The sequence below is a fragment of the Apium graveolens genome, chromosome 2, assembly GCF_009905375.1.
Source record: "Apium graveolens cultivar Ventura chromosome 2, ASM990537v1, whole genome shotgun sequence".
Lineage (NCBI taxonomy): Eukaryota > Viridiplantae > Streptophyta > Magnoliopsida > Apiales > Apiaceae > Apium > Apium graveolens.
This window is the reverse complement of record NC_133648.1, coordinates 121,010,752-121,082,840: the sequence shown is the minus strand read 5'-3', so window position 1 is coordinate 121,082,840 and position 72,089 is coordinate 121,010,752.

The following is a 72,089-nucleotide window of genomic DNA, read 5'->3' as shown; positions in this document are numbered from 1 at the left end:
CTGTCATAACTGCACCTGATTGGAATGAGCCCTTTGAGATGATGTGCGATGCAAGTGACTATGCAGTTGGAGCGGTTCTTGGGCAAAGGAAGAATAATATATTTCATGTGCTCTATTATGCTATTTAGATCCTTAATGGTGCTCAACTAACTACACCATAACAAAGAATGAGTTCTTAGCCATTGTCTACGGTTTTGAGAATTTTGATCTTATTTTCTTGGGAAGAAGGTTACAGTCTTCACTGATGACGTTGCTATTCGCTATCTCGTCTCGAAGAAGGACTCGAAGCCTCGATTGATTCGATGGGTTCTTTTACTACAAGAGTTTGAACTGGAAATTAAGGATATAAAAGGTACTAAGAATCAAGTTGCAGATCATCTCTCTCGTTTAGAGGATCCAGGTACAATTTCACAGGACAAGACATTGATAAATGAGTCTTTTCCCGATGAGCAGTTGTTTAGGGTGCAAGAAGAAGAACCATGGTTCGCAGAAATTGTGAACTATCTTGTGAGCAACATTATGCCCCCGGACTTAACTTATGCTCAAAGGAAGAAGTTTCTTGATGAAGTGAAGTGGTACATGTGGGATGAGCCATTTTTGTTTCAGCAAGGAGCTGACCAAATCATCAGGAGATGTATTCCGTATAGCGAGATGGTGGGTATCTTGTGAGACTGTCATTCGACTGTTTATAGAGGCCACTATGGTGGAGAAAAGATAGCGGGTCGTATCCTTCAAGCATGATTCTTATGGCCTACATTGTTTAAGGATGCACATCCATTTATTTTGAAGTGTGATCGCTGCCAGCATGTTGGTAATATGTCAAAGAAGGATGAGATGCCTCTTAATGTGCTTATCGAGGTTGAGGTCTTCGATATTTGGGGAATTGACTTCATGGGACCGTTTGTCTCATCTTGCAACAATTAGTATATCTTGTTGGCAGTATATTATGTCTTAAAATGGGTGAAAGTTAAAGATTTGCCAACAAATGATGCGAAGGTAGTGCTTAATTTTCTTCACAAGCAGATATTCACAAGATTCGAAACTCCAAGAGTCATAATCAGTGACGAGGGATCGCATTTCTACAATCGCAAGTTCACTGCTATGATGCAGAGATACAATGTGAATCATCGCATTGCTACAGCCTACAATCCTCAGACTAATGGTCAAGCTGAGGTGTCTAACATAGAGATCAAGCGAATTCTGGAGAAAGTTGTATGTCCATCGAGAAAGGATTGGTCTTTGAAGCTGGATGAAGCTGTTTGGGCTTATCGAACAGCATTCAAGACTCTGCTAGGCATGTCACCGTTTCAATTTGTTTATGATAAAGGATGTCATTTGCTTGTGGAGCTAAAGCACAAGGCATATGTAATAACCCCAATTTTTGAGAAATTTTGAAACCCTTATGAATAGTGTTTTTGCTGAACGAGAAAACTTTTCATGCCACGCTATGTAAGGGTTCTGTTATTGATCTTATGGGATATTATTAGTACTCTATGTAGTATATAAGTGTATGTAAAGATCGTCAGAATCCAATTCCGAACACTTTGGTTTTTCCCGGAAATCCACAAGATACGGAGAGAATTGAGTATAAGGTAACAGGATAAAAAGGATTTAAATTAAAGGATTATAATAGAGGATCATAAAAAGGAATATAATGTATTGAGAAAGGTTAAGGGAACCTAAGTAATAAGATCCCGGGTATGATCCTTCAAACGATAAACGAGAACGAAAGTTAAGCGAACCGTATAACAGATCAGCGGTCATTAGGCAAACGATTAGGAAGTTAATCAAAGGGATTAGTGGGAATGATGTCATCCAACCAATAGAAAGAGGACAAGGAAGGGAGGATGACATCATGAGGATGACACAAGCATGACAAGGGAAGGAAGGAGGTGTGGTTGAATGAGAACCACACAAATTCAAGGGCAAGAAGGTAATTGACTAAAGCAAATACAAAAACCAAGCAACCAAGCCAAGTAAATTCATTCTTCATCAAAAATCAAAAAGAACCAAGGCATTAGTTCTTCATTGCTCACGGCTTTTCACTATTCAAAAGGCAAGAAAAATTCAAAATCAAAGATCCAAGCTTCCTAAATTGGTAAGATAATTCCCTAACCATCTTCATGCTTAGTTAGGGCTATATCATGAGTTTAAGCCATTAATTCCTTCTCAATCTTCTTCATTTAATCAAAGAAGAAGACTATGAATAGTGTTTTCAAGTTTTTTAACTTGAAGTTTTCTTGTTTTTCTTGAAGATCCAAGCTTTCCTAAGACTTCTCAAAGCTTCTTAAGGCTTCCTAGCTCCTCCCACCACTTCAAGGAAGGTATACCATCTCCAAACCCTAGATCCCTATGTATTATAAGATGATTTTAATTAGTAGGATGATATTGTAGCTTGTTGTGGTGATTTAGAGTTTGGGATTTGGAATGGTAGTGAAATGGAATGGTAAATGTTGTGGTTTTGATTAAAAGAACTTAAGTATGATTAAAGTTAAGTTTAGGCATAAGTATGATTGATTAAATTGAATTGGTTGGGGTTGTTATGATGTGATAAGGATGGATGTTTGTTGTATGTTGTATTTGAGGTTGATTTGGGATGGTTTTGAATGGTTTAAAATATTGGAAATCGCGTAAACATAGCCGTCGTAACGTCCAATTTTCTTTGGACTGTTTTTGTGCATAGCATTAGGACCCGAGAACCCCCTGCTAGATTATGACCACTGCCATGATTAGATAGCTCATGTTACGAGCTTCGTTTTGATATGTAGTTCGTTCGATTCCGATGCACGGTTTAGGAGAAACAACCGTTTCAAGTAACGGCGTTTCGCGAACGAAACTTTTTCCCTCGCCTTACTTTGAAACATAGGTTAAAGACCAAAAAGGGTTAATTAATGTATGAAACATTTATGGTAAGTGTGTTAGGCAGTTGGTAAGACACCCGCGAAGGAATCGCCTTAAAACTCGTAAAGGTTAAATTATTAAAAATGGTGGAGCCGAGGGTACCCGAGTGACTTAAGCGAATCAGTGAGCGCAAAACAAGCATTAGAGTCTAAGTTAGTTAAAGTATAGATTTACAAGTGATTTTGGTTTAATTCCAACTTACTTGTTGTTTATAGGTTACCAGACTCGTCCCGAGCCTTTTATCACCCCAAGTCGCTCAGACAAGTTTTCTACCCGTTATAACTGTTGTTGTGATGAATATATGTATTTGCATTATCTTGCGATAGATGCATGTTGGTTAATTAGCAAATGATGCAATATATTGAAGCATGCTGCTATGGTATATATATATGCATGTCTGTTTCGCATTCTTTCCATATATATATCTGTTCATTCAGTTGATAATACCTATGCTAGAGAATAGCGGTAACTTGCATATACCCTTAGTATAGGGACCCAAAGGTGAAAATATTTTCTAAAACCGGGAGTCGAGGATCCCGAGTAGATTTTGTATATATGGATATGGATATATATATATATATTTATATATATATATGGTTATAGTTTTCCAAACTATTAATCGAATAAGGTTTATTCGATAAGTTTAACTTTATTTTATTATTGAATATTATTTCGAATATTATTTGAAGGCGTATGACTCCTTTTATTTATTTATTTGAATATTATTTGAATATTCATTCGAAGGCTTATGACTCTTTTATATTATTTATTGAATATTATTTGAATATTCATTCGAAGGCTTATGACTCTTTTATATTATTTATTGAATATTATTTGAATATTCATTCGAAGGCTTATGACTCTTTTATATTATTTATTGAATATTATTTGAATATTCATTCGAAGGCTTATGACTCAGTTTATATTATTTAATGAATATTATTTGAATATTCATTTGAGGATCTATGACTCCGATTATTTGCTGAGGTATATTCTTTATTTTATTAAAGAATAAGGTGTCAATAATCAAACTTATTTTCGATTATTCAAATAAAGATAATACTTTCATATAAGTATATCTTTGATTATTTAATACTCGTTTCAAGTATAAGTTTTAATACTTCTACTTCAATTATTTTTATAAAGATAATTCTTTGTGGGAATATTATTTAAATAATAATATTCAGACATTTTCTAAATATACTGGGGACTGATTTACTTCATTAAATCAGTTTTACTCCAAACACTCTTTAAAGTGTTTTCGAGTCTTCAAAATGATTTTTAAAAGTTAGAGCGGATCCCAAAACTCATTTTTATATTTAAGATCTTCCTTTTTAAGGGGATTTAAATACTCGCTCAAAACCTGGAGAATCCGGCTCTGTGGTGTATTTTATATTCGCAACAAGGTTGCTGTCTTGGTAAAAGAGTTTTTGATTACTTACCCAATATTCGGGAAGTAAAATTCTTGGAACAAGTTAATCCATTAACAGGCATCGCCTGGGAAATATCGGTGAGTTTTCCTTTCCAACTAGATACGACTTCTTGGTGAAGCCGTATCAACAAGTTTCTACTTGGGGAAAGGGGGAACGAGCTTTACGTTTCAGAGTCATGGATTTCATCTGAACTAGGAGTGGCGTAAGTGGTCGAGTAGCGCCGGCCCAGCCTTATTATATTGGCCCAAATGGCCTGGAAGTTCCTCTAAGGCGGTCCATTCCTTAGGAGTTCAGTGTTCGGTTGACAAGTAAATCCAACAGGTTCTCCTCTACATGTAGAAAATGGTGGGGTTGTACTACTACGACTGATCATCGTAAGTGGTTTTCCTGGCGCGGTAAACTCCCGTAATGAGTTCATCATCCATTTGGATAATTCTGCAACACTACCCGTAGCATTTCGATTGAAAGGCTACTAATGGGTGGTTGCCGAAGCATTGACAGGGTCAAACATTTTTACTGGTGTATCCATTGAATGAAGTATCTCGTAACTTCATCTCTTTTCAAAATATTTCAAAGATCAAATATTTTCAAGTTTTATTTGTGGTCTCATCTATGGGATGACCTCGTGAATCTTATTATACTTCGAACAGTAGTAGTTCAAGTAGATTTCAAAAAAATGGTATAAGTATAGTGAAGTAATTGGTAACTTCATCTTCTTTTAAAACTTATATCCAGTAAGTAATTACCTTACTTACGATAAAGATTCTAGTAAGTATCCATTTAGATACTTATATTATTGTTATCACTATGTATTATCTTGCGAGCTGTAAGGCTCACTCTTGCTTTATTTCTTTATCACACAACAACAGTTAGGAGAGATGGCCAGACTCCAGCAGACCCAGCGCAAGCGCGTGGGAAGCGTCCCGCGTCTTCCCGTTGATGTTGTAGCTGCTATAGCTGCAGAGGTAGATCTATTGTAGATCAGACCATCTACTTTTGAGAATCAATTATGTATAATTATAACTTGTGGCAGATAATGGCAATTAACTGTAAATTTATCAAGTAATCATTTTGGGTTGTAATAACTTTTAAACTGTGGATTCAAAGACTTGTACTTATTTAAATTTCATCTCTGAGACTATAACGGGTTGTGGTGTGTGTTAGTGTGGGGTCACAGCATAAGGTTATTATTATTAATTAAGTGAAGTGATATTGTGGAAAGAAAGACCGTGACGACCCGGATCCCCGACCCCGGATCTGGGGGTGTTACAGAAATGGTATCAGAGCTAAGCGTTATAAACCTCAGAGATGATGTGACGTTAAGATAATAAGTTCACTAAGATAATAAGAACTCTTTCCAAGTTCATAGTCGGGCTACCTAACGTAGCACTGACAGTTAAAACCCTTACGGGAACCCTTATAAATATCGTGATAGGAGCGTAGTTCGTTATCGTATATGGTAGCGGAACTCCGAACCCTGAGGTTGAGGAGCAACAGTGTGATGATATTTTATTACTAATTGGAGAGCGGATTGTGGATCCGATAGAGTGTCCTAATGCAGGACCGAATGATGTTGATATTGAGGATGTAGCGGTTGAGGATGTTGTCCTAGAAGGGATAGTTGTTGAGGAGGATCCCATGGAGGATCCTGACAAGATTGGATAAAGGACCACTGATGAATTGATGACCATGGTTAGGTCGACTACCAGAGGTAGGATTGGCCGGTCACTACCAGAGGTTCGTTCAAGTTTGTAAAGATAGTAGCCCCTTTAACGCGACTTACTCGTAAGACTGAGAAGTTCGAATGGACATAGAAATGCGAGAACAACTTTTAAGAACCGAAGCAAAGGTTGGTGACGTTCCCTATGTTGGCGTTGCCGGATGGAAAATGAGATTTTGTGAAATGTAGTGACGCTTCGCATAAGGAATTAGGGTGCTTCTTATACAGCACAGCAAGGTAATCGCGTACGCGTCAAGATAATTAAGGGAATATAAAATTCGATATCCCCACCCATGAGCTTGGGCTCGTGGCAATAGTTTTTCCCTAAAGATTGGAGGCACTACTTGTATGGAGAGAAGTGCAAGATTTACACAAACCATAGGAGCTCTAGTACCTTTTTACGTAGAAAGAGCTCAACATACGCCAGAGGAGGCGGTTAGAGCTAATCAAGAGTTATGAGTGGGAGATTCTTTATCATTCGGGGAAAGCCAATGTGGTGGCTGATGCCATTAGTAAAAAGGAGAGACTCAAGATGATAATGTCTTTGGGAGAGTTGATAAGAGATTTTGAGAAAATGGAAATAGTAGTGAATGTAACCGGAGCCGGTACCGAAAAGCTGTTTGAGATTGCAATAGAGACCGAATTATTGGAAAAGAGCATATTGTGCCAGAAAAAGGTGATGAATGAAGGCAGAGAGCCAACAAATAAATATGAGATTAATACTGAGAAAGATGATAAGGGAATAATGAGGTATTCCTATAGAATTTGGGTTCCGAAAGTTCAAGAGCTTAAGGATGAGAACTTAGATGAGAGCCATAGTTTGAGGAATAGGATTTAGGGCAAACCCAGAGTGTGATAGTCAGGGAGGTTGCCATCAAGAAAGAAAGAACCCATAACATAATAGAGTGGAAAACAAGGTTTTTAATGTATAAGATAACCCCGATTATGGGAGAAGGTTGAAACATTTCATACTAAGGAAACAAAAAGTCGAGTAAGGAAAGGAGACCCGAGACGGTACTCCTATATGGCAATTTATGGACCTGTCTAGACAGAACTTAGACTATTATCCCCAACCACCACCCTGAGGGGACAATGCGGCAGGAAATTCTTTCATGACCTTTAAATCGTTAAGCTCTCAGAGTTCCAAGGAACAGGTTGACCTAGTCGAGGCAAGAGCCTGGCTAAAGGAAATATAGGAATCATTTGAGATTCTAAATGATTGACGAATCACAAAAGACTGTTTTTATCACTCACCCTCCTAAGAGAGAGACCACCTGCTGGTGAAAGGCCAAGGAAGGCACGGAGCAAGAGATTATAATAAACTGATTAAAGTTCAGCCAATTGTTTTCGGGAAAGTAATTCCCAAGATTATGGAATAGTGTAAAAGCTTTAGAGCTAGAACAAAGGCAGACGAGTATGATGAATTATGAATCTAAGTTGTAAAAGTTATCAAGATTCGTTCTGAAGACACGAATTCAAAATGACGGGATGTTTGAAATCAATGCTTATGTTGTGTTGGTTCATGAAATAACGATAAGAGAAAGGAATATAAAGGCAAGAGAGTTTGAGGAATGATAAGGGAGTTGGGTATGAGGAAACCCTAAAGACTCGTAGAAATAGAAATAGAAGAGTATATAATCGTCAGGATGAGGGTGATTCACCATGAGTTAAAATTGATGGTTGAAGGCATAAGAGTTATGTATATTTTATCCCCTTTAAGTTGGGAGGATTCGAGGAAAACCTTGAGATAGTTCGAAGGATAAATATTGAGACGCGGATAGACTGAGGAGACAAGGAAGTAAGAAATTAGGAAAATTGGATGAAGGAAGTGACCTTCAAGAATGTGAAGTGTAAGACCGGTGGCTTGATACCCAGAAAGGGAGACGCCAGGTATGAAAGATATCCTAACATTGAGATGACTGTTGAGATAAACAACAAAAGTAAATAAGGATTTATTAAGAAGAAGTTCACGTTGAACACGACCAATATCTTCCAGATCATCCATGTGATCATTTCCAAATCAGGAAAGAAAAGCGGATAACCATTTTTATCTTTTGGAGGCCATGTGGATTGACCTTAACTTGAATAAAGATGCTATTGTGAAATTCGGTATAGACTATCGAGGTGGAAATGATTGAATAAGACACCCTTATCAGGGATATATGACTTGATTTATCCATGGAAGGATGCAGGTACCTTTTAAAGGTGGAATTAAGGATAGAACATCGGTAACTTAAAATGAATCCTAGGGGAATGCATAAAGGTTGGCATTTCACCCTTAATAGGAACAGTATGAGTTTTGACAGAATGATTGGGAAAGGGTTAAGGTAACAACAACCTTTAAGAATCAGTGGAGAAATTTTTCAGAAGTATATAGACAATGATTCTGGTATTAATAAATGGTATCTTGATATGCCCTGTATCTAGGGAATACAGGAGGAACGATTGAAGGATAACCTTAGAGGTTTTACAAGGAGAAAAGTAATATTCAAAATTCTCAAGAATAGAAATGTTGATAAAGAAAATATGACGTAATTATAATGTTGCCAAGTGGGGCACACGTTAAACCACGAGAAAGTATGGATCGAACCAGTAATGGTCAAAATTGTTCAGGGCAATTAGGACTTAAGATAAAAGATGTTCTAAGTATGATTAAGAGTCAGTCTTGACAGTGATTAGCCTCTAAAGATTGAGGCAATAACTTATGGAAAAATAGTGATATTTTTTTTCCCATCTGATTTTAAGGAAAACATCTTCACTCAAGCAGTGATCGGAAATAAGGTAGAAAATTTATTTGGAGGTGGTTAACATGACATTGACTATAAGGAAATTTTACTATCAGGAAAGGCCAAAGAGGTGGCCGACACTTTAAAGGTAAGAGGATAATTATAGGCGTGTGTGCCAAAAGAATACAGTGATGATGGTTAAAAATGTGAAGGTTGAATTATGGTTTGGAAGATTGACATTCCTTCTAATGACTGTGCAATACCCAACCGTAATAGTAGTTGGTAAAGGTTTAATTCGTGTAATCGCCATGAACGGGCTATCTATCTTAGAAGGTCCTATCTTGAGATAAGCCAGGACCATGTTTCAAAAAGGACTAGATGAACCCTTGAGTTAATTCTTCTATTTAGGGCGTATGATTAAGAATGGTATTAACCTGCTATCATTGCTTTGATTGAAACTCTTCTGCAATTTTATCTGCTTCATGTCATGAAAGTACGTCAGAGTTAGGAGTGTTCTTCATGAATCAGGAATGGTGATTATGTTACCTCCTTAGAAGGATTTGATACGACATGTATGGACTCCGTATGGTTAGCTATTAAGATTTCATGGAAAGTGAATGATGACAGTGGGTCAGTGGTGGACCATAGTAAGGCAGCAGTGATTCTGCGAGTAACGAGCTGATTACAACCGTGAGAGTTGTATTGGAATGGATGTTGAGATTGAGTACCACTAATCGAGCCGTGGTAGTGTATAAGTTATCATTGATAGACTAATTAAGTAGAGTATCTACCTGGTGAATAATTATTCTTTCTTATCAATAGAGAGTCGTATTATTATACGAGGAAGGTTGCGGTGCAAGCATAGAATTCTAGTAACGATGATGTATAGAATGAGATCCCAGATTCGATTTTCGATGTCGAGGGAGTTTCAAAGGTGATTATGTATAAGCTCGAGGAAGAGTGTGGGTCCATAGAATGATGGACGGGATAGCGAAAATATTTAGGCATGGAAAATACGAGGCTATAATGCTTGATGCTGATATAAATACGTATATGTTTTGTTCTCCTATGACAAACCTCTATAGTTCAGAGGTAGGTTCCAAGCCAGATATTTTGTGGCAGTATATTTTTTTTCATATATACAGTTCTCTTTAGTTCGTTCTTTTCTCTTCTTTTCATTTCATGTAAGCTGAGAAGAACAACCCTTCCAGAAGGGGAGGTATTGCCGAATGACTATCTATCTGTGTGATAGAAGCCGAGTAGGATACCAGCTATTGTTTAATTGCTTGTCAAGTACTAAAGGCTGGCCACCTTCTGTACTAACTATGCGATATAACAAGTGTTCATGATCATAGTGATCTCTCAAAAATTCCTTTACTTCTATTTGATTGATCAAATTTTGGAAAATAGAAACAACTGAAAAAGGAGTAATAAAGTGGTGGTAGTATGCGGAATGGGAACACATTCGTGATACTAAGGTTGACGTGGTTATTAAAAGGTTATAGAACGCTAACGAGCAAAAGTATAACCGGTATAATATTAGGAACGGAAGGTAGTAGCGATTACGAACTGGAAAAGAATGGGTATTGAGAAGCAGAAGCTCTAATGCTAAACGCTATAATGAGAGTCTGTGCAATAGACTTGAAAGAATTTGGAATGATCACTTAACGCGGATTTAGTTATATCACGACAATAGATCATATGTCATTATCGAGGTGTCACCTTATGAGATCCTTGAGGGAAGATAATGTCGATCTCCCTTATGTTAGGATGAAGTTGTAGAGCGCAAGATGCTCGGACCCGCAGTAGTCCAAAGGACCAAGAATATGATAGATCTAATCAGAGGACGGCTGGTAGTAGCCCAAGATGGACATGATAAGTATGTTGATTTGACACGAAAGGATAAAGAGTATGAAATAGGGGACCTAGTAATGTTATAGGTATCCCTTGGAAAGGATTGATGAGGTTCGGAAAGAAAGGAAAGCTAAGTCTACAATTTGTTGGACCCTTGGATATATTAAGACGTTTGGGAAGTTAGCATATGAGCTAGCCCTAACCCCGAATATGTAGCAGGTCGTAACGTGTTTCACGTATCAATGTTAAGGAAGTGTAATTCAGATGCCAGATAAATAGAGGCATATGAGCGCTTAGATATGCAACCCGACATAACCTTTATGGAGCAACCAGGAAGGGTTATAGAGTGAAAAGGAACAAGTGCTTAGGAGAAGGATTATCAAACTAGGCAGAGTTTGGTGGTAGAACCACAATGTGGGAAAATTGACTCGAGAGTTAGAAAGTGTAATGCTAAGAAAGTATCCCCATTTGTTTTCTATCTGATTCCGGGACGGAATCCTTTTAAGGAGGGGAGACTGTAATAACCCCAATTTTTGAGAAATTTTGAAACCCTTATGAATAGTGTTTTTGCTGAACGAGAAAACTTTTCATGCCACGCTATGTAAGGGTTCTGTTATTGATCTTATGGGATATTATTAGTACTCTATGTAGTATATAAGTGTATGTAAAGATCGTCAGAATCCAATTCCGAACACTTTGGTTTTTCCCGGAAATCCACAAGATACGGAGAGAATTGAGTATAAGGTAACAGGATAAAAAGGATTTAAATTAAAGGATTATAATAGAGGATCATAAAAAGGAATATAATGTATTGAGAAAGGTTAAGGGAACCTAAGTAATAAGATCCCGGATATGATCCTTCAAACGATAAACGAGAACGAAAGTTAAGCGAACCGTATAACAAATCAGCGGTCATTAGGCAAACGATTAGGAAGTTAATCAAAGGGATTAGTGGGAATGATGTCATCCAACCAATAGAAAGAGGACAAGGAAGGGAGGATGACATCATGAGGATGACACAAGCATGACAAGGGAAGGAAGGAGGTGTGGTTGAATGAGAACCACACAAATTCAAGGGCAAGAAGGTAATTGACTAAAGCAAATACAAAAACCAAGCAACCAAGCCAAGTAAATTCATTCTTCATCAAAAATCAAAAAGAACCAAGGCATTAGTTCTTCATTGCTCACGGCTTTTCACTATTCAAAAGGCAAGAAAAATTCAAAATCAAAGATCCAAGCTTCCTAAATTGGTAAGATAATTCCCTAACCATCTTTATGCTTAGTTAGGGCTATATCATGAGTTTAAGCCATTAATTCCTTCTCAATCTTCTTCATTTAATCAAAGAAGAAGACTATGAATAGTGTTTTCAAGTTTTTTAACTTGAAGTTTTCTTGTTTTTCTTGAAGATCCAAGCTTTCCTAAGACTTCTCAAAGCTTCTTAAGGCTTCCTAGCTCCTCCCACCACTTCAAGGAAGGTATACCATCTCCAAACCCTAGATCCCTATGTATTATAAGATGATTTTAATTAGTAGGATGATATTGTAGCTTGTTGTGGTGATTTAGAGTTTGGGATTTGGAATGGTAGTGAAATGGAATGGTAAATGTTGTGGTTTTGATTAAAAGAACTTAAGTATGATTAAAGTTAAGTTTAGGCATAAGTATGATTGATTAAATTGAATTGGTTGGGGTTGTTATGATGTGATAAGGATGGATGTTTGTTGTATGTTGTATTTGAGGTTGATTTGGGATGGTTTTGAATGGTTTAAAATATTGGAAATCGCGTAAACATAGCCGTCGTAACGTCCAATTTTCTTTGGACTGTTTTTGTGCATAGCATTAGGACCCGAGAACCCCCTGCTAGATTATGACCACTGCCATGATTAGATAGCTCATGTTACGAGCTTCGTTTTGATATGTAGTTCGTTCGATTCCGATGCACGGTTTAGGAGAAACAACCGTTTCAAGTAACGGCGTTTCGCGAACGAAACTTTTTCCCTCGCCTTACTTTGAAACATAGGTTAAAGACCAAAAAGGGTTAATTAATGTATGAAACATTTATGGTAAGTGTGTTAGGCAGTTGGTAAGACACCCGCGAAGGAATCGCCTTAAAACTCGTAAAGGTTAAATTATTAAAAATGGTGGAGCCGAGGGTACCCGAGTGACTTAAGCGAATCAGTGAGCGCAAAACAAGCATTAGAGTCTAAGTTAGTTAAAGTATAGATTTACAAGTGATTTTGGTTTAATTCCAACTTACTTGTTGTTTATAGGTTACCAGACTCGTCCCGAGCCTTTTATCACCCCAAGTCGCTCAGACAAGTTTTCTACCCGTTATAACTGTTGTTGTGATGAATATATGTATTTGCATTATCTTGCGATAGATGCATGTTGGTTAATTAGCAAATGATGCAATATATTGAAGCATGCTGCTATGGTATATATATATGCATGTCTGTTTCGCATTCTTTCCATATATATATCTGTTCATTCAGTTGATAATACCTATGCTAGAGAATAGCGGTAACTTGCATATACCCTTAGTATAGGGACCCAAAGGTGAAAATATTTTCTAAAACCGGGAGTCGAGGATCCCGAGTAGATTTTGTATATATGGATATGGATATATATATATATATATATTTATATATATATATATATGGTTATAGTTTTCCAAACTATTAATCGAATAAGGTTTATTCGATAAGTTTAACTTTATTTTATTATTGAATATTATTTCGAATATTATTTGAAGGCGTATGACTCCTTTTATTTATTTATTTGAATATTATTTGAATATTCATTCGAAGGCTTATGACTCTTTTATATTATTTATTGAATATTATTTGAATATTCATTCGAAGGCTTATGACTCTTTTATATTATTTATTGAATATTATTTGAATATTCATTCGAAGGCTTATGACTCTTTTATATTATTTATTGAATATTATTTGAATATTCATTCGAAGGCTTATGACTCAGTTTATATTATTTAATGAATATTATTTGAATATTCATTTGAGGATCTATGACTCCGATTATTTGCTGAGGTATATTCTTTATTTTATTAAAGAATAAGGTGTCAATAATCAAACTTATTTTCGATTATTCAAATAAAGATAATACTTTCATATAAGTATATCTTTGATTATTTAATACTCGTTTCAAGTATAAGTTTTAATACTTCTACTTCAATTATTTTTATAAAGATAATTCTTTGTGGGAATATTATTTAAATAATAATATTCAGACATTTTCTAAATATACTGGGGACTGATTTACTTCATTAAATCAGTTTTACTCCAAACACTCTTTAAAGTGTTTTCGAGTCTTCAAAATGATTTTTAAAAGTTAGAGCGGATCCCAAAACTCATTTTTATATTTAAGATCTTCCTTTTTAAGGGGATTTAAATACTCGCTCAAAACCTGGGGAATCCGGCTCTGTGGTGTATTTTATATTCGCAACAAGGTTGCTGTCTTGGTAAAAGAGTTTTTGATTACTTACCCAATATTCGGGAAGTAAAATTCTTGGAACAAGTTAATCCATTAACAGGCATCGCCTGGGAAATATCGGTGAGTTTTCCTTTCCAACTAGATACGACTTCTTGGTGAAGCCGTATCAACAAGTTTCTACTTGGGGAAATGGGGAACGAGCTTTACGTTTCAGAGTCATGGATTTCATCTGAACTAGGAGTGGCGTAAGTGGTCGAGTAGCGCCGGCCCAGCCTTATTATATTGGCCCAAATGGCCTGGAAGTTCCTCTAAGGCGGTCCATTCCTTAGGAGTTCAGTGTTCGGTTGACAAGTAAATCCGACAGGTTCTCCTCTACATGTAGAAAATGGTGGGGTTGTACTACTACGACTGATCATCGTAAGTGGTCTTCCTGGCGCGGTAAACTCCCGTAATGAGTTCATCATCCATTTGGATAATTCTGCAACACTACCCGTAGCATTTCGATTGAAAGGCTACTAATGGGTGGTTGCCGAAGCATTGACAGGGTCAAACATTTTTACTGGTGTATCCATTGAATGAAGTATCTCGTAACTTCATCTCTTTTCAAAATATTTCAAAGATCAAATATTTTCAAGTTTTATTTGTGGTCTCATCTATGGGATGACCTCGTGAATCTTATTATACTTCGAACAGTAGTAGTTCAAGTAGATTTCAAAAAAATGGTATAAGTATAGTGAAGTAATTGGTAACTTCATCTTCTTTTAAAACTTATATCCAGTAAGTAATTACCTTACTTACGATAAAGATTCTAGTAAGTATCCATTTAGATACTTATATTATTGTTATCACTATGTATTATCTTGCGAGCTGTAAGGCTCACTCTTGCTTTATTTCTTCATCACACAACAACAGTTAGGAGAGATGGCCAGACTCCAGCAGACCCAGCGCAAGCGCGTGGGAAGCGTCCCGCGTCTTCCCGTTGATGTTGTAGCTGCTATAGCTGCAGAGGTAGATCTATTGTAGATCAGACCATCTACTTTTGAGAATCAATTATGTATAATTATAACTTGTGGCAGATAATGGCAATTAACTGTAAATTTATCAAGTAATCATTTTGGGTTGTAATAACTTTTAAACTGTGGATTCAAAGACTTGTACTTATTTAAATTTCATCTCTGAGACTATAACGGGTTGTGGTGTGTGTTAGTGTGGGGTCACAGCATAAGGTTATTATTATTAATTAAGTGAAGTGATATTGTGGAAAGAAAGACCGTGACGACCCGGATCCCCGACCCCGGATCTGGGGGTGTTACAGCATATTGGGCTTTGAAGAAACTGAACCTTGATCTGACAGCAGCTGGTAAAAAAAGGATGCTTCAATTGAATGAACTCGACGAGTTCCGAATTCAAACATATGAGAACAACAAAATATATAAGGAGAAAGTCAAGAGGTGGCACGATAGGGGTCTAGTTCACAAATCATTTGTGGAGGGGCAATAAGTTCTTTTATTCAACTCTCGTCTCCATCTTTTTCCTGGAAAATTGAAGTCGAGATGGTCAGGGCCGTTTGTCGTCAAAACTGTGTTTCCATGGAGCGGTGGAAATTTTTTGAGAATGATTTAGTCTAAGCATTCAAGGTGAATGGACAGCGTTTGAAGCATTACTATGGAGATATGGCAAACCGTGAGGTGGTTAGTGCCGTTTTACTATCAACTTGATCTCGGAATTCTACATCAAGCTAGCGACGTAAACCAAGCGCTTCTTGGGATGCAACCCTAAACCCTAAAAGGGGATATACACAGCAAATATACAATCTACTTCTACCCGATTTTTAGCCCTCAAAATAACCCATTATTCCCACCAAACCCGCAATCATATCCCACTTATATTATAACCCTAACTCTAATTCTCTATATATACATACACCTATATACATCCATCTCCACCTTACTTTTATTCTCTAAAACCCTAAATCTCTCTACACACCTCTCTTATATCACTTAATCTTTTCCAATGGCACCAAAGAGAGCCCACACTCAAGTAAGCAGCAACACTAACCCCACCACTACCGATTCTTCCAGTGTTGGGGGTACGAGGCCATGATTTGTTACTCCGGAGGCTGAAGCGGAGTACACAAGGTTGTTGTCTAAGCAGATAGCGAAGGAGAGGGGTTTTCTACCTTCGGGTAAGGATGGTAAGCTTCTCGATATGATCTTGGAGATTTGATGGGTTTCATTTTGCGAGGCACCCACGGCTGCGCCTATGAGTATCGTTCACGAGTTCTATGCGAACGTAAAAGCTGATAAGAATGGGTATTCGGCGGTGCGTGAGTTGACAGTGGACAACACTCCGGAGGCTATTCGCAGAGTTATCAACCAACCTGAGAGATAGCCAACTCAAGATGAGTGGGTTAATAAGATCGGGGAGGACTTTTACTTGGATTTGATTGTGGCTACGCTGTGTATCCCAAAGACACAGCGGAAGTTTAAGAGGGGATCGAACGAGTATCTCAATTTCCTTGCTTCATATATGAACAGGTTTTCTCGTGCTTGGATTGCTTTTATTTGTGCGAATATCATGCCTTCTTCTCATGTGCATGATGTGACTATGGATCGTGCAAAGTTGTTATGGGGGATTTTGTAAGGAGATTTTGTGGATCTCGGTTCTGTTATTCATCAGGGTATTCTATGGTTTTTGTGTGGAGACACTACGGGGTCTATCCCTTAGGCCTCGATTGTAACCAAGCTTTGTGTTGTGGTGGGTGTTCATTGGCCCGCACATGAGCAGCTTCAGTTATCGAGCGCCCCAATCAACAGTTCGACAATCGCGGTCATGCAGGAGTGGTATGGTGGGAAGGCTGACGAGAAAGGACTTGGGTACACCTATGATCATTTGTCGGGTGGCCAGCCAGCTGATCAGACGTATGTGGGTGGTTTGACTCAGGCACGCAGAACAGCGTGGAGACATCAGATTGGTGAGGCTAGTTCTTTGTAACAGCAGCAGGAGGCAGAGGATAGTGCTGGTTTAGGCTCGACGCAGTACAGGCATTTGACGAGGCGGATGGATGCGATGTATGAGTCGCATAGCAGGTTTGCGCAAGATCTTACTCAGGCATTCGGTACAGCTTTTCGAGCCATGAGGGTTGACATACAGTGGCCAGTTTTTGGATAGGATTCTGTGTAACCGCCTCCTAATACTCCACCCGCAGAGGGTAATGATTCTTCTTCTTCCGAGTAGGTATGCCTTGATTCCTTGCTATTACCTTCACTGAGGACAGTGTAATTTTTAAGTTTGGGGGTGATAGTTAAGGAATATTCATGTGTGAGTCCATATATATGCATATTCATGATAGTTTAGTTCATATAGTTTGCATATTTGTCATGTAGTTATGTGTAGTTATTTGTTTTTGTTTTTATTTTGCGTATTTATTATCATGTTATTTTGTTGCATATAGTTGCATGGGCATTATATCATGATCCCTTAGGTTGTTTTTCCGATTAATTTTTGATGTTGATTCGAGTATAGTGATGTCGTATAGAGGAATGTTAGGTCCTATCGAATTGATTTGCATGTTAGAAACAAGAAAATTTTCACTAAGTCTTAGAGGTTGCTTGAGTGCTAGATCATGATCATGGCTTGTTTGTTTGTCGAGGTTTAATCACTTGTTTATGTCTAGAATTTATGCTATTCTCTTAGTGACGAAATAACATGAATTTTTAAAATTTGGAGAAAAACATTGGATATCAATTCTAGTTGTGGCTAGGTGTGAAATGGCTAGTAGTTGGCTCATAATTTTTATGAGTAGTCTAGGGTTGAATGAGATGGAGCGAAACACACTCAGTCAGAAATTGTTGAAAAAAAATGAAAAAGAAGAAGAAATAAAAAAAATATGTGTTATGCATAATTGATCACGAGTGGGCTCTTTAATACTCGAGTTATTAAGTTCTAGGGGACTTTGTGCCTAGTGACCTAAGGCTTTTATAGTCTGGGATCTGCTAACCTAACGCTCACTGCATGGGTATTATTGCATAAGTCTTTTGTGGACCTCGCTCATTGCATGATCAAATAAGCATATTTGTGTTTTTTTATGTATTATCAATAAAAGCATGAATTCTTGTATAACTCTAATAAAATTGAAGTGTTATCAGTCATTTTGTGTTTATCATTTATTCTGTTTATAACCTTGTGATTGTCTTGACGAGTGGTGAGTTATGATTATTGATCTAGTTTCGAGAGTATATCTGTTAAGCAATTGCACACATGCACGTTTTTGGCTTGTGAGTTGATTTGTAGGATTTGATTGATCTTTGTGCGAATAATTGCATTCTTTGAGATGTTGCTCATTGGTTGGTTTAGTTATTCTGAGAGGATCATTGCATTCATGCATTTTTATTTCTTGTTTTTGAGTCTATTTATGCTTGAGGACAAGCATCGATTTTAATTTGGGGGTGTGATAAGTGGCATTTATATCCACTTAGAACGCTTCGTAAAGGCTCGAATTGGTATTTTGTACTCAAGTTATTTGTGTTTTTGATGTGTTTTTGTAGTGTTTTACATTTTAGGGCACATCTGGAAGAAGGAATGGACATTGCATTGTTTCTATTTTAAAAGGGTGTTAGGATGGAGCCTCGGTTGATTGCGCGAAAGAAACCAGCACGAGAATTCAAGAAAGCAGAAAAATCCAGAAATTCCAGAAGCTCAGGGCGACCGCGCTACACTTGGGAGCGGCCGCACCGATTTGTCAAAAACTCAGAGCAGCCTTGTTAGGTCACACAACACTATAGAAGGGGGTTGAATATAGTGTTTATACAATTAAATCGATTTAGAACACAAGTATGTAACAGTAATCAAGTTTATTCAATATAATAAGCTCTGTTACAAAGTAGGTTAAACTACTCTCTCAGTTATGAACAATATCACTAAGAGCTACTAGGTTATAATGAATAATCTTTCTCGTGAATAATAACACATATAGTGTAAATCTTAAGTTGTGTTTATATGGTACACAGTTACAAGATATCTTCTAATTGATATGGAATATAATTCTGTCTCCAAAAATATATCAATCAGTTATTATCTTCTACAAGTCTTCTAGTTGTCCAACTCTTCATGCATATGTTCTTTTGTTTTAGTCGAGATCCTCTCCTGTAAATCAGCCGCATTCCTTATCTGAAGTACCCGCACTTAAGTCCTGATATAAATCCTGACGGCCTTAAGTTCTGATATAAGTTCTGACTTCAGTAAATTCTGATTTCCAGTAAGTCCTGATAAGTCCTGATATTAAGTTCTGAAACTAAACATAACAAATTAGACATGACATCACAAATATATCTAACAATCTCCCCCAACTTGTAAATTATGAAAATATACAAGTTAATAGATTTGATGATGTCAAAAACATTTAAGTACAAATGCAATGAAAGTTTATTTAGACAACTAACTACAACTTACAGTCTTTGCAGCTTTTACCAATTTTACTGAGTCAATCTGAATCCAAAGTGATTCTTGACAAAGTTTGATATCATCTTCTCTTATGCATTTCTCAGGACTTGAGCTAATGTAGCCTTGACTTGCTTCATTTTTTCATCTTGACTTCCAATCTGGTAGATTACAGTCCTAAGTGATGAGATGTGATTTCTTTCCAAACCATCACCAAGTCTGATTACCCTTGGATGAGACGAGTCTTCATTATAACACATATATTTCTCTTTCAAAATAACCTCAAGTTTAGCAGAATTCTTATTCATTGGAATTTCACTTCCATCATCTTCAACTATCTTTGGAATAAATTTTATAACCCTTGATCCAGAAATTCTGGCTTTATCCCTTATGGTCTTCATGATGAAATTTGACCATCTTCTGGTAATCTCAGACTTTATCTCCAAAAGATAATGAAAGAATTAAAGTTCTTTCAGGGTATTGTTCAGCACATCTGATTCTGACATTCTGTATGTTCTTCCATCTTCAAGAAATAGAATCAGCTTTTCTTTGACATTACTCTTATCATGAGCATCCAGTACCACTTGAATAGATATAACCTTGTCAAGGTGTTTCTGTGTAACTTCCTCAAGAGGTTTATCAGTTAATAAGAATGGATCTCTGGTAATTACTTCAACTCCTTTTTTGATCTTGGCTTCTTCAGAACCTAATCCAGCTCTGTCTCTTGCTTCTCTGGCTTTCAATCCAACAGTCATGAAATCAGATAGCAGTTGCCTTTTCTTAGGATATGATGGTTTAACATTTTTCCATAGGAGTTTCCTCTTTTCAGTAATTTCCATCTTGTTGAAATCAACTTGAGCTCTGTCAGAGGTTGATGTCTTGTTCAGGATTTGCAGATTCTTCTATAGCTTCACTCTGAACAACTTGAGCTATGTCGGAGGTTTTCTTGGATTCTTCTGTCATCTTTCTTCTTTTCAGAGTATCAACAGTCTCATCTTCTGTAGCTGTATCATCATAAACTTGAACCATTTTGCACATAGGTTTCATCAGGATTTGAGAAATCTTCATCTCCTGTTTCTTTGTTGGTTCATCAATCTTTCCTTTCCCTTTTTCTTTGGGATCAATCTCAACTTGTGATCTTGTCTTGGGCTTTGAAGCCTCAGAAGTTGACCTTTCCTTGATCACAATGCCTTTTGCCTTAGGCCTTGGAGGTTTCTTTGCATTAGAAGCTTTAGACTTAAGATTTGTCTTCTCAGCTGCAAATCTAGCTTCTTCCTCCTTTAGAGTCTCTAAATCCATTCCAGGATTATGCTTGAGAAATAATCTTCTAGCAATTTCTTCATCAAGTGTCTGAATCTGGGATCTTTATAGTAGACAATAGTCTCCCTTCCCTTAAGCTTCAGAGTTTGTAAAAACTTCTGAGAGTCTTGACTTCCAGACTGAATCAAAATATCAGAACTTGATATCAGACTTTGATCATCAGAACTTGCTTTCAGAACTTGAGCATTCACAGCGTCAGAACTTGTTTCTGTGAAGAAACTTTGCTGCTTTGCCTTTGACCTTGACCTTTGCCCTTGCTAGGGTTTCCCTGGTCATCTCCTTTATCGTCCTTCTTCTTCAATACTTGAATAGTTGAGCATTTGGACTTAACTACCTTCTCCCCCTTTTTGGCATCATCTTGCAGGAGTAGTGAAAGATGGAGTTCCACTGAAGATTGGATTTCATTGAGTTATGCTTGTTAAGAGGCTTGATTCTGCAGGACCTCATTCAATTGGGCCTGTTGCTTTTCTTGAACTTTCTCAATAGCCTCTACTTTTTCATGAATAGGTCTGATAAACCTGTTCTTGTCTAGCTTGAGCATCAGGTCGAGCTTATCAGCATTTTTCTGTTGTTTATCAACCTTGGCATGAGTAATGGAGTGTTGACCTTGAAGACTTTTAGTACTGAGAGCTGTGACTTTAAGTTGAGCTTTAAAGTCAGAATTTGTCAACAACTCATCAGCTTTGGCAATATGATCTGACAGAACTTTTGAGCTGGGAATGAAGTCAGATTCATTCCACTTCTTGGTCCACTCAACTCCTCTGTGAGTTTCTTCCTATGGAATATGAGCATCTTCTTCAACATACTTTTTAATCAGTGGCTCCTTTCCAAGGATTGGAGCATTTACAGGAGCACTGTCTCCAGAACTTGAGAGAAGCTCATCATCTTCTGACAATACTAAAGTGTGTGTGGCTGTAGGAGATTCTGGTACAACTTTATCTGTTTCCACATCCATAATTGGAGTAGTTGGTATTTCAGCATTTAATGGAGAAACAGGTGGAGTTGTCACTTGTCCTTGTGTGCTTCCGGAAACAAGACAGATGGAATGTTCAGCCTGTGAATATCAATTTCAAGACTTAATCCTGAATCTTCAACTGTAACAATGTCTTTGATTGGAGAGACATGAGGTGTGATCACTGTATCTTGAACAGTGTCTTCAACTTGAGGTGGAGGTGGCAAAGCTTCAATCACTATTGGTTCTGATAAGATCAGAGATTCCTGATCCCCTTCCTCAGCTTCTTCATATTGAGCTTGTGTAATTTTCACACATGCTCTCTACTTCTTTGATCTTCTGGATGGTGGAGAAGTTGCTTGAGCAGCATCAGAACTTGAAGTTCTTTTCCTTTTTAAAATACCAGAAACCTCAGCTTCATTCTCCTTCTGAGGAGTTACCTCTTCAGCTGCTACCTCCTTCTGGAAAATTTCTTTTTCAACTTCTATTGTCACAGGTTCTGATGCATGAACCTGGACTTGCTCATCTTCATCTGATTCATCCCTGAGAATCAGTTTTCTCTTTCTCCTTGGTGGAGATTGAGGAATAGACTTTGCTCTTGAAGATTTGGGTCTGGATGTTGTAGCAGATTTTACAACTAACACCTTTTGGGAAGTACCAGAGGTTGGTTTGGTAGTAGGTGTTGATGGTTGTGGTTGAGAAGATTGTGCTGGTTGGAAATAGATTCTGATGGCAGGCTGTGGTTGAGAGTTGGTAGGTTGTGTAGGTGGAGGTTGTGCTGGTGCTACATCAGGATATATGGTACTGTATGTGAGAGGATCAGAATTTACTAAGAATTGTTTTACTGATTGAAGAATTTGGAGGGGTCTTAGTATAGTCTTCTTATTATCAATAGATAACAAGTCTGTGAAGGCCCTTTTAGCAAGTTTAGAAGGTTAAATTGTCTCAATAAAGTTTTGGGGCTTATCAGGACAACAAAAACTGTAAATGAGTTGAAAAAATCTAGAAAAGTAAACAGTATTTGGGTCCTCATTCATCCTATCCCCAATAAAACCTAAAATAACAGTAACATACTCAAAGTGAGTTTGATTTAAAAGTGCATACCCTATTTGCTGACTCAGAATGGGAATGGCAATAAAGTTGGAGCATTTGTTGGCAAAAGCTCTGGTGATGTAGTCAAAGAAGTAGCTCCACTCCCTTCTGATGTATGGCCTCTTCAGCTATCCCAGCTTGGACAGACTTTTCTCATAGCCAAGTTTGGCCATCATACCCTGTAGAAGTGTTTCTTCAATCTGAGCATTGAAAGTGCATTTTTCTGGCAAGTGTAGAGCTTGTCGAACAGTTGACAAAACTTGATGCTCATCTTCCCCTGCTGTGAAGATAATGCTTGGGGACCCAGCTTCGCCACCATCATCATATACCCCAGTCCTCCAAAACTCCAGTATTTGTGTTCCTGAGAGCAATTGTGGTTGGGTCAGAGCATACCCAATCTCACTGTTAGCCAGAAAATCTTGAATAAAATGAAGATCTGATGGAGCATCATCCTTACTGAGAATAGCCATGTAGTTATTTGGGACGAACTTGGCTCCATTAAAGATGATGTCCTTGGGTTCCATTTCTGTAATAAATGGAGTGAAAAGTTGTGTGTACGAAAGGTGTTTGATAAAATGCCTGTTAGAGAGTCCGTCAGAAAATAGAGAGAAAGAGAGAGAGAGAGAGAGAGTAAAATAAATAATAGATAAAGTAAGAGTAGGTAAAAGATTGTGAAATCTTTTAACTCTAATATATATACTCTTTCCACTCAATGGCTCTTTTTGGAAGTAAAACAGACATTTGACACCTGTCACGCAGTCTATAGTCAAAACAGTGGTTAGTGGGCATGGGAAATGTGCAGTAATTATTGCTCACATGCTGTTTTCAAAACAAACACGCAACCCATAAATCAAATGATTATTACTGTTTTTATCTCACTTAATCATTTTCTGATAAAAATGACCGTCACGGTAAATACCAAAAATAAGTCAAGTAATTAAATAATGCCACGTAAGCATCAGAGTTTCCATCAGGATTTGCATCAGAACTTGACTATTATCAGAATTTAATGGTCATCTGAACATGGCTTCTGTGCTCAGAAAGTGAACGACTGTTTCTGTGATTCTTCACACAAATACTTACTAGTTTCTTCAGAGTTTAATCATCAGAACTTTCATCAGAACTTGTCCTCAGAATTTATGCAAATAATACTTAATTATTTATCTGAAACAACTTAATCACCACAGTAATTTTCATCATTCATATGGAGTGAGAGTGTGTGCATTTACAATCAGATAAAGATTAAAGTCTGATAAACTTCAGATATCTTAGAAATAAGGCATAACTAAGAAAAATGCTTAAAATCTATCTTTAATTTTGAAGTCTACTATAGAATAAATTTATGCAAGAGTCCATCTCAACTGTTTGTGCTCATTTTATGCATCTTTTGAAATTCTTTTCACAGTGGCTTCTCAGTGTAAATGAGTTACAACTGCTATCAGAATTTATGCTATTATCAGAATATTTCTCCAGTAATAAGATAATGTGAAAAGTCACCAAGAAAAATTTGCTTTTCTAATGCATATTACTTAATACCAGCAATGCACTTGGGTCTTTCCTGTCACATATTTACTCTAGATCTCAAAGGAGTACCTGATTTCAATTTTTCTTTTCTTTTCTTTTGTTTTCTTCAGATAAGTGAGGCTTATTAACCATGTAGTTCATCCTTAAGATTTACTGACATCAGAATTTGACAGATAAGAAGCAATAATCTAGTTTGTGACTTAGTAATAAGATACACAAAGTAAATTTGACTAAGATCAAAATCAGAATTTGCTTGTGTTATTGATTTACACATAAACAACTAATTCAAACTTGGGATACATAGTTTGTTAAAGACTACTAAGTCAGCATCTGACAATATAATCCTCATTGGATTGAATAGTCACAGAACATTCAAAACACTATCAGAGTATATAGAATCACATCTGATAATAATCAGTATTTAATATATTACAATTTAAGCACAGATTACATGGAGATAAAACAATCTGTAAACACTGATCATAAAGTCTGATGCATGAGAACAAAAACAAAACAGATTTTGAGAAAGAACCTGAAACCATTTCAAGTTCATTTACCAGTCTTGTAAAAGTAGCTTCACATAGTGGTTTTGTGAAGATATCTGCTAGTTGTTGATCTGTTGGGATAAAATGTTATTCCACTGTACCTTCCATCACATGTTCCCTTATGAAATGGTACCTAATACTGATGTGCTTTGTCATTGAGTGTTGAACTGGATTACCTGTCATAGCAATAGCATTTTGATTATCACAGTAAATGGGTATTTTAGAAAATTCTAACCCATAGTCCAGTAGCCGATTCTTAATCTAAAGAATTTGTGCACAACAGCTTTCTGCCGCAATATATTCTGCTTCTGCACTTGATGTGGAAATTTATTTCTCTTTCTTGCTAAACCAAGAAACCAATTTGCCTCCAAGAAATTGGCAACTTCCACTAGTGCTTTTCCTGTCAATTTTGCATCCTGCAAAATCTGCATCTGAGTAACCTATTAGCTTAAAATCTGATTCCCTAGGATACCACAATCCTAGATCAGCTGTACCCTTGAGGTACTTGAAAATTCTTTTCACAGCTATTAGATGAGGTTCTCTTGGATCAGCCTGAAATCTTGCACAAAGACAGGTAGCATACATGATATCAGGTCTACTTGCAGTTAAATAGAGTAAAGAGCCAATCATACCTCTGTAGTTAGTAATATCTACTGATGCTCAAGTATCTTTATCTAACTTGGTTGCAGTGGCCATGGGAGTGGATGCAGTTGAACAATCTTGCATTCCAAATTTCTTAAGTAAATTTCTGGTGTACTTGGATTGATTTATGAAAGTACCTTCTTCATTTTGCTTGAATTGATGTCCCAGAAAATAGCTAAGTTCTCCCATCATACTCATTTGATATCTTGACTGCATTAGCTTTGTAAACCTTTCATAGAGTTTGACATTTGTAGAACCAAAGATGATATCATTAACATATATCTGTACCAAAAGTAAGTCATTTCCATGGTTGAGGTACAATAGAGTTTTATCAATTGTGCCTCTGGTAAATCCACTTTCCAGAAGAAATTGAGCTAAAGTCTCATACCATGCTCTTGGAGCTTGCTTAAGGCCATAAAGTGCTTTGTCAAGCCTGTAGACATGATTTGAAAATTTTGGATCTACAAAGCCTGGAGGTTGTTCCACATATACCTCTTCTTCTAATTCTCCATTGAGAAAAGCACTTTTCACATCCATTTGAAAGACTTTAAACTTCTTGTGAGCAGCATAAGCCAAAAAGATTCTTATAGCTTCCAATCTAGCAACTAAAGCAAATGTTTCATCATATTCAATACCCTCCTGTTGAGAGTAACCTTTAGCAACCAGCCTTGCTTTGTTTCTTGTAATTATGCCATCAGTGTCAGTTTTGTTTCTGAACACCCATTTTGTGCCAACAATGGATCTGTTCTTTGGTCTTGGCACTAGGGTCCAGACTTTATTTCTTTCAAATTCATTTAACTCTTCCTATATTGCTTGAACCCAATCTGCATCTTGAAGAGCTTCTTCCACTTTCTTTGCTTCAGTCTGAGATAGAAAGGAATGATAGAGACATTCATATGATGTTGCTGTTCTAGTTCTGACACCTGCTTCAGGATCTCCAATTATTAAGTCAGGTGTATGTGATTTAGTCCACTTCCTTGCAGATGGAAGTTGATCTCTAGAACTGGATCCTCCTCCATGATCCATGTTGTCTCCATCAGCATTTTCTGATGTTCCCCCTGAAGTTATGCTCTCTGAAATTTCAGAATTTGAGTTGGATCCTTCAGGAATTGAAGAATTAGAGTTTCCAGAATTATCAGAATTTGGCTCATCAACACTTGATGAATCAGAACTTGAAGAGCCAGTGACAGGTTCTGATGCTTCTTGAGAGTCTTGAGATATGGTATGATCATCAGCTTGCTCCCCCTGAACAGGTGCATTTTCCTTTGGAGCAATTACCACAGTTTCAATGACATCAGAATTTAACCCGTCAGAACTTACAGGATCAGGATTTAAGTCATCAGAATTTACAGAATCAGAATTTACATCTTCATTCTCAAATCTCAGCTGATCATGATCATTGAAATCTTCAAGTCCAGTAATCTTTTTATCATCAAACGATACATTGGTAGATTCCATGACAACCCTTGTTCTTAAATTGTAGACTCTGAAGGCTTTTGTGGAAAGTGGATATCCAACAAAAATTCCTTCATCAACTTTTAGATCAAATTTTGACAGCTGTTCAGGATGAGTCTTAAGAACAAAACACTTGCATCCAAATACATAAAATTATTTCAGATTTGGTTTCTTTTTCTTCACTATCTCATATGGTATTTTTCCATGCTTGTTTATGACTGTAACATTCTGTGTAAAACAAGCAGTCTGCACAGCTTCAGCCCAAAAATAGGTTGGTAGCTTTGCTTCATCAAGCATAGTTCGTGCAGCTTCAATAAGAGTCTTGTTCTTTCTTTCTACAACTCCATTCTGTTGTGGAGTTCCTGGTACGGAAAATTCCTGCTTTATTCCATGCTCTTTGCAGAACTCTTCCATGATTGAATTTTTGAACTCAGTGCCATTATCACTTCTTATGATTTTAACAGAATCTTTGATTAACTTATCCAGCTGTCTGACATGATCAGTTAGAGTAGATGCAGATTCATTCTTCTTGTGCAAGAAATACACCCAAGTGTATCTAGTGAACTCATCCACTATAACCATAGCATATTTCTTCTTTGCAATAGACATGACATTGACTGGACCAAATAGATCAACATGCAGTAAGTGATAAGGCTCAAGAATTGAGGATTCAGTTTTGCTCTTGAATGAAGATTTTCTTTGTTTTGCCTTTTGACATGAGTCAAAAAGGCCATCAGGAGCAAATACTGATTTTGGCAGTCCTCTCACAAGATCTTTCTTTACTAGCTCATTTATGTTGTTGAAATTTAAATGAGAGAGTCTCTTGTGCCAATTCCAACTTTCTTCAATTGATGCTCTACTCAACAGAAAGATTGCAGAACCATAAGAGTTTGTTGAAAGTCTGGCTTCATATATGTTACCATGTCTGTAACCTTTCAGAACCACTTTTCCTGTATAATAACTTACAACTTCACAGTGTTCTTCAAAGAAATCCACATGATAACCTCTGTCACAGATTTGACTCACACTTAGCAGATTGTGTTTAAGTCCTGAGACAAGAGCTACTGTTTCAATTATGACATTTCCAAGATTGATATTGCCATATCCCAGAGTCTTTCCCATTTTGCCATCTCCATAAGAAACTCCTGGGCTAGCTTTCTCCACAAAGTCTGATAGCAGGGCTTTATTTCCAGTCATATGTCCTGAACATCCACTGTCCAAAACTAGGATGTTTTTCCTTTTTCCCTGCAATCAAAAAGACCACTATTGGTTAGTTTTAAGGACCCAGACTTGCTTGGATCCTTTGGCCTTATTAAGTTTGTTAGCATTTGTAGCGGATTTGGTTTCAGAGTTTATGTTAACATGCTTTTTATCAGACTTTATATCAGACTTTGCATCAGAATTTACACTAGAAGGAATTACATTAACTCTCTTTAAAGAAGGTTTAATTTCATAATAATCATAGTACAAACTATGATATTCCTTACAAGTATAAATTGAATGCCATAAACTACCCCAATGAAAACAAGGATTTTGTGGTTTAAACCTAACAGACTGACTCTTAACTCCTTATCTAGGAGGTAAAGAGTTTATATATTTATTTTTCCTGCAAAAAGAAGCAAGATGGTTAGAGTTTCCACAATTATAACATTTCTTTCTAGGAGCATTAGGAACATGCATATAATTATTACTTTTATTCACACCTTCCTTTCCATTCCTATTTTTCCTAGCTTCCTTGACCTTGTTCACATTTTTAATCTCTTTCAGCTTATGCTTAAGCTCCTTCTATGTCATTAAGCCAATGTTTACTACAGTTGGTTTATCCTGTTTTAATTTGTCAGAAGTTGACTTTTCTTTGACTTCTGTTTTAGAATCATTCATATTTTCAGATTTTGACACATCAGTTTTTGCAACAAATTTAACAGGATTTACCTTTGGCTTTTCAGCTTTCTTGGTAAAGTTTGGTTTAGATGACACAGTTTCCTTTTCTTCTCTATCATCTAGGTAACCTAGACATTCTTTCCAGTTTTCATTTTCTAAGATTTTCTGAGTTGTTCTTCCAGAGTTAGTCCAAGTTTTGATTATCTCCTTTTCCTCACTGCGCCATAAGTGGGCTACTGTAATGCAAGTGTTAGAAGGAACTTTACATTAGTTAAGAGATTTTTGACCAATTGTAACACCTCTCTTGCAGTGTTACAATAGCTATAAAACTAGTGTTGCGGAGCATTCCCAGTGTTGCACAACATGTAACACCAACAACTGGTGTTACATTAGATATTTTTTTAATTTTGTAAAAAATATTAAAATAGAAATATTATCATAAATTAGTATTAATTATATTCAGATTTGCTAGTGAATGATCAATGTAACATATAATATTATTTAAATTTAGAATTTCTTATACATAAATTCGAAGACTTTTTTATTTTTCTATTTAATCAATAACAATTAAATAATTAAAAAGAAAAACTAAAACTAAAAAAATAAGAAATATGCATAATTTATTAAGGGAAATATTTGGGAGGTATTTTTCCCCCAAATGAAAACATATACTCAAACCCTCACTCCCAGCCTCCTCTCTCTCAGCCTCCTCTCTCGGCTTCACTTGTTGGCGGAATGTACTCTCTCTCTCTCTCTCTCTCTCTCTCTCTCTCTCTCTCTCTCTCTCTCTCTCTCTCTCTCTCTCTCTCTCTCTCTCTCTCTCTCTCTCTTCATCTCTCTTGTACTGACTACAACAAGGATTTCAAACTCTTCTTCTTCATTCTGGTTAGATTTCTCAATTTTAATTTTTTGTTTGATTTGGAGATAATATTTAGGGTTTTGAACTTCTTATCATCTTCTTCTCTGCTTCTCTCTGCTTTGATTAGTAATTAATTTGTATTTGAGTTGGATGTTTGAGTAATTAGGGTACTAATTAGGTATTTTGACTGATGGTCTTCCATCCTAAATTTGTATGTTAAATGTTTTTTATATGTTTTGAGCTTACCTGGTCTCGGGTCTTTCTCTCCCGGAAGACACTCCATAGGCACTCCAAGGCCTAGCGGGAGAATTTCAAGTGGTAGAAGTCTCAAAGTTATTGGAAAAACAGCTTCAGATATGGATAAGAGTTTAGAGTATAGTGACAAATATTCTGAAGCTGATTCTCCGCTTTCGGATGACTTAAGACAACACAAGGAGTTTTTCGAGCAATCAAGGCCTGCTGCTGAAAATACTGAAGAATTAGAAATTAAGGTGCTTCTTTTCAGCTTGGTTCATGATTTTCCCAATTGATTGTTCATTCTTTTTGGGATGTGGGTTCATTGTCTCGCATTATACGTCATATCTTGTTGTGCCTATGTTCTTCTCTACATCGTATGGATACCAATTTAATTTATTTACTCCTTTACTGGGCAGACTTTAGGAATGTTAATTGAGCAGGCTAAGCTAAATACTCTAATGTTCTAATATTTAGTCTCAGGAAGATATCAAAACTCATCTAGACACCTTGAGAATTTTTATTTTTTCTTTCACACTCTCCATTAAAACAGAGGAATTAGTTATCATTGTATATAAAGTCTGTACTTGACCTATTTATTGGAAACTCTGGAAACACAAGTCTTTTCTATTCTGGTTTATTCTCTAATGATGTGTGGACCTTTTGCCTTCCTGTGTAGGAAAATAAAAAAAATTACAAAGATGAGGCTTGCATATATTTCTGGATCTCTGCAGAATTTAGGCCGATTCACAGTTCTTGTTCGTTCGATTCCTTGGTCAGGAAAATCATATAGTGATTCTGTGATCCAATTCTTTACAAATTACTATTCGTCAAGTTACATATCACACAAAATCGTGTATCTCCCTGGTACAGTCCGAAAACTTGTGGTGAGCACCTGAGTTAATAATTAATATTATTTTGTAGTTTAGTTAATGTCTTGCATTTAGCTATATATTTAACTGTATGTATGTTTTAGTCTTAAAAAAGTGTCATGTAATATAAGAACATAGAGTTCTTATGATTATTTAGGTGGCAATATGAAGGAGAGCTGTTACTATCCGTCCAATTACAAATTTACTTTGTATGGTCAAAACAGATATTGTAGAATATACTCTATTTCCTGAAATTTCAGTATTATCATCAGAGGTCATAGCAGAAAGCACGGAACCACCGGCCGAGATTTTAGTAGAGAGTGTAAAGCCACCAGCTGAGAAGTGAGTGTTGCATAGTATTGAGCATATCATCTTCACTAATTTGTCAGATTTTGTTCAGTGAAACTAAAAACTCATGTGACCTTTCCCTGCCCTCTCATCTTTGTAAAATGTCAAATACTTGGTAGAACCTCGTATAATCTTCAATAGCAAGTACGTTCAGTGCGTTATTTACTGTCCAAAAGTTATGCATCTTTTTTATTAAAGATGGAAGTGGTGTACTATTATGTCAGTTATCTACTTAAAGATGGAAGTGGAAGTGGTGTACTATTATGTCAGTTATCTACTTAATTTTCAATATTTTCTTCTGTTATATTGCATATAATAGTGGATCTGATGGTTCGATCCTGACACAACAGTGCAATGTGCAACCATGAGTTGTAGTTATCTGTTAATACTATAATGGTCTTAAAAAAAACTTTGATAAGCAAGACCAAGTATGTTGCAACTGTATTTATTTAATTTCCCCAATGTGCAACCAGGAATAAATGTAATGTTAGTCTTGTTGAGTTATGTTCTGTGATATGCCAGTGGTTTTATATTTTATATAGATAGTATGATAACGTGACAAACACTGGTATATTTAGCCTTTACTGATAATAATTCTGCGTGTTTACATTGTTGCTGCTTTTAACACATTTTGTGCAATGACTAGTTCAATGTTGTAGTCAATTGAAACCAGTGTACATATTACAAGTGATGCAAAGGTGCACCAAACTTCCTTTTTGATCTAATAACATTATTAGTTATTAATTATTAATCTATTGTAGTTCATATAAATATTATGGTACTTCTGTTTCTGTATGCAGAGGAAGGTATTGACTAGACCTTGCATATGGAACGGAATGAAGCGGCCTTGCTTCTTGTTTGGGAGGAAGTTTTACCCTGAAACTCTCGATAATTTGATGCACATGTTCTCTAATTATTCATCTATTTAAACACTCTTCTATAAATCATTCTTTGGTGAAGACGATGGTAACTGAATCTATTACTTCTCCTTGGATTTGATATATTAGTTATTCAAAGTCTTGAAAGTGCATAGAAGTTGCTGGGATGAAGAAGCCTTTCCTGGTTTCTTCTCTGTCTTTTGTTCTTGTCATTTTTTCATCTGATTTGCACAAGGCAACTAAATGTGAATTTCACCATATGCCAAGTAGGTAGCCTCTTCCAAATTAAATAAGTTTTGTGTGTGATTCTTACTTATTTTTCTTTTAGTATATTTTAACATAATTCACGTAGCTAGCATCTATTGCAAAATCCTCATTTCCCCTGTCTAAGTACAAAATGCATTTTGTATTAATTCTTATGCAATTTGGTGTGACTTGTGTACAGGAGCAAGGAATGGTGAATGAGGGAGAACAAGTAGCTCTATGTTGGTTATTTTGTATTCAGATCAGGAAAGTGTAGAAGGGCAAAAAGTGCTTCACTGCCTGGTTATTTTGTATAATTTCATATCAAAGGATGGTCGACGAGTAGTTTTCTCGTATCCAAGGATATCTTGGATTTTATGTTGTAGTTGTTGGAGTTAGAGATGAGACTCTTATGTAGTGGTATGGTTTGGAGATTGAGACTGTTACTTAATAGTTTGGTTCAAAAAATTGAGACTCATGTATGCAAATTTGATATTTTATTAATTATATATGGGATTGTTATATTTGATTATTCTAGCGTAATATATGTTTACACATAGTGTTATATTACATATGGTAGTGTTGCTTAATTACAAAAAATTAGTGTTACAAATAGATAAAACAGACTGTTACAATAGGTTGTGGGACCTCCCACTTATGCAATATTGATCAAGCTATTGTATCAATCATTTTATGTTATATTTGGGCCTTTTAGTGTTACAGTATGTGCCTATTATAACGTTTTCCTCTATGTTACAATAGATTAGTGAAGTATTTCATTAGGGTGTCTATTGTAATGCTCGTATATGTAACGCCCCCTGGTGTTACAATAGACCTATTGTAACGCTTTTGGGGCCTATTGTAACACCATTTAGGCATTACAATAGTCCACTTATGGCGTAGTGCCTTTTCCAGTTTAGATTTAAGAGATTTATTCAATTTTAGCAGTTCATCTCTAACATACAAAGCCTCATCTCTTTCTTTCTGAGTTTGATGGAATATAACTAACTCTTTTTCTTAATAGTCATTTCTGTTTCTAGGAGCAAGACTTTCAGATTTTATTCTTTCATTTTCTAAAGTCTGATCTCTAAAACTAATGAACATGGTTTTCAGATATAATCTTAGCTCAGAAATATCATCAGTATGAAAAGCAAGAGTTGAATGAGGTACCTTCAATTTAGCAGTTTCAGTACTGCTATCATCATTTTCCATCAAAGTATAGTTCATCTCTTCTTCAGAATCTGAAGTGTCTGCCCAGTTTTTCTTCTTTGTAATAAGTGTCTGGCCTTTATCACCTTTTCCTTTCTTGCAGTCAGGAGATATGTGGCCTCTTTCACCACAATTGTAGCATTTGACATTTAAGTTGTCTCCTATGTCATACTTTCCTCCTTTGCCTACAGACTTTCTGAACCCTTTCTTTTCAGAACTTCCACCTTTCCTGGAAAACTTCTTGCCCTTTCTGAATTTCTTGTAGGATATCTTTGTGATACCCTTCACCATAAGAGCACACAGTTACATCATCTCTGCATCAACATCTACTTCAGATAAATTTTCAGCATCTGAATTATCATCATCAGAATATGATGACTCTGAATCAGACTGTATGATCAGAGCCTTTCCTTTGCCCCTCTTTGAAACAACCACTTTAGGAGATTCCTCCTCAGCTTTAAGAGCAACTGTCTTTGACTTTCTTCCATGCCTTTTGCTCCTTTGATCCATCTCAAGTTCATGAGTCTTGAGCATACTATAAATTTCATCAAGAGTAGTTTCAGTAAGGTCATAGTTGTCTCTTATGGTAGTAGACTTCAAATCCCAATTTTCAGGAAGAGCTAAAAGGAATTTTAGATTTGAATCTTCAAGATCATATTCCTTGTCCACCAGTGACAGATCATTCAAGAGTTTGGCAAACATGTCATATAGATCAGTTAATGACTCATCAGCTTTTAAGTCAAAGTGCTCATACTCTTGTGTGAGTATAGTCTTCCTGTTCTTTTTTATGGCTTCAGTTCCCTGGCATCTTGTCTCCAAAGCATCCCATATTTCCTTTGTAGTCTTGCATCCAATAACCATGTTTGACATGACATTGTCAATTGCACTATGCAGCAAATGCCTTACCCTTGCATCCTTGGCAATAGATGAGATATCTTCAGGTGTGTAATCACCTTTCTCCTTTGGTATCATCTTTGTTGGTTAATCAGCAACCGCAACAGAGAGCTTGGTAGGCTTATATGGTCCATCATTAATTCTATCAAGGTATTCTGGATCTGTGGTTTCCAGAAATATAGCCATCTTTACCTTCCATATAGGATACTCAGATGCTCTCAGTATGGGAACCTTAATAGTCTCATATCGACTGTGGGATTGATTGTTTTGAGTATCTTGAGTTTTGGTGGGCTTAGGTGGAGTTTGTGTTTCTTCAGGCATGATTGTAAACTGGATCTCACTGTTTGTATATAAACAGAGAGGCTCTGATACCACTTGTTAGGTCACACAACACTATAGAAGCAGGTTGAATATAGTGTTTATACAATTAAATCGATTTAGAACATAAGTATGTAACAGTAATCAAGTTTATTCAATATAATAAGCTCTGTTACAAAGTAGGTTAAACTACTCTCTCAGTGATGGAAAATATCACTAAGAGCTGCTAGGTTACAATGAATAATCTTTCTCGTGAATAATAACACATATAGTGTAAACCCTAAGTTGTGTTTATATAGTACACAGTTACAAGATATCTTCTAATTGATATGGAATATAATTCTGTCTCCTAAAATATATCAATCAGATATTATCTTCTACAAGTCTTCTAGTTGTCCAACTCTTCATGCATATATTCTTTTGTTTTAGTCCAGATCCTCTCCTGTAAATCAACCGCATTCCTTATCTGAAGTACCCGCACTTAAGTCCTAATATAAATCCTGATGGCCTTAAGTTCTGATATAAGTTCTGACTTCAGTAAGTTCTGATTTCTAGTAAGTCTTGATAAGTCCTGATATTAAGTTCTGAAACTAAACACAACAGATTAGACATGACATCAAAATATATCTAACAAGCCTCGCTGATACTGGGGGCGGCCGTGCTAGGTCATTTTCTCAGAATCTTGATTTGACTTGAATTCATGGATTTTGAAGCCCAGCTCGTTCCTGAAGCCTATATAACTCCTAAATAAGACATTTTTAACAATAAGAAGAGAAAGGAGAGAGCAGCAAGAAGACCTAATAGCACAATTCAATGAAGGAAAAGAAGATCTAGTTTTTACTTGTGATTCTTTGCTTAAGTTGTAGTCCTGGATGCTTATTTTCCTTGTTATTTGAACCTAATACTCTTCTTAAAGTACTTTGATATTAATTATTCAGATATTTCATACCTAGTTTATCTTATTTTATTTACCATGCTTTCATTGGAACCCATGGTGACAATGAGTTCGGTTATGAACTAATCGTTGTCGTGGGGTTCTAACGGATATACTTATGGATTTCTTTAGTTAATTATTTCGATACCTAAGTGTGTGGTGATTATATGATATCCTAGTATTGGTTGTGCTTATTCGTCTTATATATGCCGCAAACATATAAGATAGTTTGTTAATCTCTATTGAAGCGATAGTGAATATAGAGGTTTAGAACTTACCATGCTAGCATAGGTTCATGTATTTATTGTTAGGAATATGTTGTGAACTTGATGATAAGTTAAACAAAACACCTTAGTAGATTTAACTTGGTGAAATTTGTAGCACTCGACGGATGATCTAATATAGTCCCGGCGGATTAACTTAATAGTCTCGATGGATGACAAATTGACATCCATCGATTGAGTAGCTTATGTAACAAATAAGAACTGTAGCACATTTCTGCAAACAACTTGTATTAGTCTAGTAGATTGCTTAGGATTCTGTAAGTCATGTTGACTACTTGATTGATATGCATAATAGGTTGATTAATTGTAAATATAAGATGTCTTGTACTATTGTATAAGTGAAATAGAGTCAAGTGGCAAATAGACTCCTGACGGATGATCTACAAGACTCCCGACGGATGATCAACAAAGCTCCCGATGGATGACAAGCATAGTCCCAACGGATGATCAAATTCAAATAGTTGGTGACAGTGACAACATAGTCACATGCGTTGGGTGTTTGCAAAAGGAATGTGGCAGCCTGTTAAGCAGGAATTTGAGAACAAAGAAGCATTACCATTTCCATGCAATTATGAAGATATTCAAAGATTGTGGAATAGAGTAGTGAAGTAGCATGGAGTTAGACTAAATATGTTTTGTTTTATTATCTTGTCTTATTATCATGTAAACTTGGTGATATATAAACTAAGTGTAGCAAGTAGAACAATTAACTAAGCAAGCCTATTTTTTAGAGAAACATATCAAGCTATATTTTGTAAGCATTTCTCTGTAGTTTAGTTGTTCAAACTTGTAAGCAGCTGTGAGCTATTCAAAGCTTCACAGGGTTCTCATTTGATATATATATATATATATCTCTGTTGGATACTTTCAATTCCACCAGAAAGTTTTAAAAGCTTGTGTTTTTATTACTTAGTGTTTTGATTTCCATCATTCTCTTATTCCGCACAATTGCTAATCAAACACTGTTATATTTATCAAGTTAGAACATTCTTTAAATTTGAAAAAGTAGCCAGAATTATATTCAACCCCCTTCTGTAATTCTTTTTGTATTGTTAGGGAATAATAATTGGTATCAGAGCAAGCTCTTGAAGAACAAAGAGTATACAGATCACAACCAACAACAAGATGAACAAAAAGGATGTTGGAGTAAAGATTCCATTTCTGGACAAAGAAAACTATCACCACTGGAAGGTGAAGATGCAAGTACATCTTCTTTCCCAAGATGAGGCCTATGTGGACTGCATAGAGATAGGTCCTCATGTACCAATGAGAGCTGCAACTGGCAATGTGCCATATGTCCCAAAACCTAGGCATGAATGGTCAGACCCTGATATTGAGCAAGTCAGGAAAGATAAGAAGGCCATAAATATATTGTTTAATGGAATTGATGGTGATATGTTTGATAACATCATTAACTGTAAAACAGCCAAAGAGGTTTGGGACACAATCCAGATTATCTGTGATGGTACTGAGCAAGTAAGGGAGAACAAGATGCAGCTACTAATTCAGCAATATGAGCATTTTTACTGTGAAGAAAATGAGTCTCTCACTGATATTTTTAGTATATTTCAAAAGCTACTAAATGCTCTGAAGTTGCATGGAAGAGTCTATCAAACAAAAGACTCTAGCCTCAAGTTCCTTAGATCTCTTTCAAAAGAGTGGAAGCCAATGACAGGCTCATTAAGAAATTCACAGGATTATAAGGAGTTCACCTTGGAGAGACTGTTTGGCATCCTGAAAACCTATGAGCTTGAAATAGAGCAAGATGAGAGGATGGAGAAAGGAAGGAAGAAAGGAGGGTCCATAGCACTGGTTTCTGAGTTAGAGAAGGAGAAAGAGATGAAGGTAGAAGCTGTTGAGTCTACATCAAAGGTCTGTGAAAGCAAGGGTAAAGGGCTGGTAGCTGAAAATGAAGATCACTTGAGCCAAGATAACATGGATGATATTGATAAACATCTAGCATTCTTATCCAGAAGATTTGGCAAGCTCAAATTGAAGAAGAATTTTGGAACAGCTAAGCCAAACAGAAACATGGTTGATAAGTCAAAATTCAAGTGTTTTAAATGTGGCTTGGCGGGTCATTTTGCCAGTAAATTTAGAAAATCTAATTCCAGCAAAAAGAAGTTTGAGCCTGTTGATTATAACAGAAATACTTTGAGTTGCTCAAACAAAAGGAAAGGGCCTTAATCATATAGGAGAATGATTGGGCTGCAGATGGATTGGATGAAGATGAAGAAACAAGCTATGTCAATCTAGCCCTAATGGCCAAATTTGATGAAACTGAAACAAGTTCTTCAAGCAATCAGGTGATCACCACTAACCTAGCACATTTATCTAAAGCTATGTGTAATGATGCAATAAATGACATATCCACAGAATTATATCACCCGCGTGTTACATTTAAGTCCCTCACTAAGGAAAATGCTAAAATTAAAGAAAACAATTTGTTTTTAAGTGAGAGGAATAATGTGCTAGAGTCTCAGTTTATTGAATTTGAGAAATTGAGAATTGAGTGTAAGATTGCTAAGGATGAATTAACTGAGTCCTTGAAGAAAGAAGAGATTTTAAAGAAGCAGCTTGAACGAGTACATGAAGTGATTAAGGCATGGAAATTCTCTAGAGATGTCCATGCTCAAATCACTAAAGTTCAAGGTATTGAGTCCTTTTGTGATGCAGCTTGGAAGAAGAGTAAAGAGAAGGTTGAGTCCAATTTGGTTGAAGGACTGCTTACAGATGTAGACTCGATGGATGATGAAAATCATCCGTCGGATAATCAAAAGGATTATCCGTCGAATGACAAGGAGCCACATCCGTCAGATGTGAGTAAACCAATTAACAAAGCTAAGCTAGCTAAGTTGAATCAGAAATATGGATCAGTTTCTAAGAACTTTATTCCAGGAGAATCAAGTTAAGTTAGGAAGGAAAAGAAAGTTAATGTTGGTCATCTGTCTATCAAGCAATTGAATGACAAATTAGATAAGATTGAGGTTAAAACAGAAGCTAAAAAGAAAAACAATAGATATGGAAAGGTAGGAATTAACAAACATAACAACTACAAACTTGATAAATATGCACCAAAAAAAATCTATGTCAAGTGTGGTAGTGTTAATCACCTGTCTGTTAATTGCAAACTTGCTATGTCTACTTCCATGTTTGCACCCTCTTCTTTTCCCAACGTGACTGCAATGCCTACCATGCCTATGAATGCTATGTCTACTCAGAATATGAATGCACAATTTGCTAATATGCCATTTGCACCTAATCCTTATTATGTTGCATTTAGTATGCCTCAAATGCCATTTAGCATGCCTTACTGGAATAACATGTTTGTAAATATCATGTCATTTCCTGTTAATCAAAATGTGCATGATAATTCTGTTTTAATGACTGGTTTTAAAGGTCCAACTCAGATAACTAAGGATGAATCAGAAATTCCCAAGTCAAATGAGATCAAACCTAAGAAACCAAAGAAGAAAGCTAACAAGGCAGGACCCAAGGAAACTAGGGTACCAAAATCAACTTGATTTGATTTTGATGTGTGCAGAGAAACAGAAAGAATTTTTGGTATCTAGATAGTGGTTGCTCAAGGCAAATGACTGGAGATTCTACCCTGCTCACTGAGTTCAAGGAAGGAGCTAGCCCAAGTATTACTTTTGGAGATGACAACAAAGGTTATACTGTGGGATATGGCTTGATTTCAAAAGATAATGTCATCATTGAAGAAGTTTCCCTAGTGGACGGTCTCAAGCATAATTTGTTGAGTATCAGCCAACTTTGTGATAAGGGCAAGTCAGTTACTTTCAATTTAGAAGCCTGTGTTGTGACAAACAAAAAGAGCAACAAAGTGGTTCTCACTGGAGTGAGAAAAGGAAATGTGTACTTAGCTGATTTTAACTCATCTAATGCAGAATCAGTAACTTATCTTCTCAGTAAAGCAAGTCAAGATGAAAGTTGGCTATGGCACAAGAAGCTGTCCCATCTAAACTTCAAGACCATGAATGAGCTTGTCAAGAAAGAGCTGGTTAGAGGTATTCCTCAAGTGGAGTTTACTAAGGATGGATTGTGTGATGCCTGCCAAAAAGGAAAGCAGATCAAAGCATCATTCAGAAAGAAGCTTGATTCAATAATTGAAGAACCATTATAATTGTTGCACATGGATTTATTTGGACCAGTCAATGTGTTGTCCATCTCAAGAAAGAGACTTTTCCTAGTAATTGTGGATGATTTCTCAAAGTTCTATTGGACATATTTTCTAAAGTCTAAAGATGAAGCTAGTGAAATCATCATCAATCACATAAGGCAAGTCAACAATCATCCTGACCTTAAAGTAAAAAGAATTAGGAGTGACAATGGAACTGAGTTCAAGAATTCTGTGATGAGATCATTTTGTAAAGAGAATGGGATTATGTATGAGTTTTCTGTAGCAAGAACTCCACAACAAAATGGAGTAGTGGAAAGAAAGAACAGATCTCTTATTGAAGCTGCAAGGACAATGCTTGACGAATCAAAGTTGCCAACATATTTTTGGGCTGAAGCTGTGAATACCGCCTGATACACTCAGAATATCTCTTTGGTTAATCAAGAAAAGTGCATGACACCCTACCAATTGTTCAAGAATAGGAAGCCAACCTTAAATTTTTTTCATGTCTTTGGCTGCAAATGTTACATCTTAAGGAATCAAACTGATCAACATGGAAAGTTTGATGCTAAAGTAGATGAAAGAATTTTTGTTGGATATGATGTGGGAAAAGCATATAGAGTCTAAAATCTAAGAATTAACATTATTATGGAATCAGTACATGTTGTGTTTGATGATAAAAAGATTGAAGGACTGCAAGATGGAGATTTCCATGAAAGTCTCAAGTTTGATAATGTGGAGATGGTTAGTGATGACAGTGATGATAAAAGTGATCAAGAAACAGTGACTAAGGATAATGCAGAAAAATCTACAACTAATGAAGCACATAATTCAACATTTGTCGAGTTACAAAATACTTCATCCGTCGAGAGACAATCTGCCTTATCCGTCGAGAGACAATTAGCTTCATCCATCGAGATACAAAGTGCATCATCTGTCAGAACCATGAGAGAAGCTGAGAGTCAGAACAGATCACCTACAGAAAGTACCCTTTTCTCAAATCAGAGATTCACAAACTCAGGGGGAGTTTCACATAATCAAAACTCAGTCACACATCTAGACAACAATGAGGCCTCTTCATCTATAGCTAATCTACCTTAACAAGGAAAATGGACTAAAGATCACCATTTTGAGCTCATCATTGGTGATGCATCTTCTAGAGTTCAAACAAGGAGAGCAACTCAAGAAGAATGTCTATATAGAAGCTTCCTATCTAAGGAAGAACCAAAAAAGGTAGAAGAAGCTTTGTTGGATCCTGATTGAATTTTAGCTATGCAGGAGAAGCTAAACCAATTTGAAAGGAACAAGGTATGGAAGCTGGTACCCAAACCTAAAGGAAAGAATCCAATTGACACCAAATGGGTATTCAGAAATAAGATGGATGAAAATGGCATAGTGGTCAGGAACAAAGCTAGATTGGTTGCTAAGCGCTACTGTGGGCTACTGTCAACAAGAAGGAATAGATTTTGATGAAACTTTTGCCCCTGTTGCAAGACTTAAAGCCATCAGAATTTTCTTAGCCTATGCAGCTCATGCCGATTTCAAGGTCTATCAAATGGATGTCAAAAGTGCCTTTCTGAATGGAGATTTAGAGAAGGAAGTCTATGTCAGTCAACCTCCTGGTTTTGAAGATCCAAATTTTCCAGAATATGTCTACTATCTCTTGAAAGCACTTTATGGACTGAAGCAAACACCTAGAGCCTGGTATGATACCTTATCAAAGTTTCTTTTGGAAAATCACTTCACAAGAGGTACTGTTGATAAAACTTTATTCTTTAGAAATGTTAATGGATCTAGTATACTTGTTCAAATTTATGTAGATGATATCATATTTGGCTCTACGGATGAAAAACTTTGCAAAAAGTTTGCCAAATTGATGCACAGTAAGTGTGAAATGAGCATGATGGGAGAACTGACTTGCTTTCTTGGTGTACAAGTTAAGCAAGTTAGTGATGGAATATTCATTAGTCAAACTAAATATATTCATGATCTTTTAAAGAAATTTGATCTAATGGATTGCACATCTGCAAAAACTCCCATGGCCACTGCAACTAAACTTGAATTAAACACTACTGAAATTCTATGGATATTTCAAGCTATAGGGGCATGGTTGGCTCACTTCTGTACTTAACAGCTAGTAGGCCAGATATAATGTTTGCTACTTGTATTTGTGCTAGATTTCAGGCTGATCCTATAGAATCTCACTTAGTAGCTATAAAGAGAATTTTCAGATATCTCAAGGGAACTCCAAAACTTGGCATTTGGTACCCTAGAGATTCTGGTTTTTATCTAACTGGTTATTCAGATGCAGATTATGCAGGTTGTAAAATAGATAAAAAAAGTACAACAGGAACCTGTCAATTTCAAGGAAACAAGCTTGTGTCCTGGTTCAGTAAAAAGTAAAATTCAGTTTCCACTTCTACAGCTGAAGCTGAATATATTGCTGCTGGTAGTTGTTGTGCACAAATTTTGTGGATGAAAAACCAATTGTTGGACTATGGTCTACAAGTGGACATAATTCCCATTTTCTGTGATAACACAAGTGTAATTTCCATCACTGAAAATCCAGTACAACATTCAAGAACAAAGCACATAGACATCAAGTACCACTTCATTAGGGAACATGTGCTGAATGGTACCGTGGAACTTTATTTTGTTCCAAGTGAAAAGCAGCTTGCAGATTTTCTTTACCAAGCCACTTGATGAATCCACCTTTTCAAGGTTGGTAAGTGAGTTATGTATGCTTAATTATTCTTGAATTATTTCAGATATTTTTGCATGTTATAATGCAGCCAGAAACTTAATTGATTTTTCTGTTTTGGATGGAATTTTGGCTAAGTCAAAATTTACATCCCGGCGGATGCTCATTATCTATCGAGTTTGATCATCCGTCAAAATACTATTTATTAATAAAAATCAATTACTTTTCTGGATAACCCGACGGATAATTATTTTACTCTCATCCGTCGAATTGTCTCAATCTTAGCCGTTAAAACTCTGAACATTATCCATCGTGTATACTTACAGTTTGTAAGTATAACACGACGGATAATTGACAGAATTTTGACAGTTTATTTATTTTTAAACGGCTATTTTGGGCTATTTTGATTGGTTACTTTATTTCACTTTATTATTTTTGACAGTTTATTTTGAGATAGTATAAAAGCATAATTCATTTTTATTGTATTCTTTTATCATTCTCAAATCAATTGCTCTAATTTCTTTCTTCTCAAAAGCAAATACTCTCTCTGCAAATTTCCATATCTTAACAATGGCACCAGTAGTCAAAATCATGTCCCAGTCTGGATTCATCTATGAAAAGAACAACTTCGTAGCTCTTGTGAACAAGGAGATTCCACAATCTGGAGAATTTCATAAAATGATGGACTTTGTGAAGAGCTGCAAACTCAGTTATATTATGCTGGAATCATCCACAATCTACTGTGAAGTTGTGGATGAGATATGGACAACTGCTGTGTACCAATCTTCTGACAAGACCATAAAATTATCTCTTAAAGGTAAGCAGTTCTGCATTAATAGTGACATTGTCAAAGCATGCTTTAAAATACCAGATAACACTACTACTATTCTACACACTGATGATAATTTAGTTACCATGTTAATTCTATGGGCTATGCACTTTCTACCTCTAAGCTAAGTGAGATTATGATGATATGTCTTAGAAAGGAATGAAGATATCTGTGTGATGTGGTAACTAAGATATTTTCTGGTAAAGTGAGTAAATTTGATTCTTTTAACATTTCCATGCTTAACATGCTTTATATGCTATAGTTACTGATAAGTACTTTAACTTCAGTGACTTGATCATGTTTGAGTTAGATTATAAGTTTGGGGAGCTTAATAAGAGAGGTAAAAATGTCTATTATGCTAGATTCTTTATGATGCTTGCTAACCATCTTATTGAGAACATTATTGTTGAAAACCCAACCAACAAACTGAATTGTTGGGTTCAAGAAAGGAGAATCATTGCGGATCTCAACAGAGCAAGTCACATAAAGAGGTGCCCCTCTTCTACTTTCCAATCATGAAGGGCCCTCAGGTAAGTGAGGTAAGCACCACTGTCTCCACTCTTCCAACCTCAAAAATTTCTTTGCCTTCAAGTGTAGTTATGGCATCTGTGTCTATGATCCAACAGATGCCTACCCAAGCTACCAAAACAACAACTTCAAAACTCAAAACAAAGAAAGCCCCCTCTGGTTTCTCTCAAAAGAAATCAGTTGCAAAAACTACCAAACACAAAGAGGAGAGTGTGAAGGAGGGTGAGTTAGGTGAGGGAGAGGGTGAAAATAAAAAAAAACTAAAGATAAGGCTGGTGAGATTAGTGTACCCAAGCCTAGCCACACCACAGTATCCCAACAAGCTGTAGTTGTTAATAAGGAAATCAGGTCAATTCTAGTTTCATCCTCCCAAAAGGATGTTACTATTGAAACAAGCTCCCAACCAGGAGCACAGACCAAGAGGGTTAGGGACACAATTTCACCACAGACTTATGCCAGAAATAAAAGATCTAAAACCCTTGGGGATGCACAGGGAACACACACAGTGCAAACTGGAGCTAAAGACTCAGTCACTGCACCTTCTCAAAGTCAGCTTGATGTGGCTCCAATAAATATGGAGTCACAGCCAAATACATTGACAATTGAAGCACCTGAACCACCAAATTCACCCACACACTCACTGGACGTAGACATGATTCATACATCACTTCCAAATTCTCCATCTTTAACTCTATTGGAGAAGCCAAAAATCCAAGCAAGTGAGCATCATCTTTTATATGATTTGTTGGCTCACTTGCCAATTCTTTCTGAGTCTACTGAGACATCTGTGCCCAAATTTTCATCAATCCGCACAAAGTCTACAATAGTATCCACTCCAAACTCATTCATTTCTTCTATCCTGGTGGATATTATTCATCCGTCGAGTAGTGATTGTATCCCGACGGATGTGCCTAACAGCAGGCATCCATCAGCTAGTCAAACTACTATCGCGATGGATGTTTCTCATCCATCGGTTCTCTCTGAACAACTTCAAATCCCAACAATTTTCACAAGTGCAGATGACCTAGTAGTAGTACAATCACTTTTAGGACTGAGGGCAGAGAGTGAATTGAGTGAGAGGCTGGGTTGCTCCCAGGAAAAAGGAGAGGAAATGAGTGAACCAATACAGACCATTTTTTCAGGTCTGGCAAAAGTGAGTGAGGGGTGTCCCACCTTAGATGGTGAAGGTGAGGGTGTGAGGGTGGGAAGCCAAGGGGAGCACTTAATGCAAGAACAGAGAGAATATGAGAGAAATACAAGTACAGGAGACATAAGGATGGACATCATTGTTAGTGAGTCAATGAATGTCAATGATGCAGACAAAGAGAAATTATCTCAGCATGATTAAGCTGTCATAGATTCCATCTCTTTGGATGCTGAGGCATTTACTCATCCTGTTCCAACATATCAACTTTTGGCTGGACAGGGCAATCAAAATGCAGAGAAGATGTTGAACTTGGTGCATACCACTCAATCAATGTAAAGAGCAAAGGATGCCATCACAGCCATGCCACCTAGAGCTGATGATGATGTTGACTATGGTACTAGTGAATTTGTAGATTTCTTTGGAGATGATGGTGATGATAGTGGAGAGCTCATGGACATAGGGGGAGAAGAAGGCCCCGGTTCTAGATATGGACTGCTTACTGGGCATTCTCCAAGGAATGTGATGTTCAACATTTCAAAACCACTCTCATCCATCAAATTCATGAGACACATAATGCTCTTCAATCCACTACAAATGCTAGCACCAGGAAGCTCTTACATGCACATCTCAACTCTCTACACTTACATCAGATTCAAGCTCTTCAACACAACTAGGATGTCACTTCTATCAAAACTGAGATTGATCAAGTAAAGAAGGATGTCTCTGATAGATTGGATGATAAACTTCCAGATGCAACAATACTTGACATTAAAAGACAGCTAAGGAAGAATTCTGATCTTGCCACTAAAGTGGCTTCCCTGGATACAAGGCTGACTGCAATGGAAGCCTCTCTAACAGCTATTCATCTTCATCAAGCACAGCAGACTCAGTTGCTGCAAAAGCTGGTGGCTGCACAAACCTCCACCTCCACTCTACTTGATGCTAATAAAAAGGGGGAGAAATAATTAACAATTCAAGTCAGTCAAGCAGAGCCAACAAGTGAGGGGGGCATATGATAAATGTTCAGATGAGTCAAGTAATTGTTCCAGAAATTACTCTGTCAAAGCCACCAGTATTGGACAACATTGATCTGATCCAAATAGCAGCTGCTAAACTTGATTAAAAAACAAATCCAAAGATGCTTGATGTTGTAGCTGTTGAGAAAGAACTAAATGAGAAATGGAAGAAGATTGATGCAGCTATTCAGGAGAAATTTGGTCAGCTACAGAAGCTAGACAAAACTTTTCATCACCACTCTCAAGTAAAACACATCTCAGTGCATGAAATAAGTCTAGGCAAATTGGAAAAAGGCCAAACTTCTTGCATCAAATTACCAAAGGCAAATCTGGTCTTGAAGCCTAAAAGAAACTACTCAAAGTTCTCAGACAAAAATCCTGTGGATCTTGTGTTTGAGACACCTAGGCCAGATGAGAAGAAGCTAGTGGCTAGGTCAATTGCATTTTTTCAAAGATCCAACTGATTCAACAATCAAAAGAAGAATTGCCAAAATCTACATAAATTGTAAGGAAATATGTGTGGTGGCTGGACACCCTCTATTTGTAGAAGCTAAGAAGGAAGAGAAGGAAAGAATCAGGCAAGAAAAGAAGCAGGCTGCCTTAGATGCTAAGAAGCTTAAGCAAAAGAAGGAACAAGCTACTATCTTGGCCAAACTTCAAGCTGTGAAGACTACAACTGAGATCTCTGCACAACCATCTGTGATTGCTGAACCTCAAGATCAGAAAATGCAACAGGAACCATAACAGAAAAGAAGATTCAGATACATGCTCCATTTTAAAAGAAAATTGGACTTTAGTGATGAGGAAATGGAAGTCTACATTCCCAAAAAGTCTACAACTCTAACTCAGACATCCAAGCCCTTAGTGGTATATGAAGAATTCAAGGTAGATCCAACTAAGAATTTTCATGGTGAGCTTATTATTCCCAAGGATGAGCCATTAGAATGGGAAAGTCTGCCAATTCCTGAGTTCAACTTACCTATCTTCAACAAGCCAAAGAAGACAAAGATAAGAGCTACCAAGAAAAGCAAGCCTGTAACTCTCGGAACCAAGACCCTAACCAAATCTAAATCTGCAGTCAACAAGGAAGATCTGTTATATATCTGTGATATCAAGGAGTTTTTAGATTTAAACCTCTACTTGGATGAACTGGTAGAAGTAAGAGGAATTGATGCTCACATACATCTTCCTGAAAGATTGGTGTTTAAGTACAAGGAAGGGAAAAAAATCACATGGCCTCTTCACAAGATTCTAGAAGAAATGTTGTGAATATGTTGTATACTTGATGATCACTTAAACAAAACATCTAAGCAGATTTTACTTAGTGAAATAATGTATCACTCGACAGATAAGAATTATAGTCCCGACGGATAACTCATTATAGTCCCGATGGATGATTAACTTATTATCCATCGAGTGAGTAGCTTATGTAATAATAAGTTTGTAGCACAGTGATGTATGCACCTTTGTATAGAATCTGTAGTAGCATATAAGTCATGTTGACTTTAACTAGATATGCAGAATAGGTTGATTAATTGTACATAAGTAATGTCTTGTAATTCTGTATAAGTGAAATGAAGTCAAGTGCCAAAATAGCTACCGAAGGATGATTAACAAAGCCTTCGACGGATGATCAAATGACTATCAACGGATGTTTAACATAGCAGTCGACGGATGATCAATTAAGTCATCGACGGATGATCTGAAAGTCGACGGATGATCATATCAAGAATTCAAACATCAGCTGAACAGTGAAAGCTGACACACAGCCATCGAGTTGGATACAAACACATTGTGGAAGCCCATTAACTGGGTAATAGAGGACGAAAAGCAGCAAAGATTAAGACTGTTAGATTTTATATTTGTTCAGTCTTTTTGACTTTGTAATCTTGGTATTATATAAACCAAGAGAGTAGCAAATAGAAAAATAACTGAGATAGTTGAGAAACACAAAAACAGAGAAATCTTTGTAAGCTTAATCTTTAGCATTTCCTGTATTCTCAGAAGTTCTATTTTGTAAGCAGCTGTGAGCATTTCTGCACACAGAGTCCGCTCGATATATTATATATATCTATGGTGGAATTGTTTAAATCCACCAGAAAGTTTTTAAAGACTCTTGTTTTTAATTACTTGTGTTTTGATTCATTTGAGTTTATATTCCGCATCGTGCTAATCAAAACAAATATATCAATAATCGAGTTGAACATTTTTATTTCAAGAAAAAGGTTCAAGAATTCCATTCAACCCCCCTTCTGTAATTCTTGCTACATTGTCAAGGGACTAACAATTGGTATCAGAGCAAGCTCTTAATCTACAAAGAGTTTAAAGATCAAAACAATTCAGCAAGATGAAGAAGAAAGATGTTGGAATCAAGATTCCTTTTTTTGATAAAGATAATTACCATCATTGGAAGGTAAAGATGCATCTTCACATGTTTTCTCAAGATGAGGCCTATGTGGACTGCATAGAAAGAGGTCCTCATGTTCCAATGAGAGCTGCAACAGGAAACGAGCCATCTGTTCCAAAGCCAAGGCATGAATGGTCTGATCCTGACATTGAACAAGTCAGGAAAGATAAAAAGGCCATGAACATTCTGTTCAATGGTGTTGATGCAGACATGTTTGATAACATCATCAACTGCAAAACTGCCAAGGAAGTTTGGGACACAATATATATATAATTTGTGATGGCACTGAGCAAGTTAGAGAAAATAAAATGCAGCTCCTGATTCAGCAATATGAGCATTTTCACAATGAAGAAAGTGAGTAACTCACTGACATTTTTAGTAGATTCGAAAAACTACTAAATGCTCTTAAATTGCATGGAAGAGTCTATCAGACTAAAGACTCCAATCTGAAATTTCTCAGATCTCTTCCAAAGGAATGGAAACCAATGACAGTCTCATTGAGAAACTCACAAGATTATAAGGAGTTTACTTTGGAGAGACTGTATGGCATTCTGAAAACCTATGAGCTTGAGATAGAGCAGGATGAAAGAATGGAGAGAGGAAAGAAGAAAGGAGGATCCATTGCACTAGTTGCTGATCTGGAAAAGGAGAAGGAAGTGAAGATGGAAGTTGTGGAATCAACTTCAAAGGTCTGTGAAAGCAAGGGTAAGGGGCTAGCTGCAGAAAATGAAGATTCATTGAGCCAAGATGACATGGAGAACATTGATGAGCACCTAGCATTCCTTTTAAGAAGATTTGCCAAGCTCAAGTTCAAAAAGAACTTTGGAGCAGCCAAGCCAAATAGAAACATGGTGGATAAGTCAAAATTCAAATGTTTCAAATGTGGCTTGGCAGGGCATTTTGCAAATGAGTGTAGAAAGTCAGATTCCAGTAAGAAAAGATTTGAGTCTGACGATTACAAGCAAAAATACTTTGATCTACTCAAACAAAAGGAAAGGGCCTTTATTACACAAGAGAATGACTGGGCAGCTGATGGTTTAGATGAAGATGAATATGTCAGCTATGTCAATCTAGCCCTTATGGCCAAGTCTGATGAAACAGAGACAAGTTCCTCAAGCAATCAGGTAATCACTACAAACCTTGCACATTTATCTAAAGCTGAGTGTAATGATGCAATAAATGACATGTCTACAGAATTGTATCATTTGCGTGTTACACTTAAGTCTCTCACTAACGAAAATGCTAAAATCAAAGAAAACAACTTGTTTTTAAGTGAGAGGAATAATGTGCTTGAGTCTCAATTTTTTGAGTTTGAGAAACTAAAAATTGAGTGTAGGATTTCCAAGGAGGAATTAACTGAGTCCTTAAAAAAGGAAGAAATTTTGAAGAAGCAGCTCAATCGTGAACAAGAGGTGATTAAAGCATGGAAAACATCCAGAGATGTTCATGCTCAAATCACCAAGGTTCAAGGAATTGAGTCTTTTTGTGATGAAGCCAGGAAAAAGAATAAGGAGAAACTAGAACCTATTTTGGTAGATGGGTTGCTGACAGATGTAGACTCGATGGATGATGAGGACTATCCGTCGGATAACAAAAAGTGTTATCCGTCGAATGATAAAAATCCTCATCCGTCGGCTGTAAGCAAACCCATTAGCAAAGCCAAATTAATCAAGCTAAATGATAAGTATGGGTCTATTTCCAAGAACTTTGTTTCAGGAGAGTCAAGTCAAGCTAAGAAAGGGAAAAAGGCTAATGTTGGTCACATGACTGTCAAACAGTTAAGTGACAGACTTGAGAAAATAGAGGTAAAAACAGAGACTAAAAAGAAAAACAATAGGAATGGTAAAGTAGGGATTAACAAACACAATAACTACACACCTGATAAATATGCTCCTAGAAAGATCTGTGTCAAGTGTGGTAGTGTAAATCATTTGTCTGTTAATTGCAAATCTGCCATGCCTACTCCCATGTCTAGTCAACCTTAATTTCCTAACATGAATGCCATGCCTCCCATGCCTGTTAATGCTATGCCTACACAGAACATGAATGCACAGTTTGCTAATATGCCATTTGCACCTAATCCATATTATGCTGCATACAATATGCCTCAAATGCCATTTAGTATGCCTTACTGGAATAACATATTTGCACCAAGCATGCCATTTCCTGTTAGCCATAACATGCATGATAATTCTGTTGCATTTAGTGGTTTCAAAGGCACAACCCAATTGACTAAGGAAGAATCTGAAATTCCTAAGTCAAATGAGATAAGGCCTAAGAAACAGAAGAAGAAAGCTAACAAGGCAGGACCCAAGGAAACTTGGGTACCAAAATCAACTTGATTTGATTTTGATGTGTGCAGGGAAACAGAAAGAATCTTTGGTACTTGGATGGTGGCTATTCAAGACACATGACTGGTGGTTCTACCCTGCTCACAGAGTTTAAGGAGAGAGGTAGCCCAAGTATCACTTTTGGAGATGACAACAAAGGTTATACTGTGGGATATGGCTTGATTTCAAAGGACAATGTCATCATTGAAGAGGTTGCCTTAGTGGATGGTCTCAAACACAATCCGTTGAGTATCAGCCAGCTTTGTGACAAAGGTAACTCAGTAACCTTCAACAAAGAAGCCTGTGTTGTGACTAACAATCAAAACAACAAAGTGGTTCTCACTGGTGTGAGAAGAGGAAATGTGTATCTAGCTGACTTCAACTCAACTAAAGCAGAATCTATAACTTGTCTTCTCAGTAAAGCAAGTCAAGATAAAAGTTGGCTATGACACAAGAAGCTATCCCATTTAAACTTCAAGACCATGAATGAGCTGGTAAAGAAAGAGCTAGTTAGAGGCATTCCACTAGTGGAGTTTACAAAGGATGGACTGTGTGATGCCTGCCAAAAAGGGAAGCAGAGCAAAGCATCATTCAAGAAGAAACTTGATTCAGCAATTGAAGAGCCTCTGCAACTCCTTCACATGGATTTGTTTGGACCAGTCAATGTATTGTCAATTTCAAAGAAAAGATTTTGCCTAGTAATTGTAGATGATTTCTCAAAGTTCTCTTGGACATATTTCCTAAAGTCTAAAGATGAGGCTAGTGAAATCATCATCAATCACATAAGGCAAGTTAACAATCATCCTGATTTCAAAGTTAGAAGAATCAAGAGTGACAATGGAACTGAGTTCAAGAACTATGTCATGAGAGCATTTTATGAGGAAAATGGGATCTTGCATGAGTTTTCAGCAGCAAGGACTCCACAACAGAATGGAGTAGTGGAAAGAAAGAATAGATCTCTTATTGAAGCTGCAAGGACAATGCTTGAAGAATCAAAATTACCAACATATTTCTGGGCTGAAGCTGTAAACACTGCATGCGACACTCAGAACATCTCCCTGATTAATCAAGCAAGATGCATGACACCTTATCAATTGTTCAAGAACAAGAAGCCAACTCTAAACTTTCTTCATGTCTTTGGCTGTAAATGCTATATTCTGAGAAATCAAACTGATCAAAATGGGAAGTTTGATGCTAAAGTAGATGAAGGAATTTTTGTTGGATATGTTGTTGGTAAAGCATATAGAGTCTACAATCTAAGAACCAACATTGTTGTTGAATCTATACATGTTGTGTTTGATGATAAAAAGATTGAAGGACTAAAAGATGGAGATTACCATGAGAGCCTCAAATTCGACAATGTTGAGATGGTCAGTGATGAAAGTGATGATGAGAGTGATCAAGAAACAGTGTCTAAGGATAATGCAGACAAATCTACCACCAATGAAGCACATAACTCAACATCCATCGAGTTAGATAATGCTTCATCCGTCGGAAGGCAATCTGTGTTATCCGTCGGAAGACAACCTGCCTCATCCGTCGGTACTCAAAATTCACCATCCGTCGGGTTATCTAAAGGAGCAGGAAATCAAGGAAGGTCACCTATAGAAAGTACCCCTTTCACAAATCAAAGATCCACAAACTCAGGGGGAGTTTCTAGCAATCAAAACTCAATCACACATCAAGACAACATTGAGGTCTCTTCATCTAAAGCTAATCTACCTCAAACAAGGAAATGGACAAAAGATCACCCCTTTGAACTGATTATTGGTAATGTTTCTTCTAGAGTTCAAACCAGGAGAGCAACTCAAGAAGAATGTCAATACGGCAGCTTTCTGTCAAAGGAAGAACCAAAGAAGGTAGAAGAAGCCTTGTTAGATCCTGATTGGATTTTAGCTATGCAGGATGAGCTAAACCAATTTGAAAGGAATAAAGTTTGGAAGCTGGTACCCAAGCCTAAAGGAAAGAATCCAATAGCCACCAAATGGGTATTCAGAAATAAGATGGATGAAAATGGCATAGTAGTAAGGAACAAAGCCAGATTGGTTGCTAAAGGCTATTGCCAGCAAGAAGGAATAGATTTTGATGAAACATTTACTCCTGTTGCAAGACTTGAAGCCATCAGAATCTTCTTAGCCTATGCAGCCCATGCCAATTTCAAGGTCTATCAAATGGATGTCAAAAGTGCCTTTCTGAATGGAGATTTGGAGGAAGAAGTGTATGTTAGTCAACCTCCTGGCTTTGAAGATCCAAATTTTCCAGAGTATATCTATTATCTACTGAAAGCACTTTATGGACTAAAGCAAGCACCTATAGCCTGGTGTGACACTTTATCAAAGTTCCTTTGGGAAAATCACTTCACAAGAGGTACTGTAGATAAAACTTTATTTTTTAGAAATGTTAATGGCTCTAGCACACTTGTTCAAATTTATGTAGATGATATTATCTTTGGCTCTACAGATGAGAAACTTTGTAAAAAGTTTGCCAAACTGATGCAAAGTAAGTATGAAATGAGTATGATGGGAGAACTAACTTACTTTCTTGGTTTACAAGTTAAGCAAGTTAGTGATGGAATATTTATTAGTCAAACTAAATATATTTTTGATCTTTTAAAGAAGTTTGCTCTAATGGATTGCACATCTGCAAAAACTCCCATGGCCACTGCAACTAAGCTTGAACTAAACACTACTGAAAGGTCTGTGGATATTTCAAGCTATAGAGGCATGGTTGGCTCACTTCTGTACTTAAAAACTAGTAGGCCAGATATAATGTTTGCTACATGTTTATGTGCATGATTTCAGGCTGATCCTAGAGAGTCTCACTTAATAGCTATTAATAGAATTTTCAGATATCTCAAGGGAACACCAAAACTTGGTATTTGGTATCCTAGAGATTCTGGTTTTGATCTAACTGGTTATTCAGATGCAGACTATGCAGGTTTCAGAATTGACAGAAAAAGCACAACAGGAACTTGTCAATTTCTAGGAAACAAGCTTGTGTCCTGGTTCAGTAAAAAGCAAAATTCAGTTTCTACTTCTACAGCTGAAGCTGAATATATTGCTGCTGGCAGTTGCTGTGCACAGATTTTTTGGATGAAAAATCAATTGCTAGACTATGGTCTGCAAGTTGAGAGGATTCCTATTTTCTGTGATAACACAAGTGTAATTGCCATCACTGAAAATCCAGTGCAACATTCAAGGACAAAGCACATAGACATCAAGTATCATTTCATAAGGGAACATGTAATGAATGGTACTGTAGAGTTACATTTTGTTCTAAGTGAGAAGCAACTTGCAGACATATTTACCAAGCCACTGGATGAATCCACCTTTTCTAGGTTGGTAAGTGAGTTAAGTATGCTTAATTACTCTTGAATCTATCTGAGTTATTTTGCAAGTTGAAAAGTAGCCAGAAATTTAACTGATTTTTAGCCATGAATGAAATTTTAACTAAGTCAAAATTTACATCTCGACAGATGACCATTATCCATCGAGTTAAGTCATCCGTCGATATACAATGTGCAAATAAAAATCAATTATTTTTCTGGAATCTTTTAAAACTCGACGGATAACAGTTTATCCTCATCCGTCGAAGTGTCTAAATCTTAACCGTTAATTCCCTGAACATTATCCATCGAGTATACTTATAGTTTGTAATCATTACACGACGGATAATGAGTGGAATTTTTACAGTTTATTTTTAAAACGGCTAATTTAGGCAATTTCTATTGGGTAATTTACTTCTCTTTATTATTTTTATCCGTTGTTTTTGAGCAAAGTATAAAAGCTTATTTAATTCTAATCATTTTCTTTTATCATTCTCAAATTCAACTGTGCTTATTTCATTCTCTCTCAAGCAAAAATCCTCTTTCTCTTCAAGCTTTCCTTCTCTAACAATGGCACCTGTAGTAAAGATTATGTCTCAAATTGGGTTCATTTATGAGAAGAACAACTTCACTGCTTTGGTCAACAAGGGCATTCAGCAATCAGAAGACTATCACAAGATGATGGACTTCGTGAAGAACTGCAAGTTAAGTTTTGCCATGCTTGAATCACCCACAATCTTTTGTGAAGTTGTAGAAGAGATGTGGACCTCTGCAATTTACAACTATACTGACAAAACCATCACTCTGACCATCAAAGGTAATGAATTATGTATCAATAGTGATGTGATAAAAGCATGTTTCAAGATTCCTGATGATAATGTAACTTCACCACACACTGACACTGATTTGATCAATATGCTTAATTCCATGCATTATGCACTTCCTACTAATAAGCTAAGTGATATTAGAAGATTAGGTCTTAGGAAGGAATGGAGTTTTATGTGTGATGTTGTAACTAAAGTTTTCTCTGGAAAAATCAGTAATTTTGATTGTGTGAACATTTCCATGCTTAACATGCTATACATGCTAGTTACAGACAAATTTTACAATTTCAGTGACCTTGTCATATATGAGTTAGGTTTTAAACTAGGTGAGTTAGCCAAAAGGGGAAAAAACATATATTATGCTAGATTTTTTATGCTATTGGCTAACCATCTTTGTCAAGAAATTGCACTTGAGAACCCAAACAACAAATTAGCTTGTTGGGTTCAAGAGAGAAGAATCATTGCAGATTTGAACAGAGCCAACCACCATAGGGATGTGCCAATGTTCTATTTCCCTGTAATGCTGACACCTCAGGTAAGTGAGGTAAGTTCATCATACCCTCAACTATTCCAATCTCCTCGATTTCTTTGACTTCAGGCATAGCTATGGCAACTGTGACAATGACCAAACAGTTGCCTACCAAAGCTGCCAAAACAACTGCAATTTCCAAATCCAAATCAAAGAAAACCCCCTCTGGTATCTCTCAAAAGGTACCAGTTGAAAAATCTACCAAAGCCAAAGAGGGGAGTGTGAAGGAGGGTCAGATAGGTGAGGGAAGGGATGAACATCAAAGAAACCCCAAGGATAAGGTTGGAGAGTTGAGTGAATCCCAGCCTAGCCACACTGCAGTTTCCCAACAAACTGCAGTGCTTAAAAAGGACAAAAGCTCACCTCTAGCTGCATCCTCCCAAAAGGATGTGACTATTGAACAAAGCTCTCATCCAAGAGCATAGGCCAAAAGGGTTAGGGACACAAGCTCACCCCAAACTTACACTAGAAAGAAGAAATCAAAAACAACTGGGGATGCACAGGGCACACACACAGTGCAAACTGGTGCTAAAGACAGAGTCCCTGCACCTTCTCAAATTCAGATTGATGTGGCTCCAATAAATGTGGAGTCACAGCCAAAATCTCTTATAATAGAAGCCACTGAAACACCATACTCACCAACTAACTCACTGGAAGTGGATATGATAAACACTTCAATTCCTGATTCCTCTTCTTTAACTCTGTTGGGGAAGCCAAAATCTAGTGTAAGTGAGCATCATCTTTTAGATGATTTGTTGGCTCACTTGCCAATTCTTTCAAATACTATTGTGACATCTGTGCCTTAAATAACTTCAATCAACACAGAGTCAACAATAGTTTCTCTTCCCACCTCATTCATTTCTACTCTCTCGATGGATATTTCTCATCCGTCGAGTAGTGATTGTATCCCGATGGATAAGCTTAACAGCAGTTATCCGTCGGATAGCTTTACCACTCACCCGATGGATATCACTTATCCGTCGAGTGTCTCTGCACAACTTCAAACTTCAGTTATTTCTAGTGCAGAAGATTTAGTGGTAATACAATCACTCTTAGGACTGAGAGAGAAGAGTGCTTTGAGTGAGTGGCTGGGTTGCTCCCAGGCAAAAGGAGAGGAAAATAGTGAATCTCAGCAATCCATTTCTTCAGGATTGGCAAAAGTGAGTGAGAGGAGTCCCACCTTAGTAGGTGAAGGTGAGGGTGTGAGGGTGGGGAGCCAGGGTGAGACCCTGATGCAACAAAAGAGAGAATATGAGAGAAAGGCAGGTACAGGAGAAATAAGGGTGGATCCAGCCATTGCTAGTGAGTCAATGATTGTGGATGATGCTGAAAAGGGAAGACAATTTCAGCAACATTACAAAGCTGAAATTAATAACATTTCTTTGGATGCTGACACTTTTACTCATCCTGTGTCAGCCTATCAATTGTTGGCTGCTCAGGGCAATGTGGGGGCAGAGCAGACTTTGAATTTGGTGCACACCACAGAATCTCTTCAAAGAGATAAAGCTGTTGTTAACAGGATGCCTTCTCAAGCTGGAGAGCCATCTGAAGAATTTGGAGTAAATTCTAGTGATGATGACTCTGGTTCTTTGGATGGAAGCATGAACTTAGGGGGAGCTGAAGGCCCAAGTTCTGCTTTAAGTTTACCTGAATGGGCATGGGCAAAGGAATCTACACCAGGACAATTTGAGGTGTCTTTGGTCAAACAAGTAATAGCTATTCAACAGGCCCTTTAGGAAACTTCAGATGCTGGTACCAAGGCTGTTCTTCAAGCTCACCTAGACTCTCTAAATCTAATGAAGATCCAGCACTTAAGATAGAATCTCAGTGTGGATGAATTGAAAAGAGATATAGCTGACTTGAAGACCTATAACTCTGAGAAGCTGCATTCAGTAATGCCATATGGTACCATGCAAGATCTACTACTAAGATTGAGGAGAGAATCAGACTCTGAAAAGAAGCTAGCCAAGATGGAAAATAGAGTTCAAGTTATTGAAGATTCAGTGGCTATTCTTCTTCAAAATCAACAGACTCAGACAAATCTTCTCATGCAACTGGCTAAAGCACAAGGCCTAACTCCTCAACTTGATGATAACAAAAAGGGGGAGAGAGAATCAAGTAAGGGGGAGAAAGGACCAACAGAGGGGGAGAAACTTCAAGTACAAATCAGCAAAGTAATTGTACCTTCAATTACTATCTCCAAACCACCAGTTGCAGATGGTATAGATCTAATTAAAGCAGCAACAACAAATTTGAAAGCTGCTGAAAAAGGAAAGTTGAGTTTGATCAACTGGGATAAGATTGATGAGGAGATACAGAAAAAGTTTGAACTAGTCAAGGAGCCAGTTAAGTCAGCCATCCATCACTTTCATGTCAAGCCAATCAGTGTGAATGAGATGAGCATGAACTATATGGAGAAAGGACAATCTTCCTGCATCAAATCACAAAAGGCTGAAATAATTCTCAAACCAAGGGCAAATTATCCCAAGTCATCTTTGAAGAATCTCTTGGACACTGTGTATGAGACACCCAAACCTGATGAAAAAAAACTTCTGTCAAGATCCATTGTCTTCTATAAAGATCCAGCTGATTCAGCCTCAAAAAGGAGAATTGCTAAGATATTCAGAAATGGAAAGGAAATTTGTATGGTAGCTGGACATCCATAATTTGCTCAAGCAAAGAAAGAAGAGAAAGCAAGATTAAAGAAGGAAAAGAGGCAAGCTGCTCTAGATGCTAAGAAATCTAAACAAAAGAAAGAGCAGATTGTCATCTTGGCCAAGCTACAGGCTGTAAACTCTTCTCAACAAATTCCCTCTCAACCATCTGAAGCTGCTGAATCAAAGAAGAAGATTGAAGAACAGAAGAAATCCCCAAGAAAGAAGGAATTGGCTAGAAGAACAAAAAGGAAACTGGATGTTGTTGACAAGGAATTGGAAGATCAATTTCCTAAGGAATCCACACCAGCTAAAACTCAAGCATCAAAGCCCTCTGTGGTATTTAAAGACATAAGGGTGGTGGACCCCTACAGGAACATACATGGAGAACCTATTGTGCCAAAGGATGAGCCAATAGAGTGGAATAAATTACCAGTTCCTGACTTCAACTTGCCAATCCTTACCAAGCCAAAAAGGACAAAATCAAGGGCAGTCAAGAAAGTGAAGCTGTCACCTCTCAAATCCAAGTTAGTAGTTAAAGCTCAACCCAAGGTCAACAGGGGAGACTACTTGTACTTGTGTGACATCAAAGAATTCTCAGATCTAAACCTTTATCTGGAGGAACTGGATGAAGTAAGGGCAATTGATGCATACAGAAACCTACCTGAAAGGTTGGTGTTCAAGTACAAAGGAGGAAGGGAGATTCAGTGGCCTCTTCACAGGATACTTCAAGAAAGTCAAGCTGTGTTGATCAAAGTCTATTCATCCTTCAAGAAAAACTTTGGGTTCAATGTAACATCAAGAAGACTAGTATTGAAGAAGATTGAAGAGCTGAGGAGTGTTAGAGCTAAAGATGCACTCCCAAAGACTCTAATCATCCCATACACAGGGAGAAGAGTGCATCTAAGGCCCTACTGGCTGATGATATTCATGGATGACAAGGGTGTGAGAAGATTCTTCAGACTAGAAGACCAATTGAGTATCTCTAGCAATGAGACTCTCTTGGAGATGCAAGAAATGCTAGATCTCTCAGAATCTGATAAACTAGAATTCCACAGGCAGCTCCAGAATCAAATTGAAGAAAACAACATAAAGCTTGAAAGAAGATCCAGACCTTCAAGAAACTAGAAAAACCTGCTCAGGCTAAAGGAGCATCTTGAACTGACTGTAAGCCACACCTTGTACATTTTGTTTTAATTGAAGCACTTTCAGTTTTATCTACTTATCTTTAAAGATATATATTTAGGATGTTTTGTTATCATCAAGTATCTCTTAATTTATGGCTACAATTCCAGTAGACATAAATTGGGGGAGATTGTTGTGAATATGTTGTGTACTTGATGATCACTTAAACAAAACATCTAAGTAGATTTTACTTAGTGAAATAATGTAGCACTCGACGGATAAGAATTATAGTCCCGACAGATAACTCATTATAGTCCTGACGGATGATTAACTTATTATCCATCGAGTGAGTAGCTTATATAATAATAAGTTTGTAGCACAGTGATGTATGCACCTTTGTATAGAATCTGTAGTAGCATATAAGTCATGTTGACTTTAACTAGATATGCAGAATAGGTTGATTAATTGTACATAAGTAATGTCTTGTAATTCAGTATAAGTGAAATGAAGTCAAGTGCCAAAATAGCTACCGGCGGATGATTAACAAAGCCTTCGACGGATGATCAAATGACTATCAACGGATGTTTAACATAGCAGTCGACGGATGATCAATTAAGTCATCGACGGATGATCTGAAAGTCGACGGATGATCATATCAAGAATTCAAACATCAGTTGAACAGTGAAAGCTGACACACAGCCGTCGAGTTGGATACAAACACATTGTTGAAGCCCATTAACTGGGTAATAGAGGACGAAAAGCAGTAAAGATTAAGACTGTTAGATTTTATATTTGTTCAGTCTTTTTGACTTTGTAATCTTGGTATTATATAAACCAAGAGAGTAGCAAATAGAAAAATAACTGAGATAGTTGAGAAACATAAAAACAGAGAAATCTTTGTAAGCTTAATCTTTAGCATTTCCTGTATTCTCAGAAGTTCTATTTTGTAAGCAGCTGTGAGCATTTCTGCACACAGAGTCCTCTTGATATATTATATATATCTCTGGTGGAATTGTGTAAATCCACCAGAAAGTTTTTAAAGACTCTTGTTTTTAATTACTTGTGTTTTGATTCATTTGAGTTTATATTCCGCATCGTGCTAATCAAAACAAATATATCAATAATCGAGTTGAACATTTTTATTTCAAGAAAAAGGTTCAAGAATTCTATTCAACCCCCTTCTGTAATTCTTGCTACATTGCCAAGGGACTAACAAGAAAGGCAATTTGTACTAATAAAGATCTACTCATCTTTCAAAAAGAACTTTGGATTTAATGTGACTGCAAGGAGATTGGTTCTGAAGAAGATTGAAGAGCTAAGGAGTAATAAAGCCAAAGATGCACTTCCAAAAACTCTATCAATTCCTTTCACTGGGAAAAGAGTGCATTTGAGGCCTTATTGGATGATGGAATTCATGGATGATAAGGGAGTTAGAAGATTCTTCAGACTAGATGACCAATTGAGTATCTCTAGCAATGAGACTCTATTGAAAATGCAAGTAATGCTGGATCTATCTAAAGCTGATGAACTTGAATTCCACAGATAACTCCAGAGTCAAATAGAGGAGAACAACTAGAAGCTTGGGAAGAAATTCAGACAATCAAGAAAATAGAAATATCTGCTCAGACTAGAGGAGCACCTTGATAATAATTGTGAGAACTCTTTCTACTCTTTGCTTTGTTCAATTTTCAATAAATTTTTTAGCACTTATCAGTTTTATCTACTACTTTTTAATCTGTATTTTTAGGGTGTTTTGTTATCATCAAGTTTCTCTTAATTTATGGCTACAATTCCAGTAGACATAAATTAGTAGACATAAATTGGGGGAGATTGTTAGGAATATGTTGTGAACTAGATGATAAGTTAAACAAAATACCTTTGTAGATTTAACTTAGTAAAATTTGTAGCACTCGACGGATAATCTAATATAGTCCCGGCGGATAAACTTTATAGTCCCGACGGATGACAAATTGAAATCCATCAAGTGAGTACATTTCTGCAGACAACTTGTATTAGTCAAGTAGATTGCTTAGGATTCTGTAAGTCATGTTGACTACTAGATTGATATGCAAAATAGGTTGATTAATTGTAAATATAAGATGTCTTGTAATTCTGTATAAGTGAAATAGAGTCAAGTGGCAAATAGACTCCCGACGGATGATCTACAAGACTCCCGACGGATGATCAACAAAGCTCCGACGGATGACAAGCATAGTCCCGATGGATGATCAAATTCAAATAGCTGTTGACAGTGACAACACAGTCACATGCGTTGGGTATTTGCAAAAGGAATGTGGCAGCCAGTTAAGCAGGAATTTTAGAACAAAGAAGCATTACCATTTCATTGCAATTGTGAAGATATTCAAAGATGCTGGAATAGAGTAGTGAAGTAGCATGGAGTTAGACTAGATATGTTTTATTTTATTATCTTGTCTTATTATCATGTAAACTTGGTGATATATAAACCAAGTGTAGCAAGTAGAACAATTAACTAAGCAAGCTTATTTTTAGAGAAATATATCAAGCTATATTATGTAACCATTTCTCTGTAGTTTAGTTGTTCAAACTTGTAAGCAGCTGTGAGCTATTCAAAGCTTCACAGGGTTCTCATTTGATATATATATATATATATATATATATATATATATATATATATATCTGGTGGATACTTTCAAATCCACCATAAAATTTTAAAAACTTGTGTTTTTATTATTTAGTGTTTTGATTTCCATCATTCTCTTATTCCGCACAATTGCTAATCAAACTCTGTTATATTTATCAAGTTAGAACATTCTTTAAATTTGAAAAAGTAGCCAGAATTACATTCAACCCCCCTTCTGTAATTCTTGTTGTATTGTTAGGGAATAACATTTATTATGCATGATTTGTAGGTAATTTTAACCATCTTACTTGCCCTATGTAATCACGATAAATAACTTGCGCATTAAACCTTTATATTATCAAATTCTATAGACATATAGGGTCTTGACATAATTGGTGTCTGTTTAGCTTCTATCTCTTTTGTGGATGTCTGGTAGTTGGGTATTCGTACAACAAAAGTTGGCGTTTACTATTTTCGTGTTATCTGATTAGTGTCATCACCATTGCATGCTAAGGTTAAGAACAATGACTTTGAATAATGTTATGGTTTATAATATTATGGATAAAAAAAAATAGATTTATTTATTTCGCGTATTTAATGTTAGGGTTTGAAAAGATTCGAGTTTTAATGATTGCGCTTTTATTTCGTGGCTTAAATATGCCTTTACAAGATGCATACGTACCTTGGTGTATACCAAGGATCAATCCAAAACGTAGTTCTTGGTGTTTCTTTCCCTCGGGGCTATTGCGGAAAGGGCACACTAAGGACGTAGTGACTTTGATGTCTTTCGAGAACTGAGTCTAAAACATCGTTTCGGGTAATGTCCCCGTGGCTTGTAGGATGCCTTCGCGATTTCGTGATTCTTAGAGTTGTGCTCTAGGACGCAGTTTCATAGCAGTGGCGTTTGGAGCTCTTGTCCAAAACATTCTCCTAAATTTGAGGAGGTAAGACCCTTTATATAGACGTTGAGGGTCTAGGAATTAGGGTATAATTGGGTGACTAAGTGGGTAAGTCTTCATCTCTGATTGGACTTTGGAATCCTAGAAAGTAGGATTCAGTTTCCTTCTGAATTTAGGTTGCTTGGAAGCTACTTCTTGTAGAAGTAGTTACTTATTTAAAGTCATTTATTGGGCTATTTAATTAACCCCTTTATCAATTACGAAATTAATAAATAATAAGGGTTTTAGGCCTCATCAATTGGGCTTTTCCCCTGGACTAATCAGATCTAATTAATACGACATTAATTTCGCAATTAGGGTTATTTTTATTCCCTATCACTTCTTTAATTATTTTTTTAATTTTTTTTATTTAAATTTTTATTCAAAAAAAGAATTAAAAAAAGTATACAATTAAGATACCTTAAAATACGCATAAAAGTAAAGAGAAAAACTAATTTGAAATGCAGGAAATATTATTATTACTAGCTTAAAACCCGTGTGATGCACGGATCACACATATTTTTTTAATATTATATATATTTTTTTTAAAAAATTGAATTCAATTCTTAATTTTGTACATTTAAAACTTTAAACGATATGACTTCATAATAATTATATTAGTAAATGTATATGTTCATAATTTTTTAGAACATTTAAACTTATTTAAAGTGATAGCATTGGTAAGGGGGAAATGTTATTATAACGAAATTATTATTTTATTGAAGATAAAAATATAATGTCTCCATTATGTTCGGACCTTATAAATATTATTTTAGCATGATGATTACTTAATCGATTAACTATAATTCTATAAAAGATATTTGAAAATGACAATATTATTGATTGAACGATATAGTTTTATTGATAATTTTATGTGTATTTTTAAAAAAAATAATATTTATGTTTTAATTAAAATTTGATTTTTTAGTTCACATCAATATGATACGAATTATACTTAATCTAGTATTAATTTTATTTATCTCGGATCAGTGGTTTACATTATTTTATTATTAGTAACAAATTATAATAATATAGAACTTGATATGAATTAAAATATGAATTGGTAGAAGAAGTTGAATTTAATATAAATTATAAAGATATAGTGTTCGATATAAAATATAATTGAAATTGGTAAAGTTAGAGTAATTTGACTTCAATATCAATTAGAATTAGAATTGATCAACCCAATAATTAAAACTAGAATAATTAAATAGGGGTAATTAAATAATTTCAGTAAGTACTGACCGACCGACTACCAAAATTTTAATATTTCGTCTATTATAATATAATAACAGTATAGATAGATGGGCAATTGCTTAACATTTCGATTTGGACTGATTAGCTACTAGTACTTCTGTATTATGTGATTAGATGCGCATAGTCTCAAACAATTAAACAAATGCGATAGAAGATTCGGGATTAAGATTTATAATTAAAAAAAAAAATACACCATTTCCAAGATATCATAAATTATAAACTAAGGGGGTGTATTGAACTGAAATTTTTTTTAAAAAAATTCATTAATGAAATCTAGGTATATTCAACTGGGATTTTAAAAAATGTATCAGAATTTTATGGTATTCAACTAGGATTTTAAATTATGCTACAATATCGGGTAGTATTCAATCAAGATTTTAAATTATGATTAAAAATTTGATGGTATTCAATTGTGATTATTTAAAATAAATTAAAATATTATGGTATTGACATGCTTACAGATTTTGTTGGACTTCATAAAATGATGGATTTTATGGGATTGTTCAATGTATTTTATGGTTTTTAAAATCCTACCATAATTCATGAAATTTTGAAGGATTGTATTCAAATCTGAAAGACTCTTTATCAATTTTACCACAGTCTACATTATTTTATCTAAAATACGTATAAAATCAAAATCAAATATAATCCATTAAAATTCATGAATTATATATAATGCATTAAAATTTCAATTCAATACACCCCTAAACTTATTCGTAGCCGGAACTTGGGCTACCTTGCTTCCCTGTATTTCCCTGATAGAGTATGCCTCAGCATCACATTTTCACAGCATTTCTTTTTTTAATTGATTACATTCTCACGTATCAGGGTCGAACTCTTGATACACATCATTGATACAACCGAGATGATTTTTTTTATTTTTTTGACAGACAGAGATGGTCTTGTTTGAAAGAAAAAGAAATGCATATATCGGTGAGCTCATAAAATGGGACAGGGTTACTTTGGAGTTCTGGTCCAAGAACATATGATTGGTCGAATCGCTCAAGATTTGGATCTGAGCTCAAAATGATATTGTGTGCTTCGAACGTAGGAAAAACACGAAAAATTATAATTTTAAGTTATTTTAATTTTGTGAAATTTTTATAAATACAGGGTTTCATCATTATTATAAAAGAAAAATTAATTAAAATATATTAAATTTCAAATTTTTCGCGTTTATTATACTGCACATGGACACGTCAAAACAAATTCGTATTTCGATACACAAGGAAAGTCATTCTGGTGCATGTTAATTGTAGGAAAAAAATTAGGCCCCCTGAGTTTAACTTAAAATTGGGACATCAATGGTTGTTAAGATGTCGGTGACCAACTCAAGCTTATGCCAATTGTGTTTTTATTTCTTGGTGAGCTGGGCCATCACTCATGTGTTAATGAGTTTTGACCGCAGCCGCCAACAAATAGCGCTGATTTGAGTTCTGGCCGAATTTAATGGAGCTTATCTTTTTTTAGAAAGAGCCGAGCTGATCCAATTTAATAACCAAGCCTGAATTGGTGTTCAAGCTGGGCTCTTTTGAGTTCGAGCCGAACATGATTTTATTCACGATCAATTGAGCCGAACCCAACTCAAACCGAGTTGAGTTGTCCACTAATAACTCTTATATATTTTTTAATTGATGAATATTAAAGTGTAATTTATAATTTTACAAGTTGTATCGAGATTAAATAATAGTCTTATCTTACAATTATATACGCACACTCACACTCTACACTTGTTTCTTTATTTTTCAAGAAAAATTTTAGAAATTTATCCAATTTCATTTCAAATTATTGAGACATTCGTGATTTTAGAAATCGTATATTACTTTTTGAACCATCGATGTCAAAATTTTATTATATTTTGATATTTTACTTAAATTTGGTTGATATAAATTACAAGTTATTTAATTATATTTATGAAAATGTGAAGAATTGAAGATGAATATATCATGATAACAATATTAAATAATTTATTTACGAAAAACTAAATGTTAAATTTTAAAAAATAAACAAGTATTCTAAATTTAATCAATGATGAAAAAATGTATTAATAAAAAAATTTAAGTAATTAGTAATAATTTATTATTTGTAATATATATAAACTTTATCCGAGCCGAGTCGAGTTACCGGGTTTGAGCGAGTTGGAGTTAAACGAGCCGAGTCCGAGAAAAATACCTATTTGATAATTCACCAAAATCCAAAATTTGCTAAATATAAGTGACATTTTTCGTCGTAAATTTTTTATTACAATACCTCCTGGTGTAGGAATTAAAAAAAACTATTGTATTACCTATTTGATAATTCACCAAACTCCAAAATTTGCTTTGGTGTTATCCTTAACTAACCAACCGTTTTTTAAAAACAGTCAAAAGCAAACGAATAACTGACAGCGCCATGGATATATAAATAATTAATCTTTAAAAAAAGTCATAAATAAAACAGGTTATTATTTAATATCACTCATATAATAATACATCTTGCCTAATGCAAGTTTTTGTCTTGTCTATGTGACAAGGGCGGTAGCTATTTGATTCAAATTAATTGTCTCAGTTCTATTAACCCAATGAATACAGCAACAGAAAGTCTGGATGAATTGTATGCTAGGCTGTCATTAGAAGAGGAGGAGGATGGAGGGTTCATTGTTGCGGAAGGAACGGTCAAATCAACGACTAACACATATGTTTTGGTGGGTCGTTTCCTTACAGAAAAAACAATAAATTTTAATGCAATGAAGAATGTAATGGCTTCGTTATGGAGACCTAGAGAAGGAGTGGAGATCCATGATATTGGCGGCCAGAGGTACTCGTTTGTTTTCTACCATGTACTTGATATGAAAAAAGTTTTGGAGGGAGGGCCATGGACTTTTGAACAGAGCTTATTAGTGTATCAAAAACTCAAGGAAAATGAAGATCCACATCGTATTCAGTTAGATAAAATGGATATCTGGGTGCAAGTTTATGATTTGCCCAGGGGATTGTTTTATGAGAACATCTTTGTGAATATTGGAAATTTTGTGGGAACATTTGTAAGTTCTGATCCTGGAAATATTAGTGGTGGATGGAAGATGTATGCACGTATACGGGTAACTATGGATATTAATAAACCACTGCGGCGTAGAATGAAGATTAAAAAGGAGGGTGGAGAATGGAGTTGGGTTAATTTTAAGTATGAACGTTTGAGCACATTTTGTTTTGTGTGTGGTATGCTTGGGCATCTGGAAAGAGATTGTGGAATAGTCTATGCAAATCCGGAAAAGGAAATCGCTAGAGCTTATGGTGTGTGGTTACGAGCACCTACTAGAAACATGAAGAATCAGAATATGGGAGCAAGATGGTTAAGAAATGAAATTGATGAAGCTGCAACAAGGACTGCAAATACGGCCAAAACACACCAGACTACCACCAGCGACGACAAGGATAAGGCGGAGGCACGATTCATGGAAGTGGATGGTAAATTGACCGAAATTACAGGCGATAATGGGGGGATTCGGTTTATGCAGCGTGATCAATTTGGAAACAAACCTGTCAATCAAGGGGAGAACATCTCGGGAGGGAAAGATTTTGAAAATATTACAGATGTTTTGGATCCTAAAAGGAGGCGTACAGATAAGGAACATACTGAGGTGATTAACGGATTGGAAATCCCAGCTGGGCCTATATTAAATGATGGGCCAAAAAACTTGCAAGAGGCGGGTCCTGTGTTGCAGGCCCGCCTAGAAAAATGAGTCTTCTAGCCTGGAACTGTCGTGGGCTGGGCAAATCACGTACAGTTCAATTTTTAAAGGAAATTGTCCAACAAATAAAACCTTCTTTTATTTTCTTATCTGAAACGTTAACAAACAAGAATAAAGTAGAGGTAATCTGTAAGGCATTAAACTTTGCAGGGTGTCTGGTTGTGGATTCTCGGGGTCATAGTGGAGGTTTGGCACTACTATGGAAAAATGAGGGAGGATGTACAATCAGGGAAACTAGTAATCACTTTATTGATTTTGAGGTAGAGAATGCGCAAGTAGGTAGGTGGAGATATACTGGTTTTTATGGATGTCCGGAAGCGGAGAGACGTCGTGAGTCATGGGGGATAATTCGATATTTAGCTAGTAATTCTGAGTTGCCATGGTGTATTATAGGGGATTTTAATGACCTGATGTTTGCTGATGAAAAAAGAGGAAGACGGGATCACCCGCGTAGAAACTTGATTGGATTTAGTGATACTGTGCATGATTGTGGCTTGATAGACTTGGGATTTATTGGTGAAAAATACACTTGGGAAAAATCTAGGGGGAAGGATACTTGGATACATGAACGTTTGGATCGAGGTATGGCGACTCAAGAATGGCGTAATCTTTTTCCAACAGCAGAGGTAAGGGTGCTTGAGGTGGCCACGTCTGATCATCTTCCATTACATTTGCAATTAAATAAGCAAGTGTTTGTGCCAAGAAGCAGGAGGTTTAAATTTGAAAACATTTGGATCAGAGAAAAAGAGTGCTTTAATCTGATAAAGAATAGCTGGGAGTGTAGTGATGGGAAAGATATTTTAGAAAAAATAAACTACTGCTGCCTTCGTTTGGAAGAATGGGGAGGAGGTTTAAATCATGAATTTAAACGTGATTTACAGGAATGTCGACAAAAGTTACGAAAGCTCAGGTCTCGTCGAGATAGAAGTGGAATCCAGATGTACAATGAGGTGCGTTGGAAGTATTTGAATCTATTGGAGAAGAAGGAGATATATTGGAAACAGCGTGCGAAACAATTCTGGTTACAAGAGGGTGATCAAAATACTCGGTTTTTTCATAGACAAGCTTCAACACGTCGGAAAAATAACAGCATCCAACGTATTAAAGATGAGAATGGAGAGTGGAAAGAAAGGGCAGAAGATATTCAAGAGGTAATCATGAATTATTTCTCATCTGTGTTTGCAACCTCGACACATGGTGGTAGTTTGACGAGTCGAGAACAGGTTAACCAAGTCTCTGCAGACGATAATGAGGAGTTGATGGCTGAGGTAACGGATATTGAAGTAAAGGAAGCTGTGTTCTCAATGCACCCAGAAAAGTCACCAGGGCCGGATGGACTAAATCCAGCCTTTTTTCAAACTTATTGGGGAATTGTTGGGGGTGATGTGAGTAAAGTTTGTCAGAATTTTATGGCTACAGGAGAGCTTCCTACTGGGATTAATCGAACATTGGTATGCTTAATTCCGAAGGTGAAAATGCCAACATCAATGACAGAGCTACGTCCCATCTCGCTTTGTAATGTGTTGGTACGTATTGTATCTAAAGTTATGGCGAATAGGTTGAAATCTTGTTTGGGAAAGTTGGTTTCAGACAAACAAAGCGCTTTCATGGAGGGAAGATTACTGACTGATAACGCTTTGATCGCTTTTGAGATAAATCATTACATGAAAAGACTTACCCAGGGGTCGAAAGGTGTAGCAGGGTTAAAGATAGATATATCCAAGGCGTATGATAGATTAGAATGTGGGTATATAAGGAATATGTTGCAGAAGTTTAGGTTCAGTGAGTCATGGAATAACAGAATCATGCAGTTAATTACCTCGGTGTCGTATAGTTTCTTGCAGAATGGTATGACTTTTGGAGAGGTAGTGCCACAGCGAGGGGTACGTCAAGGTGACCCTTTATCACCTTATATATACATTCTATGTGCTGAGGGCTTAAGTGCTATCATTAGACGTAATGAAGAGGCTGGTTTATTGCACGGATGTACTATATCTAGAGGTGCACCTGCTATATCTCACCTTTTATTTGCTGACGATTGTTACTTTTTCTTTAAAGCAACAAAATCAGAAGCAGGTGTGATGAAACGAATTCTGGATAGATATGAAGCCATCTCAGGTCAGATGATAAATAAGAGTAAATCTACTATTAACTTCTCTTCAAATACGAAGGAAGGAGATAAAATAGAAGTTTGTGAGCAGCTGGGGATTAGAGCCATTCAGAGGCCAGATAAATATTTAGGTATGCCAATGAATATAGGCCGGAGGAAAATATCAACATTTTCTTTTTTGAAGGATCGGGTTGAGAAAAAACTACATGGATGGCAGAACCAGGCTTTATCGAAGGCAGGCAAGATGATCCTGTTAAAATCAGCAGCTCAGGTGGTCCCGAATTTTTGGATGAATATGTTTTTAATACCTGCAGAGGTGTGTGATAGCATTGAGAAAAAGATGAACGCATTCTGGTGGGGCAATGGTAAGGAAAAGAAAGGGATAAAATGGATGTCGTGGGAGAGACTCTGCAATGTTAAAGAGGATGGTGGACTGGGTTTTAAAAATCTCAGGAGCTTCAACATAGCTATGTTGGCAAAACAAGCTTGGAGGCTCATCAATAATACAAATCCTCTGGTAACAAGCCTTATGCGTGCTCGATACTTCCCAAAGTCAGATTTTCTAAATGCCAAACTTGGAACAAACCCTAGTTATGTCTGGAGAAGCATCTTCGAAGCAAAAGATGTGATTGCACAGGGATGTAGAAGAAGAATTGGAGATGGACAAAGCACAAGAGTATGGCATGTGCCATGGTTACCTTGTATGGAAAATGGAAATCTTACAACTGTTATGCCTGAGGAACTTAAGGATATAACAGTTCATAATTTATTTATGGAGAATCAAAAGGAGTGGGATGATGATATTCTCCGGGACATTTTTAATGAGAGGGACATAGATCTTATCAAGCAGGTACAATTGCAGAGGAGAAATATAGTGGATTCGTGGTTTTGGTTATTTGATAACAAGGGTGAATTCACTGTGAGAAGCTGCTACAGAAAAATACGTGGTGAAAATGCATGCCCAGACAGAAGTTTTTGGAACAGATTATGGAGTTTAAGGCTGCCAAGTAAGGTCATAAACTTTATATGGAGAGCTTGTCGTAATTGTTTACCTACTGCTGCTGCTTTGGTGAAGAGAAATGTTAATATTAGTACGATATGTTCATGGTGCCATACATATACGGAGGATGACAAACATGTGTTGTTCGAGTGTAAGTTTGCAGTGGATGTGTGGGAGGTGATGGGGCTTCGGCATCTGATCACAGTGTGGCCTAATGATTCAGTAATGTCAGTGTTCCAACGAGTGTTTCAGTCAGTAAACAAAGGTCAAGCAGGAATGGTGGGCATGGTGTGCTGGAATCTTTGGAATCGACGGAACTGCTGGGTATGGGATCATGTAAATATATCTATTGTTGGCTTGAAATCCAGAATCCATCATATGCTGGATGAGTGGAATAAAGCTCAGGAGGAAAAACAGAAAGCAGCAGCACTCCTTCAGAATAGAGATCGAACGTGGCGTAAACCACCTGCAGGATGGATTAAGATTAATACTGATGCTGCTTGTGTTCCAGGGACGGATCAGTTTGGGATTGGTTGTGTTGCTCGAGATGAACACGGGTGTTTCTTACGAGCTCGGTGTACTTTAATTCACAGAAGTGTGCAGTCCCGGGAAGCAGAAGCGATAGGATTGAGAGAAGCTTTGTCGTGGATTAAACATTGGCGTAATACCAAATGCATTTTTGAATGTGACGCAAAATTGGTAGTTGATGCAGTGAATGGAGATCGAGGGTACTCAAACTTTGATATGCTGATTGAAGATTGTGTTGATATAATTAAACACTTTGATGAAGTGTTAGTGACTTTTGTCCATAGGTCTGCGAATAATGTAGCTGATGTGTTAGCTAAGGCTGCATATTCTATGGCAGGTCTACAGGAGTGGATACATACTGCT